This window comes from Sceloporus undulatus, chromosome 6 (assembly GCF_019175285.1).
Source record: "Sceloporus undulatus isolate JIND9_A2432 ecotype Alabama chromosome 6, SceUnd_v1.1, whole genome shotgun sequence".
Classification (NCBI taxonomy): domain Eukaryota; kingdom Metazoa; phylum Chordata; class Lepidosauria; order Squamata; family Phrynosomatidae; genus Sceloporus; species Sceloporus undulatus.
This window is the reverse complement of record NC_056527.1, coordinates 28,577,567-28,649,655: the sequence shown is the minus strand read 5'-3', so window position 1 is coordinate 28,649,655 and position 72,089 is coordinate 28,577,567. Positions and strand designations below refer to the sequence as shown.

The following is a 72,089-nucleotide window of genomic DNA, read 5'->3' as shown; positions in this document are numbered from 1 at the left end:
CAAATAAACGTACAACCAACTGTATATGTGCATCTGCATGCACAATGTACATGTGCATCCATGCACAATGAGCAACCATGCATGATGGCACCACATGTACAATTCCACTTCCACAGCCTTGAAATGAAGGTGGTCATTCTGCATCAGACAAAAATATCCAACTGCTTCCTACAAGGAAACCTGTGCATAAATAGGACACCAACAGGATCCCAGCCTAGGAGAGGGGAAAGGATTCTATGTAAGGGAATGTGAATTCCCAGGCAACTTTCCTTTTAGAAATGTAATGTTGAAAATCATCTGTCTTTCTGAATGGTGAAAAACTGGAATTTTTAAATATATTTATTTTTCATTCTATCTTTTTTAAAAACAAATAATGAACAGATCTTTTTCAAGCTTTAGTATTGCTAGCCATTCCTACATTAACAAACCATCTAAGACGTGACTGCATTATTAAACGGCTTAAATACAATTATGCTGCATTCTAAATATCTGTTTTAATTATATTTCCGTTTAACAAAGCAAAAATACTCCGATAGAATGGAGACTAGAATGGTTTTTACTGCCAAATTTGAGAACAGAAGGTGAAAAGGTGCAGTGAAATAATTTTATAAATGTCTGGCTAAATTCCATATAATTAAAATGCCACACCAACAGCAATGGCTAAAGAATAAATGGAAAACTTTGCATTTTAGTCCTATTTCAAGCTGTTGATTACAGCCCATATTACAGTTCCTATATAAATGTGGTTCTCTTTCTTTTCATTAATTTGCATTCCTGGCATTTACAACTGACGAATGATGAACAGTGGAGATGCTAGCACTTTTTTGGTCCAAAAGAAAGAATTATGTAGACAGCAATAGAAAGACTGGCCAAGAACTCCATTCCTTCACATTCGCATTTTTTTCATCTATGACCTCCTCTGCCTTTCTCAAAAGCAGGACTTGGGAACATTATTTTCCCCATTGCTACCTGGAGGATTCTTGGAACTAAACAAGTAACTTTCCCAACCCAAACAGCCACATGGATACACATAACTGTAGACAAGCTTGTAGTCATATATGCAGTATTACAAATTATAGTACTTTGATACCAGTTTTATTGCCATTGATCCATTATTGGGATATGTAACTTTCTACGGTACTTAGATCTCTCTGCCAGAGAGTTCTAGTGCTGTAGTTGAGGGAAGTGCACTAACAAATTCTATGTTCCTCATCAAACTACAAATCTTTATATTCCTTGGGATGGATGCATAGTTGTTAAACTGGTATCAAAATACAATAATGATGCCTTGGGGATACACCCAATGAAACTAGCCCTTTAGGAAGGTTTTTTTTTTTAATTTTTAAGAAAGCAACTTTCTCTGAAAGAAAGAATGTTAGGGTAGAGAGCTTAGGCAGAGACACTGCTTCCTTATTGCCCCTCCAGCTAAATGAATCACTTGGCTGCCTTAAAAAGTTTTTTGGTTTCATGAAAGGGTATCAGCTTGTTAGCTATCTCATTTATTACTGTTGCAATTTTTCTGTCAGGTAGAAGGGGATTTATAGGTTCTCTAGCAGGACTCCTCTTGAGTTCAACCTGGAGATGCTATGTCTTTCTGAGTCCCACCTAGGCACTGTACTCTGCCATCATTGCAACATATGAACTTCTAGATTAAGTCAGACCATTTGTCCATCTAGCTTTATTTTGCCAGGTTGCAGCTCTATAGGCTTCTCTAGAGGTGCTGAGGACTGAAACTGGGACCTTCTCCATGCAAAATATTCATTCTGCCACTGAGCTACAGCCCTTCTCAATAGAAATCGAGTGACACAATTTTCTCCCTGGAAGAGATCAATTATCCAGCACCTGGTTCCCAATACTGTGCCCTATTGGGAGGACGTGGAGAGGCACTGGCTTCTTACCTCTCCTCAGGATATCCAGCTTCTCTACAATGACCATCCAGTCACCTATGAGAAGCCTACGGAAGGAAGCAACAGCACAATCCTGTTCATGTTCCCCAGCAAATTATTACAGAGGGATATTGCAAGTTATATAAAGATAAGACTGAACTACAACTCCCATCATCTCTGGCAAAAAAATGACACAGAGCAGAACATTCTGAGGGAGATATTCCACAAATTGGGTACCACCACCAAAAAGATTCCTTGGCCGGTTACAGACCGGCACTTGGGACATCCACAGGACGTCCCATTTTAAAAAAGGGGTGTCTCTTCTAGACGCCCCTGGCTCTAATATGGACTCTGTCCGTACAATATGGCACCGTCCGTTCCACACGGCCGGCGCCATCTTTACGTATCGGACGCTGTGCGTCCGAACATGTCGCAGCGTCTGTGACATCGCAAATGTACCCCTGGCGCCTCGCGACGTCACAGAGGCGCCGCAAGAAGAAGCTCCATTTTGGAGCTTCTTTTTCGGTCCGTGCGGGAGCCGCACGGTGTGGCTGCTGTGGCTCCCGCACGGAGCAAACGGCAGCGGCGGCAGACCGCCTCAAAGCGGCGGTTTATAACCCGCCCTTAGTTTGTCATCCCACTGAAAGGGGAAGCTTCTATAAACAGATCACAAAACAAAGAACTTTATACACAGAGAGAGTCAAAGTAACTTTCTTCTATCTTGCAGCCACAACATATTGCTTTCCAGAGCTATTCTTGTCTAAAACTTAAAGCACCAAGTAATACTCCAGGTGCCCTCTAAATAGCTTGTTTGCTGCTTTGTGGTGGCAGCATCAAATCACTCAAATGTCCCCATCCTAACATGTCTTGTCAGCTGATTTCTTGACAATTTCTTTGCAGCTGTTTCCCTGGGCTTCAGTCTGTCATCACTGTCCCATGGCAAATGTCCTTGATTTCACTCCATAATGTCTTGTTCTGGTCCTGATAATTAAGGAAGGCATGGTGCCCCTTTCATACGTTGGTGGTTGCAGATAGATGATCAGATTAAAAATTCCCTCTAGTTCTAAGACATCAGTAACATTACCCACCTCCAAACTGTTAGGAAATGTGTCTACCATGTTGGAAAGCTGTCAGTGTTCATTTCTTACATCCTACACAAGGACCAGTGCCAGCATAAGCCCTCTTCAGGGAGCTGCTATGGCCCCAGGGCCCCAACAGCACTGACACATGCCTTTCGATTCTGCAGAGGTGGTTGGGCCTGGGAAGCCACCATGTAACTTCTTCCAAAATGTCCCAGGGAAATACCGGGCAGTTGTGTGTGTGTGTGTGTGTGTGTGTGTGTGTGTGTGTGTGTTCTGTGGCACTCTTGTGACAGTGATGATTTCCCAGATGCCTACTGCTGTAATTAAGTTAGTGTATAACGACAGAGACTCCAGCATAAGGACAGAAGACACCAAACAGCACTTCATGGCTTTCATATCAGTGAAGCAGTGCATCCACACAGAGTTTCAATCTGAACTTTAAAATGACATAAAGAAAGTCCTGGACCCTAACCCCCAAATAGCTTCTGCAACATGGATAGTTCCTTTCAAGTTCAAACTAAACTCCAGAGTGGATTCATTGCCCCATGGACATGGAAGTCACCAGATGCCATGGGTTGAGCCCTCCTTTTTTTTTTGTTACCAGTCCAGTTCATAATGCCTTAGGATAAGGTCCTCTTGTGCAGGGCCAGCCCTGCAATTAGAAAAGTGCTGTCATGAACCAGGCAGCAGGGTTTGGGTGTCATGAAAGGGCAGCTGTGTATGGTGAGAAGGTTTATCAGATTCCACTACCTCTTCTCTGAGCATATGACCTCTGATTTCTTTTTGACTCCAATTTTAATCTAAGCCATACAGGAGATTGATCTTTTTTTTACCCAGTTCTGCCCCTTACCTGGCAGCTGCTGTGGCTCTTGCAATGGAGCTAAGATGCCTGAGTAGCATTTCTCTATTCTCCTTCTCATTAACACTCTTTATGTGGGGCAGGGATAGGCATATTAGTATTTCACATAAACTCATTAGGGAATGGCCATAATTTGATGGCAGAACGAATGTTTGCATAACATCCTCAGTTCGATTCTTTGGCACCTTCAATAGTCAGCTGGAAAGAGATGGCATCACTCCCTCCAACAAGTGTGTCCTCTTGTTTTAAGCCACAAAACAACTTTTTAAAAATCAAATGTGACATTCTGGTCAGTTCAGCTTTTGCTGAATGTAATGGTATGATCAGCAGCAGGTCAAGGGCAATGTAAAATGGCTCCCAGCCCCACTATGTTTGCCCACACAAGTATAAAGTGGTAAATAGCTTAGGACACAGGCGCATAAAGAAGCATCTTCAACAATACTGACCAATGCAGCATTTAAGAACAGAAAGAAAGACTCTACTTGTGGTGCTCCTGACTAGAGTGGCTCACACATAGTGGGGCTTTCTTGATGGTGGCAACCTGGTTGTGGGTTTTTCTTTTAAAAGATATATGGTTCTCCTACACACTCATGTCCTCCAGGTTCTAGCATGGAATATGCACATGTCTGATTTGCTTTCAACTGCTATTCACTTTTATTCTTTACGCTATATTTCAGCAAACACTTGTAATTTGTTTTAGATACAGTATTTATAATTTATTTTCCTAATCTGTGGTTTTTGCAGTGTGCTGTTATGAAGATTTTTTGCAACCCTGAGTTTCTGTGATGGATACAGTGTACAAACTGGATTAATAAGAAGAATGAGGAAGAAGAGGCAGGGAAACAGCAAGTTGTGTGGCACACAATGTTCTGTCCTCCAACATTTTGCTACTGTTCTGTCCCTCAGTGTCTGTTCCCTGGGGCAGCTGCCTTAATCTGCCTAATGACAGAACCAGGATTGTAAATGCCACATTGCAATAGTGATATTGTGTGTCAAAAATACCATCTGTCAGAAAGCTCCCAGAGAAATTTAATAGTTCAGATATGACCTCTGCAGCAGGGTGGAGTAGTGGATCAGTGGAGAGGAGACCTAATTTCTATTGACCATCTCAGTTATGGAGAACCTCCACTGCCATAAACCAATATTGACTCCAGGAGGAAGTGCAGCTAAGCACTAGCTGCAATAAATAATTCAAACTGCTCCCTAGTTCCCTTATGGCTCAACTCCTATGAATCCAAAGATCACAAGAATGGCACAAGATATTGCTAACCCATTTTCTTTCATATGATCATGAGTGGGTTTTTTTTTTAAATGACATACACTAATTAGTTCCTTCAAAATTTATCACAAGCTTATGATTCCATCCCCTAAGATGAAAACCCCCAATGTTATGTAAGACATCAGACTGTACAGTATATCTTTTGCAATAAAATAACAATTAACTATGTGTCATTACGTTAAGGAAGATTTGAAGTGAGGGCTCTGAACATTTAAAGGACTGCATTCCTTTCTTTTGCTATTCCCAGTTCCCAGCATTAAGGCAATGTTTCACTCTGAAGCACAGTAAAAGGCCTGGTCAGATCAGCGTATTTGTTACAGTAATTGCCAATTGACTTATCCTGCGGTAGATCATCCGCCAGAAGACACAAAACTCCTTTTCTCCTACAGTAACTTTTTATTGTAATTACACCACTGTCATTTAATTTTTGTAAGGGTTGTACAACTCAGTATAATTGTCAGGTTCCTTAGCAGCATGGTTACTTACCAGCCAATTAAGGATTAGCACTACACTGGGCTGTAGGGCGCTTTAGTTAAATTACCTTTTTCTAACTAGCCATTGATAATATATTCCGTCACTGGAGCCCAGTTCTGGAGATTCCCTTCTTCCTTCTTCTCCCTTTAGATGCAACATTTAATTTCCCTTTAGAAAAGCATGATTCCTCTCATGTTCAGGCAACAAACCTATATCAACAGAAGCTTCTTCCCATACCTTTTGAGATCCATTCCCACAGCCCTCTTGCAGGTGTGGCCAATCACTTCTTTTCTATCTGCTCTGTTTTTTGTTCAGCTACAACTCTGGACACCTAGGAAGGAGCAAATACCTGTGTTAATCCTGAATGCCTGGTCCCTTTGAGTTCCATCAAACTAGAACTGAGGATAATCGGGGGGGGGGGGCTTAGAAAAGAATAACATACAGTTTATTCATTGCAAACAGATGCAGATAAGCTGATGCAGTTTATTATCATCTTCATCTTCATCATCACTACTCCTATCACCACATACCCTGCAACATTTCACATATAAAAAATGAGACACATGTGACCAATCAACACTAGTGTGTAGACAAGATGGTAAAAGGTATTCATGAGGGAGAACACAGAAACTCATAGAAGCTGCAACAGTTTGTTTTTGCCTGACCCTACTGGGAAACACAAGATTCCACCCCTCCTCATGGCTCCACTCTGCTGAAATATTTGTGTGCAAACTACTTCTGTAATTTGAATTCAGTTTTCTGCAAGTTCCCAGACTTACTATGGATAGTGAAAATCACAGATAATAATGTACCCTATATTTCTGATGGAAGCTCATCATAGAACCATGGTGGAATACCTCCAGATGCTTAGAAAGACTGTATTTTTTCAGACACAGGTAAGTGAGTACTGGTCCCACAGATACAGGGGTCATACCATACATATATGCATACATTTTTGAAATACAGTTCCTAGGATTCCTCAGCCAGCAGACCTATGATCATTTCTAGACCTTTATTTTTCTTTCCAAGCTCTGAAAAGGATAGAGCGCCCCTATCATCTCTTTCTCCTCCTCCTCCTCTTCCTCTTTTCTAGACCATTATCACACACACACACACACACACACACACACACACAGGAGTTGCCTCAAACAGTAAAAGTTGGCTGATGGGAAACATGGAGGAACACACACTCTATTTGGAGCATAAGATAAGTAGGAATTACCTTACCTCTCCATGATCAACCCCTAGTTCAACTTTCAATGTGTCCAGACATTAAAGTCCAAAGTAGGGAGAAAAAGGAAAGCTAAGCATTTCTATGAGTGAGGCATGATGGCTTGACAACATGGGACCAAGGCTGATGCAGTAGTTGCATTCCTAATTGTTTTTTACATTATTCATATAGCATTTTCAATGACTGGATGAAATATTTAGCTGCCCTCTATTTATTGAAGTTGAAAACTTGAAGCTGCTTCTGTTCTTGGGATTTTATTGAAAATTTCATGGAATGCAAATACTTTCATTTTCTACTCCACTTTTCCTTGATGATACAGAGACAGGACATAGTTTTTTGTGGGTTTTTCGGGTTATGTGGCCATGTTCCAGAAAAGTTTCTTCCTGACGTTTCGCCAGCATCTGTGGCTGGCATCTTCACAGAATGTTTGCCTGGAAAGGACTTGGGTATATATGATGTTGACCTGGAAAGGCAAGAGTGAATTTGCATGTATATTGTTTTTGTTGCTAATGGCAGGCCTCAGGGTGGAGGGTCTGCAAAAGAGGATTGATGTCTGCTTGATTGGGCTCATTGTCTGCTGGGAGATTTCTCATTTGCATTTATTGAGTCTTTGTCTTGCTATCCTTCAGGACTGGTAGTCGAACCTTGTTTACTTTAAGGGTTTCCTCTTTTCTATTGAAATTGTCCAGGTGTTTGTGGATTTCAATGGCTTCCCTGTGCATCCTGACATGGTAGTGGTTGGCGTGGTCCAGGATTTCAGTGTTTTCAAACAGTATTTTATTCCCAGGATGGTTTGTGGCATGTTCTGCTACTGCTGATTTTTCTGGCTGACCCAGTCTGCAGTGTCTCTCTTGTTCCTCAATTCTTGTTTGCACACTGCGTTTGGTGGTCCCTATGTAGACTTGTCTGCAGCTGCATGGTATGCAGTAAACTCCTGCGGCTTTGAGAGGGTCTCTCTGGTCCTTGGCTGAGTGCAGCATTTGCTGGATTTTCTTCGTCATTTTGTAAACCATTTGTAGGTTGTGCTTCCTCACCACTTTGCCTATTCTGTCTGTGACTCCTTTGATGTATGGTAAAAATACCTTCCCTTTGGGTGGCTGCTTGTCTTCACTTCTCTGGGTTTTCCTGGGTCTGGCAGCCCATCTGATGTCTGAGCTGGAATAACCATTGGCCTGTAGAGCCCGGTCCAGATGCTTCAGTTCATCTTCCAAGAAGTGGGGTTCGTAGATGCATTTTGCTCGGTCTACCAATGTTTTGACTGTGCTTCTTTTTTGTCCTGGGTGATGGTTGGAGTTCTTGTGCAAGTATTTGTCTGTATGTGTGGGTTTTTGGTATACTGTGTGACCCAAACATAGGTTCGGTTTGTGGATGACTAGGACATCCAAAAATGGCAGTGTTCCTTCCTTTTCTTTTTCCATAGTGAATTGGATGTTGGGGTGGATGTTGTTCAAATGGTTCAGGAATACAGCCAGGTCTTCTTCTCCATGGCTCCAGAAACAGAAGACAGGCCAATTTGAAAATAAAGGAGTACATAATAAACTGGTCTATGTCCTCAGCAGGTCATAGACCAAAGTTAGAGCATTTCTTTTCATATTTATCCAAAATGCACAATTAGGCTACCTCTGACATTTCCGAAGCCAGAATTTCAACAAAAACACTCAACAAAGCCGTAGGAAGAAATCATGCACAATATGAATTCATCATTTTAAAAAAATATGACGCTTTATTCAAATCTAGAGACTCCCTAGAGGCATTTGGCAGAGGGCTGGCTGGGAAGTTCAAATCAATAGGTGAAATTCAGCCCTTATTCAGCTCTGGAGTCTCTTGGCTTTGTGGGTTCTCTTCCACAGCATCTCTCTCTCTCTCTCTCTCTCTCTTATTCCTTCTTTTGTCAGCTCTTTGTTTCTCCACTGCACCTTTTCCTTTCCAACAGACCCTAAGAAATTTAATGTTTAAAATATTGTAATGGAAATGTAGTACGTTCAGTTCCTCTTTCCCGATTACTCCTTTTCCTGAGTTAGCTGCCACTTTTCCAACATACTGTATAAAAAGGAGTGGACCGGAGTGGCATCCTCTCACTTTCATTTAGTTCTATATAGCTGCATATGCAGGGTCTCTGTTCAGGCATTTAATGAACATATAGAAATAGTGGTAGAGTCTCTCCCTCTAATACCCTAAAAGCCCTGGCACCTACTATAGCTTCCATCTATTCTCCTGTCCTTTGTGAACCCATCTCTGGCGTGATCTCCCATTAATAATTTCTGTTAATGGTAGTGTGGAAGCCTCAAGAGCAGTGGTTCTCAACCTGTGGGTCAGAACCCCTTTAGGATTTGAACAACCTTTTCACAGGAGTCACCTAAGACCATCGAAAAAACGTATTTCCAATTATCTTAGGAACCGAGACACAGCTCCTCCTCCACAACATGAGGAACTGTATTAAAGTGTTGCAGCATTAGGAAGGTTGAGAACCATTGCTCTAGATGCATATGGAAGGAAACTAAGGACTATGGAGAAATGGGAAGAGAGGGAAAGAGAAAGTACCACTGAGAGAGTTTTCTTAAGGAAGGAACTCCCTTCCAAGACAATCTCCCTTCTAAGGGACTTCACTGAAGGGTTCCAGGCTGAGCAGAGAGGCCTTGCCTTGAAATGGTAATCTCAACTGCCTACATATGGGTCCATATGCAACCTGTGACTGCCCTGCTACCCAGAGTGACCAGATATCCTTCTTTTCCAGAACATTTCCTACATTTCAACCTTCTGTCCAGGAGGAATTCCAAAATGTCCTCCCTTCTGGGTATGACTAAGAAGCATGAATTTATATTTATGTTAGTGCTTTTAACTTTTATTTTGTAATGTCCTACATTTTATGGTGCCTTGGCCTCCTTTGTGGTTATGACATTTGGTCACCCTGCCCCTACCTGTTGTCCTTCCACCTAAAAAAAGAACTTTGAATTCAGGCAAGGTTTGTACTAGTGTCTGGCTGCTAAGGAAGAGGTTTTCAACGGGTGGTGGGTGATGTGTGCTGGTTTGTTTTTTAATTGATAAGCTTTTACATTGCCTTTAACTCAATAATATTACAGTTTGTTTAATGGCATTATAATAACTTTTTTGTGTGTTTTGGCTGTACCTTTGAAAAAACTGATGAGTGACCTCATTTGAGTCTCAGTTTTGAGAGAAAGAAAGAGGGGATATAAATAAATAAAAACAAATAAATGTCATGAACTGAAGTCAATTTGTACAATCTCTGATTTCTTCCCTAGCTTCCTTGTCTTTGGGAATCTCTTCTTATTTACCATCTCCTCAGAGCCCCCCCCCCCCGATTCCCCTATCTCCAAAACCAGTTTGTAATGTTAAACTCAGCCAAATACATAAATTCCCTTCCCTTGCAGAAGCTGACTTAACATAATAAAATAAAATATTTATTTGTATCTCGCCTTTCCCTTCGAGGATCGAGGCAGATAACAGCAATATTTGGTGGAGGGTAAATCAACTCAGCCAAATAGTGTCAGAAATATTGCAGTTTGACACCTCTTTAATTGCCATGGCTCCATCCTACAGATTTGTAGTTTTGTGAGGCACCAGCACTCTTTGGCAAAAAAAAAAAAAAAAAAAGGCTAAAGACCTTGTAAAACTAAAAATGCCAGAATTCCATAGGATGGAGCTATAACACTTAAGGTGATGTCAAATTTCCTTATTTCCACAGTGTAGAGATTTGCAGATTCTGACACTGTGGAGCCACAGTTGGGTTGTGAAAGGCTACTTGCTTTTATAAACCAGCTCCTACCATGCCAATGTGTCTTTGGCAGCAAAAATAGCAGCTTACACTATGAAGGCTAAAACAGCATATTTCCTTGGTAACAAGGTAAAGATAGAAGACTTTGATGCCACCTGGGAGAGCCATACTACTGAAAGATCCCCTAACGTGCTGTACTGTGGACATTTCTTCTACATTTTTGGTAGTACAAAAGTTTTTCAAGAACATTCATTCATTCATTCACCCATTCAATTTATATCCTACTTTCTCCCCAGAACCAGGGAAAATCACCAAGAAAACAATCCCAATAGATATTGCAGTACAACTATTGACCTGGGCTCTGGTTAGTAATACTGACCAGATTTGAATGGGGCTGTAAAATCAATCCGCTTGTAAGATAAAGCACATTTTGCTTTACATATAGATGGGAAATACAGGAAAACAAATCTACTTTGGATGTTTTAAAAATGGCTTGCTCTCTTCTCCATTTGATTGTTTTATTTTTAAAGTTGTACATCACCTGAGGACTATGGGGGGAGGATAAAAAGGTGGTTTATAAATATTGCAATAAATGGATGAACAAATCCAAATGTTATGTAAGCAAGAATGGTTAATACTGCATAGTTCCTATATTGTTTAAGAGCAAGAGAGAGAGAGAGAACATGGCAGGTATAGATACAATGATCAATCCACAGCTTTGAACACTACTTTTAAAAAGGTAATTTATTACAAAATTTAATTTCATGAATCCCAAAAGTAGTTAATATCAGCCATTTCTCAAAAGTAACTAGCACAGATATTTTAAATTACTTTTTAAAATCCAAATGCTACAAGCCATTATTCTATGGTACAAATCACATTTAAGTAGTACAGGACAACATTTAAAAAAATATGCACCCACATTTAAAAAAAAATTAAGGAGATATTAATATAATAACAAAACACTATGCCCATTGCTATACCTAGCAATAATAGTCAAGGGGGAAAAACTTTCTATTTTGCCTCAGAGAAAGCAGTGGCTCAACAATAAAAGTAAAGTACACAAGACTGCAAAAAACTATAGGAGGAATTTTTTTGCAATTCTTGTGTTTTAATCAAAATACCTCAACAAAGCATTTTGAAGATGATCTCTTTAAATGTCTGCTTTACTCAGAAAAAAACAGTGAAATCAGCATAATATAAATGTTAAACATATGGATACCTACTGAGAAGGATTGGTTTCTCTACTCAGAAGTAACAAAGGCTGGATTATTCAAAAGTAAATGTGGGCAGCAAATTCTGAGAACATTCAAAATCTACTCTTTTGCATATAGTACTGTCATGTTAATGATCCATACAGCAGCATAAAAACACTCCTTTGCAGACACATTGCCACTTCCACATTCACAGGAGGAAGGTGAATTGAATGCCTAAGATCATGATTTCAGTATTGGGAGGAGGGAGGAATCAACACAAAACCTCTTGTTTAAAAACATATTCTGTACCTGTTCCAGAAACCAACCACATTATTGACAGAATAAAGGAGACTCAAACAGCAAAGAACATGAGTACATCCCAGCTCTTTAAAAGTAACTGTCAAAGAATCATAAAGTTACAGTTATAGTGCAAAGAAGTAAAACTATCTCTTCTTTCAACCATAATGTAATATAGTTATATCTTCATTATTGGGGGGGCGGGGACAGGTTACAAGTTGCTAGGTCTGCCCACCCCTACTACTAGGTACATGCCTTTCTCAACCAGGTATATAAATAATAAATAATAATAAAATAAAATCTTTATTTTTATCCCGCCCTTCCAGAAAGATCAGGGCGGCTTACAAAAGTGCAATGAGTGCACACAAATACAAGTTAAAAACACAAAACACCAATACATCAGTACAACAATAAAACTAAAAGCAGCAATAAAAGCCCCATCGCCCGTCCTCATGGCCACGGAAGAGGAGGGGAGGCCCACAGGATCTTAATCGGGGAATGCCTGCTTAAATAGGAAGGTCTTGAGATCCTTCCTAAATTGGGCCAGGGTGGTAGATGAGCGGAGCTCGGTGGGCAGCGTATTCCAAAGGGCTGGGGCAGCTATAGAAAAGGCCCTTCTAGAAGTAGAAGCTAGCCTGGCCCCAGGCACCTTCAGCAATTGCTGCCCAGATGTTCTGAGGGTGCGAGGCGGATTGTACGGGGAGAGGCGGTCCTTTAGGTATCCTGGGCCCAAGCCATTTAGGGCTTTATAGGTAATAACCAACGCCTTATATTGAGCTCGGAAGCGAACGGGCAGCCAGTGAAGGTCTTTAAGTACAGGTGTTATATGGCTGGTCCTGGATACACCAGTGACCAGCCGGGCTGCCATATTCTGTACCATTTGAAACTTCCGAGTTTGGTATAAGGGTTGCCCCATGTAGAGTACATTGCAGAAGTCCAATCTCGAAGTTACCAGAGCATGTACCACAGTTTCTAGGTCCCTCCGGTCCAGATATGGGCGCAGCTGGCGAATCAGCCGAAGCTGGTAACAAGTGCTCTTGACCGTCGCATTCACCTGAGCAGTCAGATGAAGCGACGAATCAAGAAGCACTCCCAGACTGCGCACGGAGTCCTTCACAGGGAGCGTGACCCCGTTCAGGACAGGTGGAACCACCGCCATTCCTGGACCGGGGGAACCTATCACTAGTACCTCCGTTTTCTCTGCATTCAGTTTGAGTCGGTTTTTCCTCATCCAGTCCATTACTGACTCCAGACAGGCCACGAGAGGAGAGACGCCATCCCCGGTCACTGCATCAGTCGGAGACATAGAGAAAATAATCTGGGTGTCATCAGCGTACTGATAACCCCGCGCCCCATGTCTCCGGATGATCTCTCCCAGCGGTTTCATGTAAATGTTAAATAGCATGGGAGACAGAATGGCTCCTTGAGGGACCCCGGTTTTAAGGGCCCGCTCGCTGGAGCACACGTCTCCCAGCTGCACCATCTGGGACCTCCCAGAGAGGTAGGATCGGAACCACTGGAGCGCAGTGCCCCCGATTCCCACCTCAGCCAGGCGTCCCAGAAGGATACCATGGTCTATGGTATCGAAAGCCGCTGAGATGTCCAAGAGCACCAACAGGGACACGCTTCCCCGGTCAGCGCTCAGACGGAGATCATCGACCAAGGCGACCATGGCCGTCTCAACCCCGTGACCCGCCCGGAAGCCAGTTTGAAATGGATCCAGATAATCCGTTTCATCCAAGACCGTCTGAAGCTGGAGCGCAACCGCCCTCTCGATCACCTTCCCCAAAAATGGTAGCAGCGAAACAGGCCGATAATTGTTATGTACCAGGGGGTCAAGGGAGGGCTTTTTTAGGATCGGTCTTACGATGGCCAATTTAAGATCCGATGGAAATCGCCCATCCCTGAGAGAGGTGTTGATAATCCGGCGTAACAAAGTAGTTACCACCGGTCCCCCCTGGGCCGCTAACCATGAGGGGCAGGGATCAAGAGAGCAGGTTGTTTTCCGAACACTTCCGAGGATCTTGTCCACATCCTCGGTACTCACCAACTCAAACTGATCCAGTGTAACATAGTCCACGGAGGCTCTGGACACTTCTACCTCAGGCTCTGCCATAATGTCGGCGTTCAGACCTTCGCTTATACGAGAAGTTTTATCCACGAAAAAGTTGTTAAACAAGTCACAGCAGGCCTTAGAAGGTTCAAGGATCTGGTTCAGGGCGGGAGGGAGCTGAGTTAGCTCCCTGACCACCCTGAACAACTCTGCCGGACGCGATTCAGCGGACGCAATACGAGCACCATAGAACGAATTCTTTGTTGCTCGTATTGCCTCTCCGTAGTCCTTTAACAATCGGTCTAGGAGAGTCTTGTCGTCTAAGCAAAGGTGTTTCCGCCAACGGTACTCTAGCCGTCGCAGAACCCGCTTCCTTGCCCGGAGATCTTCCGTATACCAGGGCTTACGATTGGAAGCAGGCCTGAGAGGGCGCTTGGGAGCGATTCTGTATATAGCCCCCCGAAAGACCGGTATTCCAGATACCGGTAAGGGCATCAACAGAGTCGCCGTCATTTCCAACCGTGAGCCCCTCTAGGGCTTCCTGGAACCTCTCAGGTTCCATCAGCCTTCGAGGGTGGACCATCCTAACTGGTCCACCACCCCCAGGGGGGATCTGGGTAGAAGCCTTGATTTTCGCCTCTACCAGGAAATGATCCGTCCATGACAGGGGGGAAATATTAACTATTTCCGCCCACGGATTTTCCGCGTCCGAACAGAAGACCAAATCGAGAGTATTACCCGCACAATGCGTGGGACCCTGTATCAGCTGGGACAGGCCCATATGTGTCATAAATTACTGTGTGGAGCAATAAGCTGCAGCTAGCCTTTGCCATTAGCTGTCTAAGATGAAGAAGCCATGCATATCAGAGAGATGCATTCAAAAATACTCCAAATCCACTTCTAGATGCCACAGTACTCAAGGCTGAGTTACAGAGCTGGCAAGGACATGTCCATAACAGAGGAATACACACATTGCTTCCAGCATCTGAATTGCATTTTTGACTTCTACAGAAGCTGGTTACAAAGCAAGAAGAGCTGAGACAGCTCCAACTGAACTGTAGATGTCTTCAGCTTGCCTCTGTGCCGTGCCAGCTGGCCCACTCTCCAAACACTCTCACACTGCAGCCATCTCAGAGGAGGACATAGTATAATGCATTGAATTACAACTCCCATCACCCCGCCTAGTGTGGGACTTTGATACATGGAATGAGAGGAGGACACAAATAGAGAGTGTGTAGGTTTGTGCAGCAGCTAGCAATAAATATTAAGGAGCAATAGCAACAACTGATAAAGAAAACAAACCAAAATTAGTAAAGGAACTCCACTGCAAAGAGAAAAGCTGTTTAAGAGTATTAGGTTAAGCTGGGCTAATCAGGGACAAGGCCAATCTATTTTCACTTTTGTAGCAATAATAAAGGGGAGTTAGCCACAACGATCAGGATACATAGATAAGACATGAGAAATGCTGCACTCTCTCTCTCTCTCTCTCTCTCTCTCTCTCTCTCTCACACACACACACACACACACACACACTTAACTCTTTAAATGCTGGAGGTTGTTGCATTTCCAACACACTGTTGGAAGTTGGAACAACAACATTGCTTCATGTTATTCTTTGTCTTAGGCAGCAAAAGGTTTAGGGCCAGAACTATTGAAAGAAGCTACTCTGCTGCAACTCAGTGAGATCCATGTTATATAGCATGATGTTGCCCAAGTGGGGAAATCCATGTACCAGCTTTGAAAAGTTCCAAGACTACAACCCCAAGAACCTTCCAGCCAGCATAGCCATTGCTTGGGACATTCTGAGATCTGCAATTCAAAAATTTAACTTCTCTGAGGTACAGGCTTACATCATACTGGTTGAAAGTGCTACTGAATAAAGAGCAATCCAATTGATGGCACAGCAGTAGAGGTTATACAATTAGGTCATTAGGTTATAGAGGAGTAATGAGTGAAAAAATACTCCTGTAGTGCAATCCCAAGCAATGTCTACTCAGAAGTAATTCCTATTTACATTCAGTGGGGCTTAGGCCCTGTCTGCACTATCACAGGGCAGCCTGGAGTATCCTGGCCCTGGGACTATGCTGACCATGCCTCATTGCAAAGCTCTCCATTTTGACGCTGGGTACTTGACTGCATGCACATCCCACTGGGCCACAGGATCCCTGCCACGACATATTGCTTCACTTTGAGGTCAGAATGAAGTGCCCAGCAATGGTCACATGGATGGGCACCTCATTCTGACCTCAGAGCAAGTGACTGGCAGAAGTGGCAGACACACTAGACAGCTCAGTCAGTGGAACATGTGTGCAGTCAGCCAGCAAGCATCAGAAGGAGCGCTCTGAAGCTTCCAGGAGATCTGGAACAAACAGAGACTTTTCAAAATCTGGGTAAGAGGGGTTAAACCTGGTTTTGGTGCTGAACATGCTGACCATCATCCAGGAACTTATCGCACACACGTTTAACCCTGCTGTACTGTAACAGGATGCAGCCAGGATGTGGGATGCAGGTGGGAATCATCGCACATAATTCGCCACCAGTTCCACTAGCCAAGTGCAGTCCGGCTGCAGCCCAGCTCCCAGGCATGCTTTGGGGACCACTTTTCCAAGTCAGAAAGCTCCTGGCTTTGAAAAGTGGCTTCAGAAGCATGCCTGGGACCCGGGATGCAGCCAGGCTGTACTCAACCGGTGGAATTGGTGGCAAATTACGTGCAGTAATTCCCTTGTACATCCCATGTCTCAGCTGCATCCCATTAGGGTGCAGTCTGGTTAAATGTGTGTGTGATAAGCTCCCCAGTCTGCTCACACTAGAACCAGACTTTGGGCCATATGTCATTCTGTCTCCCACCAAGGGAAAAGAAGGAATCTGTTGTATTGTGCAGACAAGACCTTGGACCCATTTTACTGGATGTAGAACTGCAGCCTTAGCCTACCAGTTTCTCATCTTTCTGACATACAAATCTTCTTTATTTGCTCCAGCAAGTTCTCAAACTTTTCTGTTTTGATTTTCCAGTGTCTAAAAAATAGAGCTAATAAGTTTGTATTTCCTCCCTCACAGGATGCTGGAAGAATTAATTAGCTAATAATGAAGATAAAAAGCAGTGTATAACTAGCATGATCATCATAATTAAGATACCTCCTGAGGCTCCTTCAGTAAACTTTGGTTAGCATATTTTAGTAGGTAGCAAACAACAATGTAAAAAACCTATTGCATTGTTCAGTTGACTGCTTTTGCAAGTTTTCTGAAGAAATATCAATCAGATCTCAATTTTATAAAAGGAACATTTGAATCACAGTCAGAATTTAATTGGAGGGAGGGAAGGAGGGAAAAGACGTTTTGCTTTAAGGGATCTTTTGTCAAAACATTTTCAGAAAAGGAATATTATCTGCCTCCACCCCACCCCTTATTCCTATGCTTATCTTGTACACAAATGCCAACAATGAATGAGGGCATACATTCAACCAAAGCAGGAAATTCTGTCTGGAATGCATTTACATGTTTGACAAATCACCCAGTGGGATATCCTTGAAACAAAATGTTACCTCGTGATTAATCACACTACGTATATTAAATTTGTTTTGATTCGTTTTGCAGACTTTCTTTCTTGAGAAAAAAATGTACATAGAAATGAAATGTCGTGTTGATGAAAATCTTTCACTAGTCTCTCCCTTACACATGTGCCCTGGAAAAACTGCTTCCTTTAGAATTTCAAAGGAAAACTGCCATTGTAGTTTGGAAAATATAATGTTTTGGACCACAGCTCTCCAAATCCCACAGCCAGCCATGATCCAAGCTATGGTCCAAAAAAGTAACATCTCTAAGCTCTGTTTTATGACCCGGAAGCTTAAACCTTTGGCTGAAAGTAACAGTGAAATCTTAAGTGTGTTTATTCTCTAAACTCATATACTAGGACGTTATGTCCCATTAAACTCTGTGGGACCTTCATCTGAGTAAATATGCATAGAACTGACTTTAAATGGTTTTGCCTAAAAAGCCATCTGACCAACTACACATTTTTTTTCTTCATCCTGATGAGCTCCCTTGAGTGCCATTCTGGAAAAAAAACTGAGATATAAATTGAAGGAAGGAAGGAAGGAAGGTCCTGGTTGGCACTAAGCACAGATTTGAAAGGCATTTTCACTTGCAAGTCTCAGCTTCTGCTGCTTGATTATACTTATGGGCATTAATAGCACTGTAGAATTAGGATTTACAGAGGGGCAGGAGAGGCAGAACATTGCTTACTTGGAAGGAAATAGATGCAAATCAATTGCTCCTGGTCATACTAACAGGTATTTACTCTTCCAATCTCCTTTCAACCCCTCAAATGTGTAAATACATCAGAAGTTGAAACTGGTTCAAGGGATGCTCACTTATTGTCTGACTGAAAATTTAAACTAAGTCCATAATGATACAGAAAAGGAAGAGCAGCTGCTACTGAAATGCAAAGGCCAAAAGCTTTTATTTGCCAGTTGGCATTTCTGCTATCCCATTTTGCCTTTTGAGCTGACAGCTGCGCATCTCGAGTTCTGGAGAAGCAGATGTATAGTGAAAGCTAGCAAAGCACAGCATGAGGAACACTCATAGTTGAGAGGTTATGACTCTAGTCACCCCACTTCCTTAGATCCTTATTTTTGGAATGGCTGCACACTTGTGGTTCAAAAGAACTCCCCTCCTGGTGCTCTTCCTCCAGGCTTGTTCTTTAAACCAACCATTTCCCCCCAGCTTGGGCTCTCTTCAGCACCAAGACTTTTTCAAATAGCAGGGACAATAACCTTTTGAGTAAAGGGAACAGCACGCTGCACACAGATGTCTTCTACTAACATTATTTATTAAAATCTCCCAGAACACAGAGCAACATTTAACTTTAAAGATACATAAAATGTAACTGAGCAAGTTCTCCTTTGTTGTCAGTATTGAGGGGGGAAAGACCCAGGAATGCCCTGCCTCTGAAATAGTAATCTAAACCAATTCCTCCTACCATCTTCTGCTCAAAACTGAAATCTAGCATGACCTGCTAGCACTGAAACCATCTGGGTTTGCCTTTTAAATAGGCAGTGTCCAGCAATAAAATCATATGCCACTTCCCATAGACTTCCCTATAAACTTAGTTGCCATCTTCACAGTAGCTGAGAAGAGAGTTAGTGATCTCCCAGAAAACAATATATTGTTCTGAGCTACTCGTTTTTGTGGAGCCAGTGTGTTATAGTGATTTGAGTGTTTGATTAGGGCAGTGGGAAAGCAGGGTTTGAACCCCTGCTTGGCCATGGAAACCCACTGGGTGACCTTGGATAAGCAACACACTCTCAGCTTCAGAGGATTGCAGTGGCAAATCCCCTCTGAACAAACCTTGCTAAGAAAACCCTGTGACAGGTTTGCCATAGGGTTATCATAAATCAAAAATTACTTTAAAACACACAGTAACCACCCATGCTATCATGCAAAATATTTTGGCATGGCTTCATCTTGAATGGCCAACTAAGACCCATTCTAGACCTCTTTGTTATCCTGGATTAACACATCTGCCTTCATTTTTGGCCTTTGTTTAGAGACATAGCTATGAGGACTGGCATGATGAGATCTCCATTTCAATTATGAATGCTCAGTTTATGCTGCTATGTATCTGTTCTGGTCTGATCTTACTCTAGAGATTTTACTTGTGTTCAAGACAAGTATTGCCTTACAACATGATGAATCTACTTGCTTCAGGCAGCATGTTTGTGAATAGATGGATAGTAAATGAAAGTAAAGCCCTACATGGCTTGGGCCTGAGTTACTTGCGGGAATGCCTCTCCCTACACAATCTGCCCACACACTTAGAATAACTGGGAAGAGTGCGTTAGAATATCAATCAAGCTGCTATGAAATTGTGGAATGGTCTTCCAGAAGAGATCCATCTTGTTACCTCCTTGGAGGCATTTAAGAGGGCACTTAAGATGGATCTCTTCCAGTGAGCTTACCCACCTGACCCTATGTAAGAGACACCTTCAGACCATTTTATGAATCTAATGCATTAGCACTTGATGATGAGTTAGCTTTTAAGATTAACTGTATTTTTATTGATGTATTTTTATATGTATTTTATTACTGATGTATGTGTTTTAGCGGACTGTAATCCCGCCTCGATCCATCTGGGAAAGGCAGGAAAATAAAAATGAAATTATTATTATTGTTGTTGTTGTTGTTGTTATTAATTTGTGTTTGAATGGTGCCACCCCACAAGAAATTTTAAAATTTTAACCCTAGGCAGGAGGAGGAAAACATTTGAGCACCATGTCGGGTCACAAAAGTGTCCACAACAAACAGTAGCTACTGAAAGATATGTGCTTGGTTGTGTCTTTCATTGCCTGATTCCGAATACAATGGCAGATGCCTGTCCCTTCACCTACCAGCTGTCACTAAGGGAAATAAGGAGGCAATAGCCCATACTTTGTATCCAACTGCATAACTGGCTGAATTATTATCTCCTGAATGTGATTAATTAAGAGCTAGGGTTAGAATCTGCTTTTTTAAGGAGGGGAGGGTACCAAGGATTTTATATGTTTTATATTTTTAACTTTGTTAGCCGCCCCGATTGTTCTCAGAGGGGCGGGATACAAATAAATATTATTGTTGTTGTTGTTGTTGTTGTTATTTTCCTCCTTCCACCCAGAGTGCTTTCCTTTTGTGCTGTATGTGTTAGATTGGAAGCCTGAGAGCAGAGAAAAATCTTATTACTGATCATGGTGAAACTACCTAGGAGTCCTCCCCAACTTGAGTTGAAGCAAAAATGCTTTAAATAAAGGAACATAACCATGTGTACATTTACTTAAGGCTGGATATAAATGGGATACCACATAATCATTAATTTCAAAATAGAGATGCTGGGCCTTTGCTTCTGTTTGAACAGAGCATGAGCCTCCTTGTTTTTGGACATGATCAGAAAAAAAGAAGGAAAAGTTAAATGTGCAGTTGCCATAATAAGAGATTCCTGATTTTACTAGTCAGCACACACTGCCATTAAAACTTCAGAGTTTTAACCACAAGCCTTTGGGCAGATGTATAACCAGCAGGACACATGTGTAGGACTATTGTGTATTTTATTCCTTTTCAAGGCTATATATCAAGTTTGAAAATATGCAAAGGTCACCAGAGCTTACCAAAGCAAATAAAAGTAAGTGATTCATCTATTTTGACACCTTCGTTTTGCATTCTTATATGACTGCTATAAATATTCTATTCTTTAGGGGGAAAGAACACTGATAGAAAGATATATGCTATGCTTTTTGGTATTTAAAAATGAATGAAAATTCCATTAATATTTGAAGGCATGGTTACTTGAAGCTCAATTATTAATGCTCCATAATTTTCTCATTTCTTTAAAAATATGTACATCAGTTTTAACACAATGGCCACTTCTTACACAGTGGGAATTGATATTCAGTGATAGTTCATGAACGGTCTGGATGGTAGCCTTCTGAACATATGATACCTTTGGTTTAAAAAAACTGCTTCTATACATAGCTTTATAGTACCACAATGCCACCTAGAGGTGACCTAGCAAAGAGGCTCACAGTTGACTATAAATCAGGTAAGGAAGCGGACAAACACATTGTCAAAGACTGGTATAATCATCAAGGAGCTGTCCCTCCAAAAAATTTTAAGGGTGCCATATTTTTAATCTGCTGCTCCTTTTCCACTGTAACTACTAAAGCTCCCAGAATCCCTCAGTTCATTTGAATTGTTTTCCAACTGTTTCCAGGGGAAAAATGTTTTTGTTTATTTGTTTGTTTGTGAATTCCGATATGAATTCTGATACTTGAATGGGCATGTATCTTTTGGACCAATGCATAAATTAACATTTATCTAGATGCCATTTTTCACACTTTCTGCTAGGACATGATCAGAAAATGTCCTGTTATGAATGTTATGCTTAAAAATAAGATTCAAAATGCAGTCATTCACATTTGGTAAGGCTTTCTGCTGTGCACTCTACTGTGTATTCAGGTGTACAATCAGTTGTACAACAATGCAGTTCAACCTAAAGGTTGAATAACACAAACAATGTTAATTCTGTAAATTTGTGAAGGCCATCCCAGGGCCCTGGCTTAAGCACCTTTAGTCAGCAGCTGCTAAGTGAAAGCTGGACCTGATACTACCAATATCCAGTATCTTCAGCTATAATCTTCTTAAAGGCATATGTAGGTGTACGCCCCAGACCTGCGTATGTTTTGGGGGGGATACTGAAGAAGGAGGTGCCCTGTGCAGCTGTTCTTTCTTACCTGAGTGCACAGTGGCATTCAGAGCATCACCACTGCAATCCTCCACAGCCAGTGGGTGGTCAGGGGATCTAAGCTGTTCCCACAAGCCCCTGGCAACTGTTGGCTACCCAAGACAAGGGAAGTTGTGGAAAGCGGTATAGGATAATTCATTTTACAAGGTCCCAAAAGGATACATATAGGTGTAACTGGAGCTTATGCTTACATAGGCCATCAAGAAGACTCCAGTCAGGATGCTGGTAACACCATACCTGACTGTGACTGCAGCCACCGTCTGCAGTGCTTGAGTTGGCGCTATCTGCTGGCGTTCACAAACTAGGAAAAAACTTGCAAAACTTACTTTTGGGGCAGTAACTCTCAGAATCATTCAGTGATCATGCTGAGTGGGGGGTTCTGAAAGTCATCATCCAGAAAAGTAATACTTCCAAGTTCTTTTCTAGAGATGGCCTCTATAAACATTACTGGGTCCTAGGTTATTTGCCTCCTGTTATCTCTGGCAGCATTCAATCTACTGTTTGGTGTGGAACTAGTTGAGAGCTCTCTTATGTACCTTAGGCCAGAATTCACCTATTCTGTCAACTGATTCCATAGCAGTAGCTCCTTAGTTCAAATCAAACCTGGTTGTTTAGTCTGATTTGTGCTACAAAGAATGGGACAATCCATCTACGACCTTCCAGTGTGAACAATAGAATACCTGTATTACACAAGGCTAGAAAAGTTGAATTTTTACAGATTAAAAATGTTTTGTCCAGTACTTATCACATGATGTTGTGTCTGCCCTGCTGCTTGCATCCCATTCTTTACTATAGTGCACCTTTTTATTGACAGGCAAAACGCATCATGAGGCTCTCAGTCTCGCTGCTATTCCATTACTGCCTCCATGTGATAGGTTTCTTCTTCAAGTGGCGTTGTTGAGGTTAGTGTTACCTAGTTGGAGGGGGGATGAATTGCCTTGCCCAGACCACTGCATCAGACCTTGAAGACAAGCCCCCCTCCCTACCCAGAAAGACAGTCAGGGTGCAGTGTGGCTGCAACCATAGTGGACCCTGAAGGCATCTCTCCCCGACAGCACCCCCAGTAACCTGAAGGGGTAGTTTAGGGTCCAGTGCAGCTGCTGGATGAGAGCCCTTTCTTGCTCACCCACTAGCTGTGCCAGTACCTCTCGGTGTACTGCTCTACCAGGTGATACCCCTCTCTGAGGTGACACCCAGTGTGGTCCACATTCCTTTCACCCCCTAGTCATGCCACTGTCTTTTGCTACATTTCCACTTCTCAGGCGCTTACATGGTTTGAGAGGGTGTAATTCTCTTCCTTTCCCCACTCCAACTTAGAACTATCATAGCTGCAAACAGCCAATCAAAGCTGAGTGCCGTGTACACATTCACACATCAGCTGGCTTCAGGAGGCACTTCGTTCAATGGCCATTGCCCGTTCCTCCCTTCCTCTCACAAGGCAGCATTTGGCAGTGTGGAAATCAGACCACACAACCATGGATCGCCAGAGTTTCATGGGGGAAAGTGTGATAAGAAATGGTGCCAAAGTAGTATGCTTCCATTCTTAAACTAGCACAACTGTGCCAGGAAAGCCAGCTACTGTGATAATGTCCATAGGTCTCCTGGCTTACCATGGTACTCAGAAGAGAGCATAGTTGGTTATTATAGTAGGAACTTCTGTTGTGTAGAGCACAATTTTTATGCACACTAAAATAGGAGACTTAGGGCCCAAACAGACAGGCCAAAATAAAGCTGCTTCTGGCCACTTTGGAGGTATGCTGATAAATGATTTTGGCCTGTCTGTATAGGGCCTTAGGAAAGGAATGGGGAAGGTCACATGTTTAGAACTCATTGCATGTGTTCCATTGATGTCTTCTTGAAATTGAATGATTGGTAAGCAACTACAGTACAGGAATGTGTTGAACACACACACACAAATTATTATGCGCAAAAAATGTGCCTATGAAAAATAAAGAGCACATTTTAATGGATTTTACTGAAGGAGCTGCATTCCAATCAAAATGAAAAACCATTCTTATTAAATTTGTGGTTCTGGTAAGGTTCTATGATGCAGTAGTTCATCTGTTGAATTAAGTAGGTGCAAGTGTTTGTGAGAGAACTATATGTCTTTGCTAGTGATGTAGGATTTAGCAGTCCATGTATTATCCCTTTCTTCCATGATGCCAGTGGATGTAAAACACTACAGGTTTTATTTGGCAAGTGTAACAGTTTCATTGCAGAATATTTTCTAGATTGTTTAAAAGTAGAGTTGTAACAAATGTTTCTGTCATGTGAGCAGTCACATAATCAACAAAAGCAGAATTTTACAGCATGTTCTCTCTCAATCTCTCTCTCCCCCACCCACATTTGTGCATGCTCATGAACACACACATGGTTTACTTTACCTACAACAAATTATTTGTTTCCCTTCCTTCAGCTGTAAATAAGTAGAATCTGTGTACAAGTTCTGGAATTAACTGAACCATCAACACACTGTGGATTCAAAAGGTCTTCTGTTAACAACACGTCCCTAAAGAAAGTTACTGTCAACTGAACATCAATTATTTAATCCAATAGTAATGATCTTATGCAGTTTTTAGAAACTAATATGCACAATGTATGCATGGTTCATGTGTATTGCTGCATTGTATCATTGTGTTGTTTGTATTATATTTATATCTTGCCATTTGTAAAGTCCCAGCTTCTGTAATATAAATGCTACAACAAGTGAAAATAAAATAAAAGACCATTGAATAAAAGCAGTCAACTGATATGTTGTTGCAATGCCTACTAATTGTCCATAAAGTCCTGAGTAAACAGATATATCTTAGCCACATCTTTTAAAAAAAATGATTGACAGGGGTAATGCCTCTTTCAGTGTGCAGAATCTGGATTTTTATCATGAACAATAATCCCTCTTCTGCATTTTAAAAACCTGTTTATTAGACACATGAGGAGGAGCATGTAGTCACTTGCCCTCTTGGTCACCAGTTCCACCACCCTCCTATACATGGAGTGGGACAATCTAAAATGTCTTTTCTCTCTTTGGAACTTCTCCACATAATTTGGAACCTCAGTTTTCAGATTTCTTGCTCTTGTGTGCAATGACAACAATAAGGGGTGGGCTTACACACTTCTCCTGCTCACATGTTGAGTAAACTCCTGAATAGGGCTAGGAAGTGAGGGGGATGGGAGAGAGGGAGATATGACAGAAAGTCTTCATAGGGTTCTCCATGCATAAACTAATATATGCGTGTCACAGTGATGTACTCCTCACCTATTCCTGTGCTGTGGGTTGATGCCTCCAAAGGTACTGGTATGATGTGTAAAGTCAGAAATGAATGGTGGTGCCAAACTCACAACCCAACTTCAGCCTATCTTATTTTAACCACATCTTTACAACAACAGCTGGAATTCACCTGGGGACTTACATCTTTGTAAATGGACTTATATCTGCAGGAAATAGAATTGAGCAGTTCTGAAATATTCATATTCAACAAGGGGCTGCTGTTACATTATTACATAGGGGAGCCAATGTTGCATATTGGGACCAGTGCATAATGGAACCGATCAACACTAGGGCCCAATGCAACATAGAACCCAAAGTACAATGGGACCGATGCTCATTACAATGTTGGCTAGGGACAGAGATGTGCATTAACAGAGCCCCGTGTGCATGGAAACTTGTTGGTGGCCCATTATGCATTGTTGCAATTCACTGAGTTTCTTAGTGTCTCTGCTATATAGCTAAGTATGTGTAAATTTATGAACTGTAGCCCACAATAGAGAATCCCAGCCAGCTATCTGACAGCAAGAGCTGTTTGTGAAACCAGATGCCTCAGTGGGTGTTGGACTATCCTTCATTGAAGGTTTATAAACAGAGGTTGAATGACCACCTGTCAGGAATGCTTTTGGTATGAACTTCCTGCATTGGTAAGGGTGTTAGACTAAAAAGCCCTTGGTTTGCCTTCCAACTGTGCAGTGCTATGATTCCATAGTCCCCCATGCATCTGCCTACATGTGGAAGACTTGTGTCAGAAGGCTTCAGCTGCACACATAGCAGTGATGTGTCTCAGACCTCTCAGCATTTGGCAAAAAAATATGCAACCGATTGCCCCTACATAATACATAATGCAAATATTGCTGTCAAACAAAGGAATGAATATAGTAAGAAAACTAGCTGATGCAGCACTAATAAAATTATTATGACATTATGGCCAATAGCAGCAAAGCAGTTTAACATAAAAATTTATGGAATGCTCTCCTTAGTCCACCAAGTTGCATGTGCATATATTGATGCCATTTTAGTTTCCATAGATGCATTTGGTGGAATAGAAACAAGAGACAGACCTAAGGGATTATTGTACAGGGAAGAGTGATGGGAGCATAGTGGGATGCCCCTGTCACTATTGCACTAGTGCGCTAAGATTATCAGATGATGTCCTGTGATGCCATCTCATCCCAATAATCAGATATTCTCCTTTTCCAGCACAGTTCACTTTGAGATTTATCCTCCTGCCTGGAGAATCATTAGATTAGGTGGCTCTAAAAGAAAGATTAGACAATGTAAGGAGGCTTTGTCTATCAAATGGTATTGGCTGTGATGGAAATTTCGATTTCAGGAGCCTGAGCACAGTTTGGAAAAATTACAGTGGCCATGCTGGCTGGAGGATTTTTGGGAACAGCAATCCTAAAAAGTAAGTTTTCCAGGCTATGACTTTGAGTACAAGTAACAGAGTATTTCCAACAGCGGTAGTATGGCACTGCATTCAGTGCAAGAAAGAAACAAAGAAGTTCAAAATTGTGTCAGCAGAGAAGGCAGTTATATACAACTGTACATCTTTTAGGAAATGATGTCAGTCAGCACTCAGTGTAACAACAGGAAGTGTACTTTAGCCAAATTAGAAGGCATAGCATTTAGAGATATAAGTAGTAAGCTTGGGAAATATAATCGCTGAATGTTTCCAGTAAAATTTGTTTCAACAGCAATATCCGAAGTACCACCCTGTCTGAGGTCTGAATTATTAACTGTTTCAACACTTACATGCACTACTGACCTCACATGTCTCATTTTACCATCAAAAGTTTTAAAAAGAAAAGAAACCACTGATATGAGCTGCAATAGTATCCCCAGAGTAGCCTTAAGTGGAGGTACAAATGCATATTATTTATATTCCTGTGGACCTTTTTCCTGGGTTTTTTCTTTCTTCACTTTCACTCCTCACTCAAAATGCAAGTACTGTATTGAAACAAAATGTTTTCTAAGCCAGTGCCACAAATGAAAATAAGCATTGCAGAATCAATAGGAATGAACTAGGATCAAAAAGCTTGAGTTACAGCTAAGCCAAAATTTCTCAATATACATTTTCTGAGGAAAATTTCTGAGATTTTTTTTTCTTTTACATCCTGGGGGGGGGGGATATTCACCAATATTTTGGCCATTGCAAAAATTCTTCTGAGGCTGAGAGCATGTGACTTGCCCAAGTCCACCTAATGGGCTTGATGGCCAATCGGGGAATCAAACCCTGGTCTCCAGAGTTATAGTCCAACACTCAAACCACCACTGAAGGAAAATTTCCTTGAGAGGGCACAGTTCTCATTAGGGGTGACAATGTCTTCATCTGGCCCATTTCCTTTACCAGAGTGGAAGCCAGTTTGCCAGCACAGTTTCTGCTTTTACACTTGCAGCAGCAGTAGCAACAACAAATACAAAATCCTTAAGAAAAAAAAGAGTGAAGCTATGCTACCTTCTGCCATGATTAATAGTGAGCCCTCCCTCAAGAAACTGTTGGATTTTTTTTCATCTCCCTGGAGGTGGAAATCATTGCAATGGTTCCACACAATTTCTTTTCTCAAATATAGCACAAAGAATTTTGAGAGGCATTGGCTTTAACTTTTTCTTACGCTTATTTGACTTTTTATTTATTTATTTAAACCCTTCATTTTCACAGGTTAACGTTAATTTTGTTTTCTTTTTTCACAAAAAGTTCTTTCAGAAAAGCTTGATTCTACATGTAATGTTTTCCAAAGAAGAGCAGGCAAGCTGGCTGGCTGGCTTTCTTTCTTTCTTTCTTTCTTTCTTTCTTTTTTGGATTAGTCTCTTGGTAAGCTTTTAGCTCATTACCAGATGTTCCTAGAAACAAATCTGTTACAGGAAATGAAATAAAAAGAAATGAGTCCATGTCTTAGAGAGGTCAGAAATACCCAAGACAGAAACATATTGTGTTGGACATAAATTTCACATCTTTATTATAACTCTTCAGCCTGTTTTCTGGGTTTTCTGTTAAGATGTAATGCTTAAATTTGTAATAAAATGTAATGTCTTGGTAAATATCTACAATAGATGCAAAACTATTCAACTAGGGCTGCATTTGCACTGCACAATTAATGCAGTCTAACTTTGGCCTGGTACATACCGCCAATAAACACCATGCTGGTGCCGTACTAGGGTTAGGGACACCGCCATTATAGTGTGGCGGCACCATAATAGTGGTGTCCCATCCATAAGGGTGCCACCATTGTGATGTAAGCAGTGCATGGCATCTGCACATCGCTGTGCACCACTTACATCACAAGTGTGCCAGTGGCGCACTCGCAACATCACTGCGATGCCATAAAAAGAACCCGTAAATACCGGGTTCTTTTTACTCCGCAGTGACAGCACACCATTTGAGGGCTGTGCCGTCCTTGTGGAGGAAAAACGGCTGCCGGCAGGCCACCGTTTCTCGGCAGTCTGTCCTGGGCCATTGTATTATTATTAATTATTATTATTATTATTATTATTATTATTATTAAGCTTTATTTATATAGTGCTGTAAATTTACACAACACTGTACATACAATCTTTGTCCGGGAAAGCTGCCAGCAACACTGACCGTAGCTGATAACAGAGCCTTTAGTTCAGTGGAAGTAAAGCAGACCCAGCAAAGAAGCAGTCCGAGGGCAGGTCAAGAATACGAGCCGAAGTCAGGATTCCAGAGATTCCAACGTTCCGAAAGTCAAGCCGAAGTCAGGATACCAGGAAACAGCGTAGTCAAACAGTCCAGGGTCAAAACAGCCAAGAGATAACGTAGTCCGGTCCGAGGTCAAGGTAACAGAGAATCTAGATACTAGGAGCTAGCAGCAATCATGCCGAGGGATCATGCAATAAACTCTAGCAACCAGCATTAGTCTCTCTCCCACTTAAGTAAGGGAAACTCTCCCTCGTGCCACCTGAGGCTGGTTGGCTGATTGCCTCTCGGCAATCCTCTGTGATCTGCGTCTGCAAGAACTCTCGGCTCTTCTCTCTTTGTAAGAATGCACCTGCAGGCAAGCTTCGTCTCCAGACTCACCACTAGGCTGTGGTACCGAAGGAAGCCTCTCTGTGGCACTAGGACCTGGTTGAATCTCCTCCTCTGGGACTGGAGGATCACAGCTGGGACCTGGCAGGGCAGGAACAGCACCTGGCGTTGCCTCAATCAGCCCTTGCTCTGGAGGAGGCTCATCCTCCTCCTCATCCTCCGAGAGCTGATCTTGGCTGGCCATGACAATCTTTTTAATTAGATTGTTCCTTGCCATCACGGCTCCATAGGATGGCTCCATGGGATTTGTACTTTGTTGTAGCACCAGAGCTCTCTGTCAGACAAGGATAAATATCTCACAAAACTATAAATCACAGATTTCCATACTATTTATTTGTGGTAGTTAAACCAGTGTTAAACTGCATTATTTCTGCAGTATGACAGCAGTCTAGAATACAGGTTTGTCAGCTATATTCATGAGAAGATTAGTAATAGCAATAGAAATTATATTTCTATACACTGCTTATCCATGCACTTAAGCACTCCCTAAATGGTTTACAATGTGTAAGCTAATTGCCCCAAACAAGCTGGGCCTTCATTTTAGCAAGTTTGCCCTCTAAAATTGTTATAGGAGAGGCAATGACTTCATTCCCCCATAGCACTTTTTGAGTGGGGTTCACATGACCCACCCTGTGACCTATCACTACACCCCTGGTATAGTGTCCACATGGTCAGTTGTCCTCAAGTAATAACTCATTTCATCTTATGCTAAAGAGTTAAATCAGAGGCTTATTTGCACATGGACAAAAGCAGTATTATCTCTCATGTATAGAGTCCACAGTTGCATAATAAAATGTAAATGGCTCATCCTGGTCAACAAGGAACACAGCTTGAAACTTTCTGGAATGTTCTTCTGGTGTAAACAAAGCTTAATCTCAAGATAACTACCCAAAACAACTATGAATTTTGATTGTACAAATAAGCTCTAAGACGCACTGTTCTATCTCTGATCTCTCATAAACAGTTTGACACCATCTTTTTCCCATAACAACGACAACCTTTATTCAGTTTCCCAGTCCTTTCTTTGGAACAGAGTCATGAATGACCTCTATTGCCCGCGCCAGTATCCTGAAAGAATGCACTCCTAGATAATTCTGTAATTATATTCATGGGGAGCTGAGGTCAGGTTTGAAGACATTTAGGCTTCAGATATTTTATGGCCTGAGAAAGAACAGCCAAAAGTGCTCCTTACTCTCTGAGGTCTTTACTCATAGACCAAAATTCAATTGTTAATCCAACTAAACAAAAAAAAAATCAGTTTAGTCCAGTGGTCCCCAAACTGTGCTTTTTAAAGGATTTTGGAGTTCAGCTCCCAGAATCTCAGGCTTTTGGCCAACATGGCTGAGGCTTCTAGGAGCTGAAGTCCAAAATCTCTTTCTTAAAGGGCACAGTTTGGGGACCACTGAGTCAATTAAAGTTACATAGGTGTTGACTTACCAAGCTTCCACTGATGACATCATCATAATTACCATCATAATTGTCAGCCCAGGGTGCCCACTCCTGACCACCTCTGTACCAGAATGCAGTCCGCATGAGAGTGTAATAGTTCGCATTTTCCAACCTGGAGCGAAGCAAACAGATGTTTTTTGCTCTGGTATTTAGCCCTAGAGCATGGTTTGGTTCTGTTTTTCTCCTATTTTGGCCATGTGCATCATCTGAACAGGTAGATTTCATACTATGGCAGTGTCATTTCTTTTAGCCCATGTGGATAGCCGTTATATCTTGACAGAAAGTTTATGTAGGCAAAGATGTTCAACTCAAAATATAGCCCATAAGAAACATGAAGATTTACTAGCCTAAAAGGCTTATTCCAATTTACAGAACAGCATACCCACCAATAGTTCACAAAAACAAAGTAGGACATGTGTGGCTAAGCAAATTCAGAGTGTGGCCAAGATAGCATGGGTTATAAATGAAGAAGAGCACAGAAGCTAGGAGAGACTGCAGCATTTCGCGTTTGCCTGAGCCTACTGGGAAGGGTATTACTGGCACTTCTCCCCCCCCCCCCAGCCTGTTGAATTACTTACTTGCAAACTACTTTTGCACTTTGAATTCACTTTGCAGCAGTTGAAGTAACCTGAGGACAATGGGACAAAGTGAGAGGAAGAGAAACAAACTGGGACATTTTAAATGTAGTTTGAGAAACGGGACATCAGAGGATTAAACAGGATTGTCCCCACTAAAATGGGACAGTTGGATATCAAGAGACAGAGAATGCCAAGATTTATACCTACATGTAGTCACAATAATCTTAGGATATAGATAAGTCCTATAGACAGAAGAAGTGTGAAAAGGAAGGAAGGAAAGAAGGAAGGAAGGAAGGAAGGAAGGAAGGAAGGAAGGAAGGAAGGAGAGGAGAGGAGAGGAGAGGAGAGGGGAGGGGGGGGGGAGGGGGGGGACGGGACGGGACGGGAAAGGAAAGGAAAGGAAAGGAAAAGTCTGGTATTCACTGATCACAGGGTGGCAGTCTGGTGTCACCAAGCTGCATTGCCAGCCAGGGAAGGACAGTGTGAATATGCTGGTGGAGCTTTGTGTTCTGCCAGTGGTACTGTTGGGTCTCAGCCATTTAATTTAAAGTTTTTAAAAACAAACACGAAATGGCAGGAAAAAATATTTTCTAATGAAAAGACAGATAAAAAGATTTCAAACACCCTTTAAGAAACCATCACAGAAGGAGCCAACTCTGAGGAGGGGATTCCAATGGACCGAAGCCACACCTGAGACAACTAGGTCTCTAGAGCCCACCACCAGCCCCACCAAACTTAATAGTGGGCCAGTAGCTCTTGTACACTGGGTTGGTGCTCCTTCAGTAACTCTAGTGGAAATCTTTCTGAGATTTGACTGAGAAAGAAAACACCCCTAGATTACTTCATTGTTAATTCACAGATAATGGGTGCCCACTAAGGCTGGTCATCAATTCACAAAATTCAGGTCTTATAGTATATAGACTGCTAAACTTTCACTGGCTTACTAGTAAGACTTTTATAATAAAGTCACAGTAGAGCTTAGGCAGAAATGTACCTTCAGCTAAGCATCCATTTCAGCATAAATTTTAATTCTCAGTGAATAACTTTGCTGTCTTGACCATATTCTAATGTTGCCGATCCACAATGATAGGGGTATAATGGAGAATGCAGACCACACCAGGTGAGACTCTAAGTGGGAGTGACACCACTGCTCCCCAAACATCTACCTTTTGGCAGAAAGAAGCTATGACATTTCCCTGTGTTCCTTTAAAATGCTGAAGAGATGTATGAGTGGGCTGAGGCTCAGTGAGAAGAGAAATAAGGGACCCCAGATTTTTTTTAAAAAATTAAATTTAAAAATGTAAAAAAATGTTTAATTAAAATATTACTTTAAAATTTTCTTTAAAAGCATCACACAGTACCAAGTTTTCACTTCACCCATGGTGACCTCATCCCATACCACACCATACAGAATCCTTAGTAGTAATGTTTTTGTATTATTGTTACTCATAAATTGTAATTCTCATACATCATTGAATATAATGATAACAGTTGTGATATAAATAAATAGTTGTAATATAAAACATGAAACTATATACATGTAAATACATTTAGGCTGTGCATATGATATTGTAATTTAAAAGTATACTGTGCCCTTCCCTTACATGGGGGATCTGATCTGGACAACTCCCCCCCCCCCACCCCCCAGTGTAATGGAAATACCATGTATGGTGAGCCCCATTGAAAACAATGGGGCTCATGGCTGCAGTGCAGTGCAGCACACACACCATTGCCTCTTCCAGTGCGTGGCTTTCAGTGTATGCTGAAAGCCACATATGCCTGTGTATGACACAGGCACACTGTATAATTTTAATTTTGTTAGTTATTTATATCACAACTATTATCATCATATTCAATGATGTACAAGAATTACAATTTATGAGTAACAATAGTACAAAAAACATTACTAAGGATTCTGTATGGTGTGGTATGGGATAAGGTCAATGCGGGGTTGACACCATGGGTTACAGCACTGGTTAACGTCAGCCCTAGTCCTGCACATCGGTCCCGATTTTCTTTGTGAAAAGTTGGAGAGTTTTGCTAAATTGTTAAATGTTAAGTTAATGCATAGGTAACTCCCACAGATTGAGCAGCCTACTTTCATGGGAATTAACAATAGGATTCAGGCTAGGGACAGTCTATATCCACACTGAGTTTTGCAGGATGAGGCTGCAGCCTTATATAAGCCTCATCTTTTTATTTATTTTCAGTTAGTTCAGTTGTATTGAAGTTTTACAGTAACCTAACTGTTCAAACCATAAATCTCTCAATGCCTAAATGACATTTTGGAACTATTTTAAAGATTTGTTTTTATTATAAAATGTTTTTCTTTTAGAGCTTCAAACTTTAATCAGTACATGATTAACAAAAGCTTTAGTAGATTCATCAGAGGGCATACATTTTAATTAGTGATGGTAAATATGAATTCATGAGGCAACAAGAAAAGCACATTAAGTTTCTGAGGTTATTTTATATTTGCTATATTAGTATATTGGCAAATAAAAAGGAAACTATGGAAGGTAGCCTCTTTTGCTAAAACTGATGGGTAGGTTTTGTTAATTAAAAAGCGTAAACAGTCTTACACTTCTTTTTAATACATCAAAAATATCTGCATTGATGTTTTGGTAATATACATTTAATTGTCATTAATTAATCAGTTAGCAGACAGGCAATTAATCAACTACTATAGCACTGTACAATATAAATAGCCTTCAGTGAGCTAGAAAAATTAGGGCAGAGATTGTATCTGCATGAACAGATAATTGCTCAGCTAGCCTTCTTTTTAAAAGAAAATGAAAAAAGAAATAGGAGGTCCAAAGCTGCCTTGGCAATCAAAATGATTTTTAAGGTCAGTTTTTCTTTAAAGATTATGATTTCCTTTCTCCTGCTTAGGGATGCATATCCATTGCTTTGACCTTCCCCTTCCATTGCTTTTCAGTGGTGATCATCTATATTTCAGGAAAGCAGTGGGTAGAACCATCCAGAGGATCAGAAGGTAAGAAGATTCTACCTTCTAAGTCAGGCTATTGGTCTGCCAAGCTCAGTACTTTATGGTCACAAAGAATGACTCATTCTGGTGCAGATCAGGAACTTCAGACCCCATACCCTGACTAAACTTGGCCCCAAAAGTTTGACTTATATGTGAGGTCTACTTATAGTCGAGTATATATAGTATACTTTTTAAATGAAATGAAATTTATGGGGTTGGCACAAGTCAACAGGTGACTAGAAGGCACATATATACTTTTTAATACCGTATGATAACTGTATATGACTTTTTTAAAACAGCAGTTGTCCCTATGCCATGAATACAGATGGCCCTCTGGATCCACGGATTCAAACATCCATAGCTTGAAAACATTCAAAAAATACACAATTTCCAAAAAGCAAATTTTGATTTTGCCACTTCATATAAGAGACACCTTTTTCTTGCACCACTGTATATAATGGAATTGGAGCATCCATGGATTTTGGAATCTGTGGGGGGTAGGGGTCCTGGAACCAAACTCCATTGAATAGCAAGAGCCCACTGTACTATAGTAAAAGCCTACTTGTTATTTATAACCAAGGGAACTCAGGTTCAAAGTCACAAAGTTGATTGGAGAAGGATCTTGCCACTCATTATCTGTTCAACTAACCTGCCTTACTAGATTGTTGTGAGAAAAAATGAGAGTAGGGAGTTTTTTATCCCCCCCCCCTTCCTGAGATTCTCAGAGAAAGAAGCTGATCTTGAAAATATCATTCAATAAATAATGAACAAACTCTGCAAGAAATTATAGACTGAAATCTAAAATACAGGCAGGGATTGTTCCTGTAGCCGCCAGCCACATCACTGCATTGGAAAATAAAGAGCAGGGCAGATAGAATAAGGAGTTGGCAAGGAACCAGGAGGTTGGTGCCTGCCAACATGCAAGTGTAAGCAGCCAGGGTTGAACCTCACCCAGTCAAATACTAAGACAGGGATTTTCCCTATGGGTCTTGTTCGGAAATTGTGTCTCTGGTCTCAAGCATACACACACATACACAGCCTTGTGCAATTTTAGATCTTCCTCATTTCCCTCCTCCTTTTTTTGCCTCTGCTGTCCAGCTGATAAATGTCCAGGAGTAAGCAAGTTCTTCCCCACTCTGTCCTGAGCAAAAAGAGAGCTTCTGTAATTCCTCCAGGCAGATGCCGTTGAAGCTGGTGTAGCCTTGCTCAGGTACTGAGAAGGAAGAGGGGAACCATTGACGTGTATGCAAGGTAAGTTTCAGCTACAAAAAAAAGGTTGGTGGAAGTTTGATATATTTCCCAGAATGTCTCCGTTGGCGCTTTTAAGTTGAATGTGTACTTTTAGAAACAGGCACTTTTTCCAAGTTAGTCTGTTCTGTGCCAGCAGGATAGGAAACCACAACTATAAATTCATTTCAGCTTTCCTTCCACTGGTAGAAATGTAAAGAGAGAAAGGAATTCCACCTTTTTGGTAGTATCACAAAAACTGAAATGGCAGATTTTGAAAATCTGCAAAAGGCAGGTAGAAGGAGACATGATGGGTTAGAATCAAAATCATAGAGAGGAATGCCTCAACAACCAAGAGGCTTATAGAACATTTAGACTCACAAATCAATTATGGCATAAGCTTTTGTGAGCTTGAGGCTACTCTATTGAGGGTATACAGTCTTCTTTGAATGGGAAAAATCTAGCTCCAGGGATGGAGAAGCAGTATACCAATAGGAAAGTCACAATGGGAGGAAGTATGAGCACTCAAGTTCACCATGCCATTTCTCTCTCTCTCTCTCTCTCTCTCTCTCTCTCACACACACACACACACACACACACACACAGCATCTTCTCCTTTTTTCAAAAGGGCAGCCTTAGCTAAATGGCCCATGCAGCTGCATGCAATGTCTTCTTTAGAAACAAGGGAATATGGTTCTCTTTACCAATGAGTAAACTGAGACAGATACTGGAGAGTCACTTATTCCGAAATTTGATGCTGGATTTGTAATGCATTCAACATGTATCTCACAGGTGTCTAATGCAAAGATATTCCACTTAAATTGTAAAAAAAAATGTGATGTGATGTACCATGGATGAAAAGTATTATTTATTATCATAGTCACTATAAGAGGGTTCAGCTTTACAGGGAAGTTCTGATGTCCTTTCCTTCTCTTCAGAACAGAATATTCCCCCCAAAATGTCAGTTGACAAATTATCTTTGCATAGAGGAACATCCCCTTTTCCCATTAACCCCTTCATGTAATAAAAAAATGTATGGATGGAAGGGAATTAGGATAGCCTGAACAGCCTATACCTTTGGCCTAAATCCTGTTGTTAGTCCTGAGTAGAATAGACCCATTGATTTACCTATGTGTTCACCCAACATTCAACAATAGACTTAACAGGTTTACTCTAGCTAGGAGTAACTGATGGGAATGAGATGCTAGCTCTTATGTGTTCATCCAGTCCATGGGGAGTTATCTGTGCAGACACAGGCACATGCCAATTTTGTATGCCTTCCCAGCAGCCTAATTTTATGCATATTTACTCATGTTGGTTGTTTTTGTGCTGAACTGGTTTGCTCCCAAAGAAGTGGGCGTAGAGATTGGACAGTAGCCCAAATCAACAATAACTATGATTCAAAGACAGCTGTGTTAGACAGCAGATAGATAGATAAACAGGCAGACAGACAGGAATCCTGCAGCACCTTTGAGATTAACTGAGAAAGGGATATTTCAAGCATGAGGTTTTGTGGACTTCATCAGATTTGATGTCCACAAAAGCTTATGCTAGGAATTTTTTTCTCAAAGGTATTTGTTTTTGTTTTTTCAATTAAACAAGCCAACATGGGCACAGAAGCAGAAGAGGAGGCACTAGTTAGCTGATACAAATGTGATGGAGTGACCAGGAAAGGGGTCACTCCCCATTCAGCTCATTTTTGTTTCGCTTTGTTTTGTTTTTTAGAAAAATCTAAAACAATAAATAAGATCCCCATGGAAGAATGTTGCAGTAAATACTAAAAATACTGAAAAAATTCTGATCACGAAAATGCTTTTTTAAAACACACACACACACTACCACCTTGTCAAAATCATATGCTTTCTTTTGCCCTAAAGATTCAACTATCTTTTATGTGGTTCCTTACATTCACGTGCCCAAGTTCTAGGGAGAAAAAAGATGGCCCAAGAGGTGGTAAATTTGTGGCCAAGGATTGCAAACGATTTTTTTAATCTACAGCTCCTGGAATCCCCAACATGGACATTGTATTCCTGCCCCCCCCCCCCCCCCCACCCCAAAAAAACTTTTCCAAGCTCTGTCATATACTGATCAATGCCAGTGCCTCATACTGGCATAAGAGATCATTGTATTGTCATCCTGGGGTGGATCTGCATTGTATTGTACAACTCAAGCCATCTGATAACATTTTAATGGTCATGGCTTCACCCTGTAGAATTCTTGGGTTTTAGTTTGGTGTTTAGTTTGATAGTTTAGTTTGGTGTGGGAGTGAACATCCAGAGAATTCTAACCACCTCACTGAACTACCAATTCCAGAATGCCTTAGGAAGGAACCATGGCACTTAAAGTGGGGTGGAAGTGCTATCATTATGTAGTATGGAAATATACCTACACAGCTGCTGATCTCAGCAGCCACCAGCTCTAATGCCTTTATCTAGTAGGAGGATGCAGGCTGGTCAGGACTATCTCAAGTCATCAATTGGCAATGCCAAGCAAATGGTGTGGGCTACTGTCCTACCTCACAAGCCATGGCAGTCAGATAGATTAGAGGTGGAAATAGGTCAAACTGATGTGGAGGGAAGTGGCACCACTTTATAACCTACATTGAACAAAGGAGTTTATCACGCGAAGTTTATCCCGTGCAGAAATGGGATTTAAATCAGGAAAATCCCACAAAAGCTGGATCTTTGTCAGACGATGCTGGGGGGTATCCCACACAGAACAAATACTGCAAAAATGGGATCATTTTCAGTCCACGTCGGGGGCACTGAGCATTAGTCTGACATTAACCCGCACAGAAAGTGAACATCATTGGACGCTTTTTACTTTGGGGATTTTCCCGTTGTGTCTGATGTGTCTGAAAATGATCCCATTTTTGTGGGATTTTTCCGGGAATTAAATCCCATTTTTCCATAGAATTTGAGCACTTAGCCTCCCGTGTGATAATCTATAAAGTGGGGGGGGGGGGTTTAATGCATATAAAAATGTTTCTAACACTTGGCAAGGAAATATTTCAATAATTGCAAATGCATGAGATTTAATTATTTTCCTTATAGTTGTTTCATATCATCAATCCCGATGAGGCTTACCACTGTTGAAAATATTTCACCTCTACTCTGAAAAATCTCATATTTGAAAAATCCCATATCCCTTGTAAACCTCCAACCTGTCAAAAAAATGTCCATGGGTACATATTTTCAGACTATTGTAATTTTCAAAAATGATATAATTTTTTTTAGAAGCTATAGGCTGTGCCATTATTTTTAAGAAGGGAAAACAAAGGGATGACCTTCCAGGCTGCTAGATTGTTAAAGGGTGATTTAGAGTAGTCTGAAACAATAACAAAGCCAGCATTCCAGTTGCATGCAAAAATATTTAGATGGAATCTCAAGGAACATTCTGCATTGTCCTATTGTATGCTTAAAAATACTTAATAAATCAATAGAGCACCAGACCAGAGACATTTTTGTAAAAGTACTTCTCCATGGTTAAGTGGATTTTCAAGATCTTGGTTCTTTGGAAGATATATGATGCACTTTTCTGGTCAGAGCACTGAAATAATCAGTGATTTCTGTGCAGTTGGATGGTATTATTTCTAAGTGTGAGGCTTAAATTGAGCCCCTCTTGTACTATATATGTAAATAATTGCTTTTGTCTGAGAGAAAGCAGAGGAGAGGTATTTGTCATTCCAATGATCTTTCTAGCTAAGAAACATTTTACTTTCGCATTACAATTCCCATTGAAATAAGACTGCCTTAACCTAGTGGCTAAAAACACCTGTGGTTACACCCTGGTGAAGCTATGCAGAGACACACATACAATTATGTTGGATTCCTATGAATCATGTGATAAAATGATAAAGGCCACACTTTTATGAAGAAAGTTGTGGGTTTAATTGCTGACGTTGCTAGTTTAGAAAGCTAGAAGGGCTGGAAAAGCAAAGGCAAACACCAGAGCAAGAATGTCTACTGTGCACACTTTAATGGTATGATAACTGTTAAGACATTGGCTACATTCACACTGCAGAAATAATCCAGTTTGACACCACTTTGATGGCCATGGAATTCAATGCTATGGAATTCTGGAAATTGTAGTTTGTTGTGGTACCAGAGCTCTCTGACAGAGAAGGTTAGATGTCTCACAAAACTACAGTTCCCAGAATTCCATAGCATTGAGCCATGGAAGTTAAAGTAGTGTCAAACTGGATTATGTCTGCAGTGCACATGCAACCATTCATGCTTCAGCTTTAACTCTTATGTGTGTCCATTCTACAGAAGCCTAGGATTCTGTTTGCTGAGATATTTAAAAATCTATTTTTTTTAAATTCCTATAATTAAGGGACTGCATTAGATCAGGAGTTCTCATGCTCCAGTCTTTTGGTTGTTTTGGACTTTAACTCCCAAAAGCTCCAGTCAGTTTAGCCAGCAGCCAGGGATAGTGGGAGCTGAAGTCCATAACATTTGGAGGACTGAAGTTTGGGAACCATGCTGCTGGAACTCTCAAACAGAAAACTACCTCACCACACCACAAATTCTAGGGTTCCAAGGATGGAAAAGCCATAACATTTAAATTAGTGTAAATATACTCTAAGACCTTAGAAAGCTGTTATTGGCTTGAACAGATGGAGGTTAAATGGACCAGACTCAACTGGAGGTCATGCCTTTCTCAACCTTCTCCTAGCAAATTTTCCAAGGTAACAAACACAGAAGGAAAATTTGGGGGGGTCTTGAGGAGCTTTAGATGGAGTTCTATAATTGTCCTGCCCAAACTTTGTTGACTGAGATCCTGCATCATCAGACAGAGCTATGATGATGAACCTCCACCATCACGGCTATGGTTGCCAGTGCCCCCCCCCCCCCAAAGCCTACCTCTTAAACCAGGCAGCACCCCCAAATGAAGGGGTTTTGAGGTACTACAGATTAAGACACTGAGAAATTATGACTTCAGTAGTCTCCCAGTCATGGGGTGCATTGAGACAGGCAGCTGAAGAAAACCTCAGAGTCCTGCTGCTTGTCTCAATGCACCTTGTAACCAAAAAACCACTACCATAGTCATTTACTAGTGCCCCAACCTGCAGCACATAGGAAACCCTGCAATTGGACTGCTGTCTGGTTTGAGGGTTAAATCCCAAAGTTATAAGATTGTAAATGGTTTGAGTGTTGGACTACAACTCTGGAGACCAGAGTTTGATTCTCAGTTCAGCCATGAAACCCACTGGGTGACCTTGGACAGGCCACATGCTCTCGGCCTCAGGGGACTGCAATGGCAAACCTCTTCTGAACAAATCTTGCCAAGAAAGCTGAATGATAGGTTTGCCTTAGGGTCACCATAAGTCAGAAATGACTTAAAGGCACACAACAATAACAGCAGCAACTGAACAGCATACCAGCTATTGTTTTCTCGCCACACTCCTCATGTTCAGGTGCAAGAACACATAATAACTGTTTCCTTATCGACAAAAAATGGAAAGCCCTTACCAGGGAATGGCAAGTACTTCACACTGCAGACCTGATTCTCTAGGAATCAGTTTCATTTCCTTTATAGGAATACGTTTTTAAAGGAAAGAACTGGTTAAACAAGGAAAGGCTTTAGTATTTTGCCACGGTGTAGGAGGGTAAAATATATGCCCTTTCATGAACCAAATTTCTAGACAAATCCATAATTAAATATGGAAGTATTGACAGTAATTACCACATATTTCTGTTTATAGAAACACTGCAGAATGCACCCAAACATCCTGGCAAACATTGTGTTTTACCAGAAATTAAAATTAGAGTAACCTGGTGCAAAAGGGCACAGGCTTCCCATGTTTTTTACAATTCTGTTGAAAATATATTTTGACAGTTGCTGCATTGTTTTTGCTCATTCCTTCATGTCAAGATTACCTGAAAGTCTGTCTTCCTCTGTAGAATTGTTAGACCTACACAAACCCTGTCTTCCTTCGCATCTAGGACTGCATCCATACTGCAGAAATAATCCAGGTTGATACCACTTTAACTGTCATGGCTCACTGCATTGGGATTCTGGGATTTGTAGTTTGTTGTGGCACCAGATCTCACTCTGAGAGAGAAGGCTAAATGTCTCACAAAACTACAATTCCCAAAATTCCATCTCATTGAACCATGGCAGTTAAAACAGTGTCATTTATTAGTTTAAATATTAATAATGTTCGCAATATGCCACCACAACAGCCAAACTCTCCCAAAGAAGTTCATATAAGCAATTCACACACAAACACAAACACACACACACACACATCTTCCAATTACAGTCAGTCATCATGCTAGCTATAAATTTTATGTTTATGTATTCATTTTATCGATGTCTCTGTATCTAGTTATTCCAAGGAATCAGCCCATCCTCAACCATCCTCAACCTAGAGCTGCTTCATGTTTGTGGGAAATTTTTAAAAATGCTTACAAACTCTGATTTTTACAAATTAATTAGTTATGAATTTCTATATATCACATTTGTCCGAGGAAACAAACTTATTCCCATCTCCATTTCCCAGCTGTTCATCTGCTCTTGACTCACCCTGCTTATTCTAGAAAATCTTGTTGCCCAGGTGCTGACTGTTCTTGTTTGAAGAGAGGCTCCATTGTTTGTTGTCCGTCCAAGTTCCCTATTCAGAGCCAAGTTCTTGAGACAGTTGTTTCTAGCCATATGCAGTTTGTCAGATTATGGCCGAAGAATGTTTTGATCTGACAGCACAAGATATTACATTATGCTGCACTCAAAGGCCTTTGAGAGCAGTGCAGACACTTGACATGGACAGTGAAGCTGGCCACGCAATACCCGAAACAACAAAGCAGAGGAATAAAAGGCTTTAGTTTTTCGACTGAGAACACCTGCTGTCCTGAAGAGAATTGTGAAGAAACATTATCATCATCATCTTTATTCAATATCCTATATCAGTTAATTAAAGCCTTATCACCTTTTCCCTCTACAGTGCCATCATATGTAAAAGTGCTATATAATCAGAATTGCTTTCTTTCTTTGCACACCTTTGAAACTCTCCTGCAATTACAGCATCTATTTGTGTAAAAAAACTTATTGCATACAGCATTTGGGAGTGCCTGCCCAGTACCTCCTCAAAGATATTATTCTCATCACATTTCATTGTTCACAGACAGAGACAGAAGAAAAGGGGAGCAGATGGGGATAGGAATTCAGATTTTAATGCCCACACCTTCTCCTTTCTCACCACATTCACTGATCACTCCAAATCAGCATAACAATGTAATTGAACTTTCACTCAGGAAATGATAAAACAGAAGCAGAAAAGGAAGTCATTAGTGCATTTGTGTGTACGTTAATAAAAGGAAACACGTTTAAAATGGTCTCTCATGGGAAGACAACAGAAGAGGGACAACATCATCTGGTGAGCTCCGAATAAAGGCGCTATAAACCTGCTGCAATATGATGAGCCTGTCTCATGTGATAAAGTCCTTAGTTATGAATGCATAACTAAGGAAAGTCTCCTGGCCTGTCAAGCCCACCTTAACAGCCAGCAGCCACATTGAGCAAAGGATGTTCGTTCAGCTGCCAGTTAGCGTATGAGGAAGTACTTCTACTTGTATTTCCAGCCCTCTCCCACCAGTGAGCAAGGCTGAGATGAAGAATTGTGACGGGGTGCTGTTCTTAGTTTTCACAGCCTTACTTGCCAGAGAGAAGGGACTGGACACATTTTCTTCCTTGCAACCCAATCAGCAGCTGAACAAATCTCCATCACGCAAGGTGGTTTATGGCTGTTCCGTTGGGCTTAAGGAGGCATTTACAGTCGTGGCAAGAGTACTACAATTATGATTACATAGTGTTACTGAATCTGGAGCATTTACACATCTGTAACTCTAGGTTACAAAGATAACTGCAATGCAGATTTTAATCAAATTTATTACAGCACACAGCCAGCATAATGCAGAATTTAAACATTATCATCATCAGATCATCATCATCATCATGATGCCATTCAAACATAAATAAGGGGGGAGGGACAGGCAGAGACACCAAAACAAACATTGGTGTGCTGAAGCAGAGGTACAGTTTAGGAACCTAAGAACATAAAATGTCAATTCCTGTAACACTTAAAACTATCCTTTTTTGGGTGATATTGCTGTGGTAAAAATGTCAATCCTTCTTAGATTGAACTTTCTATTTTCCTGGTTACCTATTATAACAAGCAATAAAAATTTGACTTATGAAACAGGGAACTAAAAAAATTCATCTGGGAAGATGAGTCAAATGAAAAATGCTGACAGATATTAAAGAAAATGGCAGCTGTAACCTTCCTGACATTGAGTTGTACTATCAAGCAAACATCTTAACATGGTTGATAGAGTGGATAAAGCTTAAAAATAGAAGATGGTTGAATCAGGAAAGTTTCAACCTAAGATTTGGATGACATATATATCTGTGGCATGATAAAGCCAAGTTACACATCAACTTTGAGCACCATTTTTTGTGAAAATCTATACTGAAAACACTAGTCAAAAATGAAACTGCACTTTTATAGAGGAATCTCTGATTGGGTATTGCCTCAAGAGGCCTTACTAGGTAGATTTAAAACTACTAACAACTGGTTAAGATATGGTGATATAACAAAACAAAAAAAGGGGAGGGAGAGAGATAACGAAGAGGTAGAAATGAAAGAATTAGAAGAAATACAAGGATTTGTTCAAAACATTTACTGGTTATTACATCAATAAATAAAAGATTTAAAATTGTAAGAAGCAGATAGTTCTGCTACTTTACTCTGCAAGATGATGAAATTGACAAAATACGAACAGGAGGGTAACCCAAACAAACATCAAAACTATATAAAACATTACTGTCAAGAAAACTAGAACAAGACCTGGTCAAAGATGCCATGATCAAATGGGCTATCAATATTGGGAAATAAATTGATCTAAATAATTGGACACAAAGAACATTTTCTACTCCATAGCATCCCAGTCAGTGATTCCTACAAATAGAATGATGGGCCGCAGGTGCTTTGTTTCCTGCTACATCAATGGACAGTTGCTAGATACTTCTATTCTGGATTTGTTAATGGATGTAACCTTAAAAAATGTAACCATGCAAAGTATCACCTGCAAAAATGACCTTTAATCAGACAAGTGAAGCAGCTGGTCAAAGGCAGCCAATTTGAGGTGTTATGAAATGGCAGCAAATTCTCAGTAAATTTATAATTGTTACTGCCAAGGGAAAGCAGCTTTTGGAGGAGGTGGGCTCAGTTTTCTTTTCTTCTTCTTTTTACCTTAGAAATCAAAATAACTTGAGTGGCCTTAGGTACCATGCAAAAGCTGAAGAAAAAAGAAATATCCCTCCTTTAACAGCCCCCACAAGAGCATACAAATACTTCTGAGGTGAAACAAGTTTGGCTATTTCTTGAGGAGAAAGATTTCTTCTAGAATCTGAGACTCTGTGTTTGTTTCAGATCTTGGCTATTGCCCAACTTCATTTTGCAGTGGATAGCCTTTGGATGCTTTGCCTGAAACAGAAAAATATCTTTGGTCAGCCCTGCTCCAGGACTCAGGCTTTTTGAATACAATTCTCTTCCTTTCCATTTCCATTCCACTAACAGCTAGAGATGTAAAAATCAATTGATTTTATTTTCATTGCAATTCTCAGAATCCCACCAGTGAGACGGACTCAGAATTCCATCAGTGAGATTTCCTGCTCCCCTTTCGACATGGAAACTTTTGCATATCTCAGAGTGCACAGCCTTAAAGCATTTTTGCACTCATTTTTCAAAATACAGTACTCATTTTTGGTCATGCATGTTTTGTTGCATATAATCTGAAACAGAAAAAAAACTGGTGCTTATGGTTTCTTCCCCACATACTCTCCTCTCTGGGAGGTATGTATGCTCCCATTGATAGTCTCATGTATCACAAGTTGGATAAATTAAAGAAATTCAGTTGATATGAATTTCTATCATTACAAAAATGCAGACAAAACATCTCACTAGCAATCTTCTGCCCTTGCTTAAAAGATCAGGCATATAGTGTGAGCTAATCAATTTTTTTCCTCTCCCTACTTTCACACACACACACACACACACACACACACACACACACACATATATATATATATATATATACACACCGGTGTATGTATGTGTGTGTGTGTGTATATATATATATATATATATATATATTCTTAATTTTGCTTGCACTGTGGCAAACCAAAGTTAGTTTTAAATGTTTCTCATATTGATTTGAATACTTGGTACGAGCTTGGGAGAGGGTGTGTGTGTTTTTTTCTTTCCAGCTCAAAAAATAACACTTCCATAATCTGAAGTTAATTGTGTTATGATGGGGGCGGAAGTTCTGCAGCATGACAGTGAAATACTAAACAGGGATGGGAAGAAAAATTGCACACAAGAGGTGAATGGGAAGTGAGGGGGGCATGTGGCCATGAAAGTGCCAGTATACCTCCAGGCCCACATTTGAGCTAAGTCACTTTTGTTATTGTTTTGCTTTCTTTCATTTACTTCCTGGATGGACTTGGTTCATGCTGGAAGTAATTATGCAACACCGAAAAGTGCCAAGAACATGTGTATTGTGTGGGTTTTTTACGGGCAGTTTACTAGCACTAGCTGGCAAGAAGACCCAATTGCAATATCAAGGAAAATCCCTCTTATTGTTGAACTAGAGTCAGAAATGTTGTTTTAGCTGCTTGGCAAAAGCTGTCTGTGACCAGGGTCAACTCAGATCTCTGCTATCAGCTTAGGGTTACCAGTAATTGAACTCGCTGTCACACCATAATGTCTGGCATTATGCTGAACAGCATGGCTTGAAGGGAGCTCATTTTAAACAAATACCCTACCACTGGGTAGAATGAGGCAGCTGCCTCAAGCAGCAGATGCTAAGGAGTGGAGAGCAGTAGCAAAGTAATGAAGGAAAGGTCTTTCTGTATGTGATACATCCTGCCATGTTCCTCCTAAAATAAAATGCTGCCATCAGGTATGGTGGAGAATATTGTCTCATGGCCAGTGTTGAAGTACTGTTCAGTTCTTTATCCCTAAGGTGCCATTTTCTATAACTCTTTATTCATCCTTGTACATGCATATGCATAGCCCTATGGAGCAACTGGCAACTACTGGCCTATCACATGGTGGCAAGTAGGGATGTGTTGTTAATTAAACATAGGAGATCAGCATAGGAACCCTGGTGGTGCAGTGGTTAAATGCCAGTACAGCAGCCATTCACAGCCACAAGGTTGTGAGTTCAATCCAGAGTCCACTCAGCCTTGCATCCTTCCGTAGGTTGCTCAAATGAGTACCCAGCTTGTTGGGGGCAATTAGCTTACACACTGTAGGGAGTGTTTAAGTGCAATGATGAGCGGTGTATAAATGTACTTGCTATTGCTATTTATTTTCTTGATGTTCATTTCAAGTATTTATAAGCTCTGAAATTTGGCACCTGCTTAACTGATGTGTAGGAATTTGCAGACACTTCATTTGAAAAAGAAAAAATGAGCCAAGCACCAGTGAGAAATTCAGTGTTCAGGACATTGTTGTTGTTGCTGCTGCTGTTGTTGTTGTTTTGCTTAAGTAATAAAAGTAACAGTGCATCAGTCATCCATTTTAATTGTATGAGTCTCAGTCAAGGCAATTTGAATTATTCTACTTGGTTGCAGGGGGAGAGAGGAAATTCCATTCGAATGATAAAGATAGGCCCTCCTTCTTTGTTGGACACTGTGAACAGAGTTTTATGGTTCACACCACTAATTGCAAAGAAAGTTGGGAAGAAAAAGCCAGCTTATTATTTTGTAGCCCTCGTTCTTTGGGAATTTGTCAGGAATAGTTCACTTGTCTGTGAGAGACAACCAAGTTGAAATATCTCACTCTCCAAGATGAGCAGGAGGAATAATAATATTTTCCACCCCACTTCAAGGACAGGAAGAATAAAGAGAAAAATTTACATCATTAATGTCACGGCCAGCCAAAATCAGCTCTCAGAGGATGAGGAGGAGGATGAGCCTCCTCCAGAGCAAGAGCTGATTGAGGCTACACCAGGTGGCAATCCTGCTCTGCCAGGTCCCAGCTGTGCTCTCCCAGCCCCAGAGGAGGAGGCCCAACCAGGTCCTAGTGCTAGAGAAGGGCCTCCTATGGTGCAACAGCCTAGTGGTGACTCTGAGGAGGAAGCTTGCCTGGAGGTGCCTACGTTCAAAGAGAGAAGGGCTGAGAGTGCTTGCAGGCGCAGATCCAAGAGGATTGCAGAGAGGCAATTAGCCAACCAGCCTCAGGTGGCACGGGGGGAGAGTTTCCCTTACTTAAACTGTTGAGAGACCTTCACCGTTTGCCAGAGTTTATTGCATGATCCCTTGGTGTGATTGCTGCTAGCACTGGCTTCTTGTATCTTGATTCCTTGTTGCTTTGACCTCGGACCGGACCCTTGTTATCTTCTGGCTGCTTTGATCTCAGACTGCTTTGACCACTCTTACACCCAGTATCCTGACTTTGGCTTGGCTTTCCGATTGCTTTGACTTCTGGTATCCTGACCTCGGCTTGACTTCTTAGACTGCTTTCACGCTGAATCCTTGCAAGGTCTGTGTTTGCCTCCACTAGCTGAGCTGAGCTATTCTTATCAGCTTGTGTCTGTGAGTGCTGGCTGCAGTCCAGGACAATTAATGAGAAGGCATCTCTTACACAGTACCTTAACACCCACATCACTTAGCTTGCCCAACCCAATTAACACCCTGATCATGTCCAGAAGTGAAGCTGATGAGGGAAGAGAGCACTACACAATGTTTAGCAAATGGCAATACAATATTGACTGCATGAGCCATTCTAATCCTACCATATAGGCCAGGGTAATTTCCTTCCTTGAGTGGCTCAAGAGAAACAGTTACCTGCTAAGTCAGGGGAGGAGAACTTGTGATCATCCACATGTTGTGGAACTGCAACTTCTGAAAAGCCCAGGTCACCACAACCAAGGGTGATGAAAGTTCAGTCCAACAGCATCTGGAGAACTACACATTTCTCATCCCTTCCCTCAATGAATTACCAAGGACACCCTCTCCTTACAGGGACACATGTAGCTACCTTCCCTTTCAGTGTAGCCTAATGTAAGGTGTAAAATGGCCACATGCAGTTTTGGGGAGAGTCCAGTGTCCCATTAGACTAATCCTGGCCAGCCTTTCGCAACCATGAACAAAACAAGTACTGAAGCTAATGAAATTTATCAGAGACAAAAACAAATAAGATGACAAGCAAGAGACTCTGGATGATTATTACAAAATAACGAAGGATGTTATCATTGTCAATAGAGAAAGAAAAGCAAGACATAACAAATAAGACAAAAATCGACTTTAAATGACTGTTGTCAGGAAGTTTTGTATGAAAAAAGAACAAAAGAGAAGAAAGAGAGCATATAATGAAATGAGTAAAAGCGTAAAAATTAGAGATTGGATTCTCATACAAAGTAACAATTTTGTTGATAGATTGCAGAGATTTATGTGAGGCAGGATCCATTTGGAACCCATATATTTGTAAAATATGGATTTATATGGAAAAATGCCCCCATACAGACTGGCCAAAATAAAGCTGCTTTGGGTCACCTTGGAGGTATGCTGTTTAAAGATGCATGCGTCCTAAGAGTCCGGAAGCTGCGTCAAAGCTGCGCTGCAGTCCTAAGGACTGGAGCATGGCTTTGGTGCAGTTTCTGGACACTTAGGACACATGCATCATTTAAATAGCATACACCCAAAGTGACTCTCAGCAGCTTTATTTTGGCCTGTCTGTATGGGCCCAATGTTTCCATCTTAAAATATGTATGAAAAATACTAATGATAAATAAAGTTTTTTAAAATAAAAACACAAAAAACCCCCAAGTAAAATGGGTCAAAACCCTTTGCAATGTTGTAAAATGTCCCTTTATAGTGCTCCCCAGATCTCTTCCAGAATCGCCATAAAGGTGACTGGATAAAGATGACTGGAAGTGAAACATTGTCATTTACGATTGCCAAAAATGCTATCCACTATGACACCCTATGAAACCCTGCACTCTTCCAGAGATCTGAAGGAGCTAAAAATTGGGTGGTACAGCCCTCTGGGTTCTGGAGTGTATCTACCTGTTAGAATGCAACAGTTTGAACACAAGTCCAATAAAGTATTGGTTTTTCCAGATTGTAAGTCAGTCTGCCCCAACCCCCATGACACACAGATTATAATTTGAAATGCACATAAACGTCATGACAGGATTCAAAGTCTCACCAACAAGGAGCATCAAGAAATGCAAGCAGCTATTTTAATTCATGCCAACAAGCAATTTCTACCAGCTTTCAGGAGTAGTTCTTCCACAGAATTAATGAATCTGAATTTATCATTCATGATCAAGCCACTCCCAAATGCTTTGCATTACAGCCTGGAAGGATCACAACAATATATTGTTGCTTGAAAAATTCACAGACCTGAAACTACACACCTGCTACTGTGAGTACTGCAAATAAGCTTAGAGGGAATAAGGAGGCCTGAGCATGTTGGCATGCTGACTTTCAAGCAAAGCTCGGAAGGTTACTGTTTTGGAGTACCATTCCCAACCTCCCTGAGTAATTTTGGGAGTTGTAATCCAGAGCAATAAGCTTTGGGGACCTTTCACACTACACTGTGATAGCACTATGATTCTACTTTAACTGCCAGGGCAACAGTCTATCAAATCCTGGGTTTGTAGTTGAAGGAGATACTAGAGCTTTCTGGCTGAGATCTCCTCAAGTGGCAAATTCCAGATTTCTAAAGGATTGTGCCATGACAGTTAAAGTGAAATGGAAGCATTCTAACTGTGTGAAAAAGCCCTAGCAGGCCTACCATGATACAAATATATGGTTAAAATGTATACATTGAAGACTAGGTTCCCAAATGTATGTTTGTGCTGAGCATAAGTCCTGGATTTGGGGCCTGAAAAAAATGTTATGTCCCCTGCATAGCTGACCCACCCATCCAGGTTTATCACTTTCTACTTAAATCTCGGCTCCGCCTTTGAAATATCCATCATTTTATGGACTCAACTCTAATTCACTGTGCAGTTGACTGGACTGGATTAACGTTTGATACATTTAAACTCTGAACAGTTCAACAACCCTGAAAATGCAAAGAAAACGACTCAACTTTTAAGCCTGGTTCTTATGTATTTATGGGAACCGGTTGAGGTGGTTAGATTTGCAGCTCTCTCAGTAGTTTGTTATGATTTAGACAACATTAAGCACATCTTTTTAGGACTCTCCTTCATATGTCTGAAAAACCTTTGGGCAGTTTTAGTGTTCTCTTGATAAAAGGCAGAGATGTGAGAAGCAGAATAGCTGTGCAGGCTCTGTGGGAGGATTTATCACCCCAAATGACTCGTTTTATCTGCCCTATCAAAATTCATGGCACAGGATCTTTTGGCTGAAAGTATTCTGCAGAAGGAAAAGAACCTAATTTCCTTTTTTAAAAAATAAATTACACTGGTAATTAGCTGTGTTATGATCCTAGACTTTAGATGTTTCATATGTGTTTGCACTTCTCCATGAGTGTTCCATAACAGAACAGTCAAGTACAGTGCGGGATTTATCCACAAGCTAGGAAAAAGCTACAACATAAAGACCCAGGTTGCAAAGAGCCTGTAAAAACAAAATAAAGTGAAATACACATGCAAAAAGCCCCCACAAAAATGTGTGTGTTTGTGGTTGAGAGAGAGAGACAGAGAGATAAACCCTGCGTGGTCTCTTAAACTTGATGTAGTTTAGGGCTTCCACCTATCTCAATGTAGCCCTGGTCATAATTCCAGCTATCTATCAATTATCTGTCTGTCTGCTTGTCAGTCTACCTACCATGTTAATGAAGAGAAGTGCATACACACAGGTTTGGAAACATCCCTACCACACATCACTTTATGATTTAGTTTATATCTTATATTTGTTATAGTTAGATATTTTGTTATAAATGTAAAGGGGGGGGGAGGAGGAAATTATTTATATTACATTGTATTGCATTAGAGTTATATTTTATATGTGTATTAGCTTTATTATTGTATTGTATTTTATGGATTTGCTGTAGCAATTTTGTAAACAGCCTTGATAATTGGAAAGGCAGTATATAAATAAAATTTATTATTATTATTATTATTATTATTATTATTATTATTATTATTATTATTATTATTATCTACCTACTTATCTTAATCTGACTATAGCCCTCCCCAAAGCAGTGGTATTAGAAAATAAAACAAAGGAAGAATTAATGGAGGAGGATCTCCTCCATGTTCAAAATTATTTTTATAGCAGGGAATTCACTATCACATTTATCTGCCCGCACTCTCAGAACATCAGGGAAGAACCTATTAGAATATCAAATGGTTAAACTAACAACGACTTCCCATAGAGCGTTTACTGCCACCACTCCCAAATTGTAGAACAACCTGCCTGAAGAGATCTGTCTTATTACTACCTTGGATGTTTTTAAGAAGGCATTTAAGACAGATTTCTTCTTATACCCAATTCTGTATAAGAGCTTTATTAAAAGGAAATGTTCCACTTCCTTGATTATGACTATTATGCTGCTATGATCCCTAAGTAATTTTATTAATAATGTTAGTATTTTATTGACTGTAATTTGTATTTGTATCTGTATTCATTTTATTGGATGTAATCCAGCCTCGATCTGCAGATAGAGGCGGGAAATATAAATGTATTATGTATTATTATTATTATTATTATTATTATTATTTATGGCTGCGTAATCTGGAGTCATAGATCCATAATATATCCAAATTGATGGTCCCTGTGATCTTAACTGGACCCCAAAACCTTCTTTACTGACAAGGAATCGTAATGGAGTTCTGCTTCCCAGGTAAAGCAGGAAGGTAAAGTCAAACAACAGATATTTAGGAACAAGGCAGTTTGTGACGGTCCAGATATTTTTGGACTATACATTCCATCAAATCTATCCAGCATAGGCAGTGGAAATGAGGGATAGGAGCCATGATCCAACTGCATCTGTAGATTTTCATGTAGCCCATCCTTGCCCTAAATCCAGATTCTTGTTGACTGACTGGGAGCAAGAGGCACTTTTCCATTACACGGCTATAATGCTATGATTCCACTTTATCTGCTATGGCAACATTCTACAGAATCTTGAAATTATTTAGCATTCGCCGTCAGAAGTTCTAATGTTACTCCAAACTACAAATCACAGAATTTCACTGGATGTAGTCATGGCAGTTAAAGTAGAACTATGGTGCTATAATTCAGGATCCAAGGTCTCGTCAACTTCAAATTATCTCATGTTCTTATTCTCCTTTAGTCTTATTATTCCTTCTTTGTCCTTCAGACTTTGAGGCCATAGTAGTGAAAGGAGAGTCATTTCAAAAATTTTCATACACAAGTCTTGAGTTCAAATTCAAAGGTTCCATTCCATGTTGGCTTGCATTTGAAACTGCCAAGGATGGTCACAAAGAGATATTCCTAGAATAGTGAATATAATGCAGCGAAGAGTGACATCCCCAAATAGAAGCATCTTGACTGGGGTCAGCCAAAGACATTTTGTTGCGTGAGTCAAAGGGCAAGATGGGGTACCTTTTTATTCTGCATAGAAATCTTAACTGGACTGGAAATTTTGCTTTAACATGGTGGCCTTAACATGTTATTGTTGTTGTGTGCCATCATGCGGTTTCCAACCTATGGCAACCCTAAGATGCCCACCTATCATGAGGTTTTCTTGGCAAGTTTCTTCAGAGAGAGTTTGCCATTGCTATCCTCTCAGACTAAGAGAGTGTGACTTGCCCAAGATCATCCAGTGGGTTTCCATGGCCAAGCCAGGATTCAAACCCTGGTCTCCCAGTGTCCAACTCTCAAACCACTACACCATGTTGGCTAACATATCAGGGGCTTACAATTTGCCTGAAGGTAGCAGAGCAGGTTAGTTTAGAGCAGGGATGGGAATGATATCTCCAGATATTGTTGGACTGCAAGTCTTAGCAGCCTTAAAACAGCTAATGTTCAGAAATGCTGGGAGTTCCAGCCCAAAAGATCAGGAGGGCCACATGATTACCACCTCTTATTTAGGAGATGCAGAGTAGATTGTTTTCCAATTGAGGGAAAGGTTAGGGGGTCTCTGGAGAAACAGCTGACAAGTTACTGCTGCCTCCTCTCAGATTCTGCCACTTGAAGCAATCCCATCACTCCATGACTTTGCCAGCACTTGAAAAATGTATACTTAGAAGTTTATCACATGGGAGGGAAGCACCCAAATCTTGTGCAAAACGGGGATTAAACCCAGAGAAATCCCACAAGAGCAGGATCGTTTTCAGACTACATTGCTTGAATTAAGCATTAATGTGACATTAACCTATGCAATAAGGGTTAAAATCACACCGCTTTTTAACTTTGAGGAAATCCCGAAGTTAAAAAGTGGTTCAATTTTGCCGCTTTTTGTACAGGTTAATGTCGCATCAATGCTTAATTTGCATGGCATGTCTGAAAACAACCCCACTCATGCGAGATTTGCCTTGGATTTAAACCACAGTTATGCATGGGATTTGGGCGCTTTGCTTCCCGGGTGATAAACTTTTACATCCCTAGCCTCTATGTTGTTTCTGCCATAGTGACCTTAAGGCAAACCTATCACTGGGTTTTCTTGGCAAGATTTGTTCCGAGGGGAGTGTGCTTTTGCTGCCCTCTGAAGCTGTGAGAGTCTGATTTGCCTTAGGTCACTCAGTGGCTTTCCATGGCCAAATGGGAATTGAAACCCTGGCCTCCAAAGTCATAATCCATTGCTCAAATTACTGCACCACACTGGCTCTCATACTTGCCCCTATATTCAACCCTTTTTTTTTATTCCAGTCTTTATTGAACAAGGAAGGCAAACAGGAAAGCAATAGAGCTATAGTTAGGAAAAATACAGTACACAGTAAACATGGTTTCACTTATTTACTGCATTTCTATCAGGTTTATTCCCCATAAGAAAACTAAATAAATTTCTTTAGTATTTCCTTTTTCCAAGAAGCTATTATCCAGTCTGTAAAAGCAAACCGGTGCTAAGACAAACCTATACTGCCATCTAATGGTAAAGCAGGCAGTCAACCTGTCGAAAACAGTTCACCAGGGCTTTTCTCAAATTGCCTTCTGTTCATCTACCTGGTACTGGATGGGGATGGTGGTTGTTGTAGTCTGGAGTACACCAGGCTGAGGAAGCATGTGTGACATGTTTCAACAAGATATTCTCAACAACAGAATATCTTTTTTTCTTTCCTTCAGCCAGGATGTGAAGGAAGTTTATTTTGCCAGCCTTTTGGTTGATGAATTTTACTTGTGCCCTGTGGTGTGCTGTTTTAATGTCTGAATGGTTTTAATTGGCTTTAACCATGCTGTTTTTAACTTATGTTTTAATATTAGTAATATTTAATAATTTTTTTAACTTTGGCAATCAGTGTTTTAGTTCTCTCTTTTTAAATTACTGTAAGTCACCTTGAATCCTATTTTGGGAGAAAGGTGGGATATAAATTTCTTAATCAATCAATCAATCAATAAAATATTGGAGTCATGGAACTGGTAGTTTAGGCAGTGGCATCTAGAATTCTCAGCCTGCTCCTTCACCAAACTGCAAATCCCAGGATTCTACAAATGTTTTCATTGCCATTAAAGCGGAATATGACACCCTAAAAGGCACCAGATCCTGTCTGATCTTGGAAGCTAAGCAGGATCAGCCCTGGTTAGTACCTGGATAAGAGACCATCAACAAGTACCAGTTGCTGTAGGCTACATTTCAGAGGAAGGAGCTGGCAGAACCACATCTGAGTATTTAAAGCCTAAGAAAACCCTTTGAAATTCATGGGGTCGCCATAAGTCTACAGATGACTTGAAGGCACATATGTACATACATACACATGTAGCACTATATTGTGTGACTGGGCCCTAGGTAGAAGGAGTGAAATAATTAGCCCCCCCCCCCCCCCCCTTTTGTGAAGCCTGGAAATGTTGCTTTCCTGGACTATATTCTCAGACTCCTTCAGTCACCTTGGCCATCAGCCATGCTGTCTCAAAGATTCTGGAAGACTTCATCCTAAACAGGAACATTTCCAAGCTGTGCACTTTCAATCTTTCTCTTTGTGTACAGCATTTAGTGCACATTAGATGCTTTTTATGAAGCAACTGCAAGCTCTGTGCCGAGCAGCGAGCTTAATTTGCAAGGTTTTAAAGAGAACAATTTGCATAAAGCCTGCTACAGATTAGAACTGTAAAATACAGCTGGTTATTTCTGCCGCGTTCATACAGAACGAATCAAACTTTGCATCTCTTTATTTCTACCACACATCTTAGAAGACACCAGGGAATATCTTCTTAGATAAAACTATTTGCTTTGTGACTTTGCACATATATATATATGTAGTCCTCAGGGAGAAAAGAAGCGTAGTCAACTGAAGTATAGGTGTACTTATAATAAGCCCAGATACTAGGAAATGAGAGGATCCCCAAGCTTCTATAAAAACCACAAACCCATGTCAGTGTGATTCACAAGAATGGAGTTCCACAAAGATATTACCCTTTACTAAACAAAAATCTACTCAGCGGTTTCAGTGGGGCACCCAAACCGACATTATGTTCAGAGGAACCTGTCATGTAATGCAAGCATCTCTCTCGTCTTGAATTTCAAAACCTACAAAAGGGAACTGGAGAGTTTCTTCCACTTGAATCTCCTGAGACGCCACCAAAATCTTCAGAAGGTTTTTCTAACATGACAGAAGCCTGCTACTCAAGGCTTGTGTGCCAGAGAGAGCAAACTCAAATAGTGAAGTGAAATTGCCTACCCCACCTAATTACCGGTGGGTCCTTTGGGAGGTCTGAAGTTCATTCCTTGGAAGTTAACTTCATAGAATTATATGTTGTAATGAAAAGAATGCAATATTTTAACAAGAGTAATCTGTCAAATACAGTTGGCACTTTGTATCCATGGGCTTCTTATCTACAGATTCAACCATACACAGCTTAAAAATATTTTTTTAAATTAATTACAAAAAGCAAACCATAATTTTGCCATTTTTTATAAGGGATATCATTTTACTACACCACAGTATTTAATGGGACCGGAGCATCCACAGATTTTGGTATCCAAGGGAGTCCTGGAAGCAAACCTCAGTGGATACCAAGAGCCCACTGTATTATCTTTCCTTAGCAAGAGAGACATTTCTAACAAAGTGGGTCTCATCCCTTATACACAAAGGACTAACTTATATCTTACTGTGTAGTATGATGCAGTGTAGTAGTTTGAACATAGGACTATGACTTTGGAGATCAGATTTCAAATTGTAGCTTGGCCATGGAAACCCATTGGGTGACCCTGGGCAAGTCACACTCTCTCAGCCTCAGAGAATGGCAATGGCAACGCCACTCTGAAGAAACTTGCCAAGAAAATCCCGCCTTAGGGTCTCCATATGTTGGAAATGACTTGAAGGTACACAACAACAAGATAGAAAATGCCCTTTGAGGTTCTCACACCTTAGTAAGACATAGGGTTCATCTACATTGGAGAACTGCAATTTGATATCACTTTAAGGGCTGTAGCTCCATCCTGTGGACTCCTAGCATTTGTAGTTTTACAAGGTCTTTAGCCATCTCTGCAAATGAGCGCTAGTGCCTCATGAAAGTACAAATCCCAAGATTCTGTAGGGTGAAGCCATGGCGGTTAAAGCAGTATCAAACTGCATTATTTCTACAGTATAAAGGCATTGTTTGGTGAATATGGATTAATATTTTCTGTTCTGGTTTCAGCTCACTACTTTCCCACAGCTTTTACAGATCCAGACGCCCATTCATATTACAGAATTATAGTTGCATTATTCAGATATAACTGTCATAGTGCTGTTCCATGGAATCCTGGGATATGCAGTATAAGGATAGGCATTTGGAATTCTCAGCCAGAATACTCCAGTGCCTCACCAGACCACAAACCCCAGGATTCCATAGGATGAAACCTTGGCAGCAAAAGTGCAGCAAGAGTTCCAAGAATAAAGGTTTGACTATCCAAAATCACCTCACTAGTATTCCATACCTGCCCCTTATGTTCACAAGGTGTTTAGCCCAATTAGCCTTGCAAACAACCACTGCTAAAATTATGTATTTCACACAACCATTCATAACCATTAAAGGAACAGGAGCTCTGTTCCTTATTTGACCTAGCAACCCTTATACATGCATATGAACTTATACCTTTGGTGTCACAATAATAATATTTTGCAGCATCAAAATATTGTCTTGTAAACATATCCAGGGCTAGCCACTGATTCAGTGAATGTATTCTAGTCAGAACTAATAATACGATTTTGGCCTATGTGTATTCAAAGAATATAGCATGTGTCCAATTCTGGGTGCCACAATTCAGAAAGGACATTGAGAAACTGGAGCGTGTCCAAAGGAGGGTGACTAAAATGGTGAAGGGTCTGGAAACTATGTCCTATGAGGAATAACTTAGGGAGCTGGGGATGTTTCGCCTGGAGAAAAGAAGGTTAAGAGGTGATATCATAGCCCTGTTTAAATATTTGAAGGGATGTCATGTTGAGGAAGGAGCAAGCTTATTTTCTGCTGCTCCAGAGAACAGAACAAGCTACAGGAAAAGAGATTCCACCTCAACATTAGGAGGAACTTCCTGACAGTAAGGGCTGTTCGACAGTGGAACGCACTCCCTCAGAGGATGATAGAGTCTCCTTCCTTGGAGGTCTTTAAACAGAGGCTGGATGGCCAACTGTCAGGGATGCTTTGATTTGGATTTCCTGCATGGCTGGGGGTTGGACTGGATGGCCCTAGTGGTCTCTTCCAACTCTACAATTCTATGATTCTATGATTCTATATTGGTGTGTGTGTGAATGTGTGTATCCAGTGAATGCTAAGAATAGACTGAGCTAGGTGACAATAATGCCAAGCTGTTTTATTCCTAGCAAATGTTTATATAAACTTTATCCGCACAGTTTTGTGTATTAACAGGCAAGAGGATTCCTGCTCTTCATGGAGATGAACAACACAATGGTTCCACTTCCTTCAGATTTACTTAGTAAGAAAGAGACTATGTGCATTTTTGGCACAGGAGATTTTGGAAGATCTCTAGGATACAAGATGATGCAATGTGGCTACTCTATAGTATTTGGAAGCCGAAATCCTCAAGCCTCTGGACTGATCCCAGAAGGTGCAACAGTATTATCACATACAGAAGCAGCAGAGATGTCCAACGTGATCATTATAGCAGTCCACAGAGCACACTACAACTTTCTTGAAAGCCTAAGGGAAGCTCTCCAGGGGAAAGTACTAGTGGATGTGAGCAACAACCTCAAAACAAACCAGTATCCAGAATCCAATGCTGAATATCTTGCCCAGCTGATGCCAAGCAGCAAAGTGGTGAAAGCATTTAACACGGTATCAGCTTGGGCTCTGCAGTCAGGTGGCCTGGATGCAAGCAGACAGGTAAGAAATTCTGAACAAAAGACGCTCGCGTTTAGAGAGAAACAATGATGCTGAGGTGGAGAAAACCCTATTCCATTTTCCATAGTTTCCATATTACTTATTAAACTATTTGTAGAGCATTCTTGATCTGATTAAAATAAGGCACAATGCCATTTTAAAAAAAGACACATCATTATGATAAAATGAATGAAGACAGTGCCTACACGACACAAAAATGAACCAATTAAAAGGCTTGGGTACACAAAAATATGTTGAGCTGGCATGAAAGCAATTGCAGAGCTGATGCCAGGAAACAATTACAGAGCTAAGGCACCTCCTGAATATTTTTGTTGTGTTGAGTTCTGCACATTGAAATATTTCTTCCTCACTCTAGACAAAGAGCTTATCACATGATAAAAGTCCAAAAAAGTAACTTTCCCCAAGCTCTGGACTTGACTGACAGTCCCAGCTTCAGCCAACATTCTGGCTAATCTGTACTGCTTTAAAAGTATTGGCCATTAAAAGAGGTTAAAGGTTTGGACTTCTGGCAATTTAAGCACAGATTCTTTTTGAGGTCAGAGATACTGAATAAAAACTTTTGCAATAAAGAAGAAACATATTTTATTTTATTTTATTTTAATGTTGCAGGTGTTTGTCTGTGGAAATGACAACAAGTCAAAAGAAAAAGTGATGGAAATTGTTCGAAGCCTTGGTCTCACTCCGGTGGATAAGGGTTCTCTTTTAGCAGCAAAGGAAATTGAGGATTACCCTTTGCAACTTTTTCCAATGTGGAAATACCCAATCCTGCTCTCCCTTGGTCTCAGCGCATTCTTCTTATTGTACTCCATAATCCGCGATGTGGTCTACAATTACATCACAAAAAACAAAGATTATTCCTTTTTTATTGCCATTAGCATCCCGAATCGGATTTGCCCTGTTGTGGCACTCATCCTTCTCGCTTTGGTTTACTTGCCTGGGATCTTTGCTGCTATTCTCCAATTATACAGAGGCACTAAATACAGTCGTTTCCCAAACTGGCTGGACCAGTGGATGCTTTGCAGAAAGCAACTTGGCTTGGTGGCCTTGGCTTATGCTTTCTTACATGTTTTGTATACACTTGTCATCCCTATTCGATATTATGTAAGATGGAGGATCAGTGGTTATACCCTTGACCAGGTAAGCTGATACCATAATCAAAAAACAAGGTTGTGTAATACCTTAATTAACCACCAAAACAGATGCATACGTGGATTAGAAAAACCAGGATGTTTTTATTCTGCCAGCCCTTTATTTATTTCTTAACTAAAGGATGTCATCATTAACTAAGGGTACATCATTGCAAATGGCTGGGTTTTGGAGAGATTCATTTAATAAAATTGACTCCAAAGGATACTGAGATATAGGGACCAGCATTGTGCAATGGTTTGAGCCACTTCTGCAATGGCTACTTCACAGTCAAAGAGTCTATGCAACAGTCAGCTAGTCACCCTGGCTCAGCCACGCTCGGTCTAATCTACCTCACATGCTTGTTGTGATGATAGTTTGGGGAGCAGGGGGAAGGAGAGCAATGTACCTACCTTGACCCCATTGGAATAAAAGTGAGAAATATATGTGACAAATAATTAAATACAGTCAGCCCTCCATATCCATGGATTCTTTATCCCACCCTGAGGCTTGCCATTAGCAACAAAACAATACACGTGCAAATCACTCCTGCCTTTCCAGGTCACACAATATATATACCCAAGTCCTTTCCAGGCAAGCATTCTCTGAAGATGCCAGCCACAGATGCTGGTGAAATGTCAGGAAGAAACTCTTCTAGAACATGGCCACATAGCCCGAAAAAGCCACAAAAAACTATGGATGTTGGCCATGAAAGCCTTCAACTTCACATCTTTATCCACAGGTTCAACCATCCACAACTTGAGAATATTTCCAAAAGATATAAATCCCAAAAAGAAAACCTTGATTTTGATGTTTTATATATGGGAGACCATATTACTATGCCATTGCATTTAATGAGACTTGAGCATCCAAAGATTTTGGTATCCAGAAAAGTGGGGGTGGGGGGAGACCAAACCCCAGCAGATACCAAGGGCTCACTGTACATTTATTTTCAATCTATTTAGAGCTACTGCCTATTAAAATATTTTATATGTTTTCCCCATCTTAAGGCACATAACAACAGAACAGATCCGCTGAATATCGAGAGAGCCTGGATCAGTGACTCTTACGTTGCTTTGGGTATCTTGGGGTTCTTTCTCTTCGTCCTTTTAGGAATCACATCCTTGCCCTCTGTCAGCAACAGCGTCAACTGGAGGGAGTTTCGATTTGTACAGGTAAGAACTTCTTAGCTAGAAAACCAACTTATCCTAAAATGTAGTTCCTGTGTATACTGGTGGGGAAAGCAGACCCACCAAGTAGCACATGGGATTAGTGGAAGCCACCCACTACACCTGTGAGGGCCTCCCTATAAAGTATTCTATCCTGTATCTATAATTGAGAAAGTGTATTTCCTTCTGCCTTATGTGGAAGGGCATTATTTCATGTGAAGGGGCATTATTTCAATCTTTTGCTCTCTGCAAAATCCAAAAAATAACTTCTCCAAGCTCTTTGGAAGACTCCCTTCCACGTTCATTCACTTTGAAATACTAAACCACTTGCTCTTGGAGACAAGACTTTCTCTGTGGTTGCCCTACTCCTGCAAATGGATTTTATGGGTTGTACATATATTCTGTACTGCTATCATGGTGGGGTTTTAAACTATTCAGAGTCAAGCAAATTATGATCCTTGGTTTAAAAAAAAAGACTGAAAGCTGCAGTGAATTAAAGAGAAGTAGAGTAATTAAATAACTATAAACAGATATAATATAAATAAATGTAGTCATCTATCGATTCTCATTATTGTGCATTTTATCAATTTCTTCTCAGGTTTAATTATTTCAATGTCTTTCACCAGCACCAATTGCTGTTTTTTATCTTCACAACTCTGTGAGATGCATTTAGCTGAAATATGGTAACTGGCCCAGGTCACCCTGAGAGCTCCATGACTCAGTAGGATTTAAACTCAAGCCTCCACACAAAACTCTCACTATTACAAGCAGACTTTTAATATATTATCATCTTGGGAAGGCTTTTATATGGAGTGTGTGCCTTAGATATGTTGTTTTAACTTTTGTAAGTTTTTCATGTCATTTTATCCTATTTTTAGCTAGTTGATTTTAATTGTTTCTAATTTTTTATTGTAATTTTTTTTTAATTTATGAACTGTCTTGGATCCCTTTCTGGGGAAAATGCAGTATAGAAATGAAATGAAATAAATATACCAGGCTAGCTTATTTCCTAAAGTAACAAGTTTTGAGAAGCTCTTCTGGGACATTAATCCAAAAAGATACAATAATCTTCCCTATGCAGTGGGCCCAAGAAACCATCACAAGGCGGGAAACAGCAAAATAACAAATGTACAACATCTGTACATCAGCAGACCTGAGTGTACCGGGCGGATGATTAAAAACACACATCAGTTTAAAAGGATAAGTAAGACATACACATATTTTAAAAATCCATATTTAAAATTCTTTGTTTAAAATTCACAATTTTACAAACTGGGTTCTTTTTGGCATGCAGGGGCAACGTCATCAGTGCACCATTGGCGTCATGCACGCATGCCATGTATGGGCGGCGCCATGTAAAGATGGCATCATCCATACATGTTAGGGTTCTGGAGCATATGGAACCTTAAAATTGGCCCCAGACAACCGCAAACCAGCAGTCTGTTCTGGGCCAAATTTGCATGGAACTGATATAACTCTATAGTGCAAATACACTCTTAGGTAATGTTTTAAGAACATAATGGAATGCTCTTTGATTTTGCCTCACCTGCCTCACAATAGTATTTCAGGGCATGCCTAGAAACATTACTGTTTATCTTATACTTTTCTCTTTTTCTTTCTTTCCACAGTCTTATCTGGGATACCTTACACTGGTTTTATGCACTGCCCATACACTGGTTTATGGTGGGAAGAGGTTCTTGAATGCTCACTCATATCCATGGTTTCTTCCTGCAGCTTATATACTCTCTCTCATTATCCCTTGCATCGTGTTGGTCATGAAGTTTTTTCTAATATTGCCATGTATCGATAGACCACTGACTGACATTCGACAGGGATGGGAGAGGAAAAGCAAATACAGAAAACAGGCAAACAATGGCCAAACAGCCAAAGAAACATCTGCAGTATAAGTTTCCAGCATCTGTACCAAAATGTGCACTTACATACCTGTCTGTACTCACATGACAACAAAGAATCTAGTGGTGCTTTAAAGGCCAACAAAGTTTAACACAAAATTTTGTTGACTGCAGCCCACTTGTGAGATGTATGCTGTCTGCATGTACATAGGAAACAGCTAAAAATGACCATAGAACAAACAACTAAGACACATTGAAAGCTGAGTTTTGAAAATTAAATAATTACTTGGTAACATAAAGACCAGAAATATTTGGCTACAGTTCAGCATTATCTGGTTGCTGTTCTCTTTCAGTAATGAATTCTCCTTTTCTGGCTTTCAGAATGGAGGAAACCATTGCTGTCTATCTCCTACTTCCACTGGGTAATAAGGAAACCTATTTAGCAGTGGAATAATACATTCATCAGTTTAAAAGTATTAACTAGGAATAGGGCTTATGACATAAAACATGACAATAAATCAGTTTGAATCCTATTCTTTTTAGATCCCCCTATCAGGACAGAGCTGGAGTGGTGTAGTGGTTTGAGTGAACTGGGATACTGGTAGACCAGGGTTTGAATCCCTGCTTGGTCACAGGAACTCACTAGGTGATATTGAGCAAGTCACACACTCTCATCCTCAGAGGAAGGCAAAGGCCTCTGAACAAATTCTGCCAAGAGCATCCCACCTTAGGGTCACCATAAGTCAAATTAATTTGAGGGCACACAACAACCACAAACTGTGGGGATGCCAAAGATTACAGAATTTGCTATGGTTTCCAAATTCATAAATATGCAAATATTTAATGGCACACAGGACAATCTATGCACAGATTACACACAACTGCCTGCAGGAAATATCTTTCCAAGGTATTTTCTCACATCTATTGACCACCACTTTGTGAAGAACTGGGCTATAGTTTTCATGGTACAGTTCATTTTGTATAAAGGAGTGGCCAAAGGGCTTTGCTGTTCTGGATTCAAGTATGCTTCAGCTGTAGATGTGAATTGGACTGCTCAGCCCATTTGTACTAAAATTGACTCACTAAAGTCATTGTATTAATGTACATATATATCATTGTGGTTCAACTACTGATGGAGAAAAACTTGTGAATAAGATTATATGAATCCTAAATCAGTAATTTGCAAGTGGTTTCACTGAAGCATCTTTAGATCCATTGTTTCCCATTGCTGTACATTATTATATTTGTACTGTATTTTTACTATTAAAATATATCTTCTTTCCATGTATAAAATGTCTATATACAAACATTGTTGATGCACATTGTTTATTTTATCCCAATAAAGAAAATCAATTTTAAGAACCAATCTCTCTTTGTGGTCAGAGTTTTCATGACTGAAAGACCACTTTTGTATTTGTTGGGAAGTTACTTTTTTAGTCTTCATCTCCCACAATTCCCCAGCATAGGATTAGCCACTAGTGACTGGATAATAACTAGGGCTGTGGTGTAGTACTTTGAGCATCGGACTACAACTCTGGTGATCACAGTTTAATTCCCTTCTCAGCCATGGAAACCCACTAGATGATGTTGAGTGAATCACACACTCTCAGCCTCAGAAAACCCTGTGATAGATTTATCTTAGGATCACCAAAAGTCAGAAATGACTTGAAGGCATAGCAAAAACAACTGGACATGATAGCCAGGGGATTCTGGGAATGGTGGTCCAAAAAGTAGCTTTCCCAAGTGCTGCTCATGGCTTTTCCCTTGATGTTTCTATTCATCAGCACCCCTGTTCCTGCTGGAAAGTAGAAGTCACGTAGAAAAGTAGAAGTACATTCAATTTAATTCACTCACCATAAAGGTTTTCCATTTGGTGCTCCTATCTTCATGCTGTCTTTTATCCAGCATGAAGGGAAGAGCACCAAATGGAGGACATTTATGATGTGACGAGCCTATAAACACAGGTGCCATCTGTTCTCTTGCCAATCCTTTCTCCAACCAAAAATCAGTTTATTTAATTCCAAGAAATTCTGTAAGTCCAGCTTCTTTGGGAGCTACACAGCTCCTACAAATGTGCAATTAGACCACTTTGTCAAACTTGTGGGGTAGCAAAGTTAACCAAAAAGAAAGGGAAGGACACCATTATCAATTAGAAGATTATAAAATTTGTCTTTATCCATCTTCATTCAGCATGACAGCAAATGTTGCACTAACAGCATAACCATATAATTTTTGGTGGGTTTTCTGGGCTATGTGGCCACATTCTGGAAGAGTTTATTCCTGACGTTTCACCTGCATCTGTGGCTGGCATCTTCAGAGGGTAGTGGCATGGAAGTATGTGGGGTTTATATACCTGCAAAAGCCTTTGGCTTCACATAACCCTATAATGTCTACTCAGAAGTAAACCTCATTTACTTCAATGCATATAGTATTGCAGCGTCAAAGAATACAGTCAGTTGACAGCAAGACAGTTTTGGAGACAATTTGGAAGGCTTACTTTTTGGACTGTAACCCCTAGAATCTTTCGGCCATCAGTCATGTTAGTTAGGGGATTCTGGGAGCCAGAGTCCTAAAATGAAACATTTCTAAGCTCTACAGCCGAAAGGAATTTACTTGCTATGCAAAGGGACATGGATTCATCAGAACTAGGTAGTCATTTGTAATGTAAAGTCATGCCTCTTAGTCATGCTCAGAATGGAGGACGTTTTGACATTATTCCTGGACAGAAGGTTGAAATGCAGAACATGTCCTGGAAAAGATGGATGTCTGGTCACCCTACCCATGAGGCCCTTTCCAACTGGCCCCATTCCCACTGACCCATTTACCCTGGATGGAACTGGGCAGATCCAGGTCCCCCCCCCCCGCTCCCAAATCTCTCCAGAAGCAAGTGCCCACTATAATTTACCTTAATCAGGGTAATTTAACCCTGAATGTAATTGCAGCTCTTTGCAGAGTTCACATTTGCAAGTACCGGTTTAAAAGAAGGCACCTTTGCTGTCAAACAAATCCAGTTCCACTTTCGTCAAAGGTCATGTTTCCTACAGCAATTAGCCAACTGGATGGGTGCTTCCCCCCCCCTCCTTTTTTAAAAAAAAACTGACGGCAGTGTGCGCATATTTTGTCAAATTTAAAAACTGCCAGGTGTGTGTGTGTGTGTGTGTTGTTGTGTGTCTTTGGGTCACTACAGATTATGGATCTTCCTCTGCCTCCGTTTTCAACCCCAAAATGCAATCTAATGCCATCTCTGCATCCTCCCTCCTTGTGACCCCAGAATGCCTCATAATTTAGAAAAAAAACTCTTGCAGAGTGAGGTGCCATGCTGAGAGCAAGCTAATGAAAGGGAAATGTAGCACAAGCAGACACATTCTATCTATATATGTATCTACCTGTAGAAAAAGTATTTGCATAGTCAAAAAAAAAAAAAATACAAAAAGAGAGAGAGAGAAAGCTGCCTGTGAGAGCGAAGGCATGTTCTGTTCCCTGCCTTCTCTCTGACCTCATTCCCTCCCCTGAACTTGACCCTTCACGCTGCTCTTTCTTCCTCCACAATTCTGCCCTTCATGGCCCCCTTCTTTCCCATGGCTCCTTCTTTTTCCTCCTCCTCCTCCTCCCGATTCTGGCCTTCATGGTCCCCTTCTTTCCCCCAGTTCCTTCTTCCTCCTCTTCCTTCTCCTTCGCCCCAACGAAGGGGAGGCATGTCCCGCCCTCTGCCTTCCCTCTGACCAAATTCCCTCCCCTGAACTTGACCCGATCATGATCGGGGACAAGTTCATATTTGTCGGACCCAGTTTTTCTCAAAAGATACAGCTTTTATTCCACTTTCAAAACACCCGCGCCAAGGGGCATTTGCCCCTGATGGGTGAGAAAGCCTTGTTTTTGCTTGCGGAAGGATCATGGCCAATATGAACTTCCTGTGGTTAATCCGGGTTCTGATCCAGGGTAAAAGGTAGTCCGAATGGCTCCTATGATTCTATGGCGGGTTACATACCGCTGAGAAGCGGCAGTCTGGCTCCGCCTCCGCTTGCAGCGTCCAGGAACCGCAGCCTTTAAACCGTGTGGCTCCTGGAAGCTCCGAGGAAGGAGCGTGGAAATTGCGCTCCTTCCTGGGCCCCAGGAAAAGACGCTGCGTGGCGCTAGTTGCGCACTCGGGCATCACTTCTGGGGTGTGACGTGCGGATGCAGAGCGTCCATTACGTCAAGATGGCGGCAGCCATGTGGAACGGCCGCCGCCATTTGTTACGGACTCAGTCCGTGCTAGGGTTAGGGGCATCTGGAAGAGACGCCCCTTTCTAACCCTAGCACGGACTGAGTCTGTCCTAGGGTGCCCGTTTGTAACGGGCCCCTATTTGTTTCAGAAACACCCAACTATGTATTCATGCTCCCAAAGAATACTTAAAGAAAGAAAAAATATGACTCATACTTTCCAACACTAGCTTTCTAGTTTTCTTTGAAAGTGTTTACTTTTCAAACAAACTGTAACACTATTGCTTGGCTTGGTTCACCAAGGTGATATATTATTTCCTGCTTTCTATCCTTTACTTGTACAAACATTTCAATGCTCATTCAGTCACCAGAAAGCAGGTCAATACACTTGAGAGGTGAGCTCCACATTTTAAAATACTGAATACATAATAGACAGCACATAAATCACAGTAACTCATTTTATTTTTCAGGTCTTCAAACTTTACAGTTTCCCTTCTTTCCCCTTAAAACATCTTATAGGTGTGGCCAATAGAAACTGCATTCTTTGTTCGTCAAATCTAGCAAAGGTTATAAGCATGCAGTTTCCACCCAAGAACAGTGCGGTAAGCTTCTGCATTTTTCTTTAGCATCTTCTTTACATATGGCTCTCAGTGCCTTTTCTTCCAAATGAGTCATACACTATATAAACAAGATAAGAAATCAGCTTAAAATTAGAAACGATTGTGTGCACCATGACCATTCCAAGATACCCCAATTGCTGCTGCAAGTGAATCTACAGTGCTATATAAATTAATAATAATAATAATAATAATAATAATAATAATAATAATAAGGAGAGGATGACATTCCCTTCCCCATCCATGAACAGAAGTCAACTGAACTAACAGTGGGCATTCATTAGTACAGGTGAGTGAATTGTGTCCTTCATTGCATGGAAGGCAAGGAACTACTTTAGGGAGCCCAGGGCTGGTTGTGTGGTATAGACCACTCCTCAGATCAGCTGGGAAGCAATTGTTGAGGGTTCCTGACACAAAATACACCGTGACTGCACAGAGGGCGTTTTCCATCTCGGCCCTGCAGCTTTGGAACTCCCTTCCCGATGTGATTCCACCTCTCTCCCCGTTACACGAGCATTTTTAGCTAGTTATTGTGGTTTTTAATCTTGTATTTTTATCTTGTTTTTAATAATCTGTTGTATTGATATGGATTTTTATGTGGATACTGTTTGTAAATTTGTACATTGTGTAGTACTTTGTTGTAACCCGCTTTGATTTCCCAGGAAAAGCGGGCTATAAATAAACAGATTATTATTATTATTATTATTATTATTATTATTATTATTATTATGTAACTTCCAACATTTGAGGGATGAAAACCAGGACATGTGTGGCCAAGCAACATCAGAGTATGGTCAAGTTGGAAAAAATATTAATGAAGAACACATATGCTAGCAGAGGGTGCAGCAGTTTGTTTTTGCCTGAACCTACAGGGATGAATCCATCCTTTCCTCTCCTCTCCCACACTACTGAGTTAGCGAAGGCCCAAACCAACACACCACAGGACTAATCCAGTTTGAGATCACTTTAACTGCCCTGTCTCAGGGTTAGGGAATCCTGGAATTGTAGGTTATTGTAGCACCAGAGCTCTCTGACAGTGAAGATTAAATATCACACAAAATTAGAGTTCCCTGAATTCCCTAGCATTGAGTCAGGGCATGTTAAAATAGTCTCAAAATGGATTATTTTTGCAGTGTGTTTTCGCCCTAAGTGCAAACTACTTTGAATTTAGTTCTCAGCAGCTGAAGTAAGCTGGGGGCAAAGAAGAAAACTAGACGAAGAAAGAGAAATTGGGGCATTTTGAAAGCAGCTGAAAAAGTTGGATAATAGAGGATTAACTAAATCAGGACAGTTGGAGAGTACACTTCTACAGTGGGAAGAACATTTGCAACATTTACTGCTTGTGGGAACCATTGCCTCATTCTGTTTAATGGTAGTACCAGCACGTCTATGCACACTGCCTTTGCAGTTTTAAGACTAACTGGATCCACTGTCTACAGTTACACACCCAACTATTGTACTATAGGTATGTATGTATGTATGTATAAAGTTACAGTCATAAAATCACAGAGCTGGAAGGGCCCACAACTGACATCTAGTTTGATCCCCTTGCCAAGCAAACTCTGGCCTTACAAATAAATCACTTTGCAATCTGAATCAATGGATTGGTTCAGCAGCGGAGTTCACACTACACACTACATTTGCCCGATTGCATTTTCTTGCTGTAAAAGAAAACAAAATACCCCATTTGTGGTTCACATTGTTGAATGATTTGATTCAATTTAAACTGTTTCCTGTCGGAGTATCTCAAAATAACCCACTTGTAGTTCACATTGGCAAATGAATCGGTTCAATCTGAAGAGTTTTCAGGTGGATTGTATTTCTAAGTCTGTGTCTGTGAAACAAAGCAGAATGGCTACCCTTGGATAGATGGAATTAATTTTCACTGGAAGACATGCAGCCTAGTCATTAGATACTTATAGATAAATTGGCTCTCCATATCTATGGATTCTTTATCCATGGATTCAAGCATCCATGACTTGAAAATTTTCTAAAAGGTTATACATTCCAAAAAGTAAACCTTGATTTTGCTATTTTATATAAGAGACACCATTTCATCATGCTGTGTATTTAAAAAATCAGATGGAAGTAAATTCTACAAAGACAAAGCATGCTGTATCAATAAACCTAACCTAGGTCCAAAACACACTGCAGAAATAATCCAGTTTGAGATTACTTTGACTGCTGTGGCTCCATGCTATGGAATTCTGGGAATTATAGTGTGTTGTGGCACCAGTGCTCTCTGACAGAGAAGGTTAAATGTCTCATAAAACTACAGTATCCATAATTCCCTAGCATTGAGCCAGGGCAGTTAAAGTGGCGCCAAACTGCATTGATTGTGCAGTGTGTTTTGGACCCAAGATTCTTGCACCATCTAAAGGCCAAACAATTTTATTTTGGTGTGTGAGTTTTCATGCGTGGCCAAGAGATATGCTCTGCGTTCAAAAGAAGGAAATGAATACGAAGGAAATGAGTAAATGTGACCTTTTCCCAGCCAGGAGTGGCTGGTGGTGTTATGAATAAACAAAACTCCAAGAGGGAAGGCAAATGCTGAAAAAGAAATGATTTTGTATTGAGCAACACATTTTTAGGATCAGCTGAAACCAGAATCCAAATGTTGATTTGCTGCTTTCATGCTAGATATCCTTTGGGAACATGAACTCGTGTTAGATATTTCAGAGAGCAAGAAAAAAAAATATGAGGACATTTTTTTCAGATAGGAAAAAAGCATGAGGACATTAGCCAAAATAAGCATGTAATCTCAAACATGTCCATGAAAGTACTGGTTATGGAAGCATCCAAAATCTACAAAATGGCTGTGGCTGTTGGGGTGTTATTGTGTTTTACTGCATGACCTAGGCTACACAGCTACCTTTGGATATGTTCTCTAAGGGCCAAAACACACTGCTGCAATAATCCAGTTTGAGACCGCTTTTAACTGCCCTGGCTCGATGCTAGGGAATTCTGGGAACTGTAGTTTTGTGAGACATTTAGCCTTCGAGCCTTTTCTGTCAGACAGCACTCTGGTGCCACAACAAACTACAATTCCCAGGATTCCATGGCATGGAGCCATTGCAGTTAAAGGGCTGTCAAACTAAATTAATTCTGCAGTCCAGATGCAGCCTGAGGAGGAGAGAGAGAGGTCCCAAAGACACTGCAGAAATAACCAGTTTGGGACAGCTTTAACTGCCCTGGTTCAATGCTGGGGAATTCTGGGAACTGTAGTTTTGGGAGCCTGTGTTTAATTCTGTTTTAAAGGGGGGTTGTAATATTATATATAAAAGTATTGTATGTTGGATGTTTTAACTATTTTTTTTTTTACAGAAAAACCTGGTACAAATAACAGTTTTATTTATTTATAATTCTGTCTGAGAGAGCTCTGCTGCCACAATAAACTACAATTCCCAGGATTCCCTAGCACTCAGCCAGGGCAATCAAAGCAGTCTCAAACTGGATGATGATAATGATTATTATTGATATTATTATTATAACAATAATAAATTCCTGCAGTGTGTGTGTGTGTGTTGTTGGGCCTAAGGTCGACTTCCACTAGGCCTCAGCCTAATGAAAAATCATGGCGCCAACTTCCTTCCTTTAACATGGGACTTGTAGCGTTTTGCACCACAGAGATGCAGCCTGACAGGAATAAAATGAGGCTGAGCCTCCATTTTGCTCAGGAAATGGTTGAAACCATTGAGGCCAGAAAAGAGGGGAGGAAGGGAGGGTCGAGCGTGTGTTTCTCATTGAAGGCTGTTG

The 72,089-nt window shown here is 40.7% G+C and overlaps 1 protein-coding gene and 1 long non-coding RNA gene across 3 annotated transcripts; one reads left to right on the top strand and one right to left on the bottom strand.

The window, feature by feature from the left end:
- Positions 1-28,248: 28,248 nt before the first annotated feature.
- On the bottom strand, positions 28,249-31,959 carry LOC121932998. The gene is made up of 3 exons (XR_006104440.1): positions 31,706-31,959; positions 31,116-31,239; positions 28,249-28,483 (listed from the first exon to the last, which is right to left on the bottom strand). It is a non-coding gene; the product is annotated as an uncharacterized LOC121932998 (long non-coding RNA).
- A 3,821-nt stretch (positions 31,960-35,780) lies between these two features.
- Positions 35,781-64,879, top strand: STEAP4 (STEAP4 metalloreductase). Of its 2 annotated transcripts, none has more exons than XM_042475188.1 (5): positions 35,781-35,945; positions 58,875-59,348; positions 59,976-60,503; positions 61,502-61,666; positions 63,289-64,879. In XM_042475188.1, the coding sequence occupies exons 2-5, from the start codon at positions 58,896-58,898 to the stop codon at positions 63,565-63,567; spliced, it is 1,425 nt and encodes a 474-aa protein (XP_042331122.1). In that variant the 5' UTR covers positions 35,781-35,945; positions 58,875-58,895; the 3' UTR covers positions 63,568-64,879. The 2 variants fall into 2 exon arrangements, with proteins under 2 accessions (XP_042331122.1, XP_042331121.1); XM_042475187.1 differs by having other exon boundaries at positions 35,782-35,945; positions 58,859-59,348.
- The last annotated feature ends 7,210 nt before the right edge of the window (positions 64,880-72,089 follow it).

Bases quoted from the DNA above. Each gene is read 5' to 3' on its own strand.
- STEAP4 (XM_042475188.1), top strand. From the start codon at position 58,896: ATGGAGATGAACAACACAATGGTTCCACTTCCTTCAGATTTACTTAGT. The intron at 59,349-59,975 runs GTAAGAAATTCT...TTAATGTTGCAG, and splicing joins GCCTGGATGCAAGCAGACAG to GTGTTTGTCTGTGGAAATGA. The intron at 60,504-61,501 runs GTAAGCTGATAC...CCCCATCTTAAG, and splicing joins GTGGTTATACCCTTGACCAG to GCACATAACAACAGAACAGA.